This window comes from Hyla sarda, chromosome 8 (genome assembly GCF_029499605.1).
Source record: "Hyla sarda isolate aHylSar1 chromosome 8, aHylSar1.hap1, whole genome shotgun sequence".
In the NCBI taxonomy this organism is placed as follows: domain Eukaryota; kingdom Metazoa; phylum Chordata; class Amphibia; order Anura; family Hylidae; genus Hyla; species Hyla sarda.
Genome location: NC_079196.1, coordinates 182379548 through 182450640, shown reverse-complemented (window position 1 = coordinate 182450640; position 71093 = coordinate 182379548). Strand labels below are relative to the sequence as shown.

At 44.0% G+C, this 71093-nt stretch overlaps 1 protein-coding gene across 1 annotated transcript; it reads left to right on the top strand.

The window, feature by feature from the left end:
- Window positions 1-14573: 14573 nt before the first annotated feature.
- CLEC19A (C-type lectin domain containing 19A) lies at window positions 14574-36548 on the top strand. The gene is made up of 5 exons (XM_056534501.1): window positions 14574-14686; window positions 18737-18902; window positions 20570-20663; window positions 22077-22209; window positions 34245-36548. Exons 1-5 carry the CDS (start codon window positions 14578-14580, stop codon window positions 34322-34324), a joined length of 582 nt encoding a protein of 193 aa, XP_056390476.1. The 5' UTR covers window positions 14574-14577; the 3' UTR covers window positions 34325-36548.
- The last annotated feature ends 34545 nt before the right edge of the window (window positions 36549-71093 follow it).

Sequence of the window (71093 nt, the reverse complement as noted above, 5' to 3'; positions counted from 1 at the left end):
AAGACGGCAGGGGCGTTGCACAGGCCAAAGGGCATGACCAGATACTCAAAGTGTCCATCTCTAGTGTTAAATGCCGTTTTCCATTCATCCCCCTCTCTGATGCGGATGAGATTATAAGCACCTCTTAAGTCCAGTTTGGTAAAGATGTGGGCACCTTGGAGGCGATCAAAGAGTTCAGAGATGAGAGGTAGAGGGTAGCGGTTCTTTACCGTGATTTTATTAAGACCGCGGTAGTCAATGCAAGGACGTAGGGAGCCATCTTTTTTGGACACAAAGAAAAATCCGGCTCCGGCAGGAGAGGAGGATTTGCGGATAAAGCCCTTTTTTAAATTTTCCTGGATGTACTCAGACATAGCAAGAGTCTCTGGGGCAGAGAGAGGATAAATTCTGCCCCGGGGTGGAGTAGTGCCCAGGAGGAGGTCAATAGGACAGTCATAAGGCCTGTGAGGAGGTAGAGTCTCAGCTTGTTTTTTGCAAAAAACATCCGCAAAGTCCATATAGGCCTTAGGGAGACCGGTTACAGGGGGAACCACAGGGTCACGGCAAGGAGTACTGGTAACCGGTTTAAGGCAGTCCTTGAAACAAGAGGGACCCCAACTCTTGATCTCCCCTGTGGACCAATCCAGGGTTGGGGAATGGTGTTGAAGCCAGGGTAGTCCAAGGAGAATTTCGGAAGTGCAATTGGAGAGGACCAAAAACTCGATTTTTTCGTGATGAGGTCCGATGCACATTAGGAGGGGCTCCGTGCGGTAACGCACGGCACAGTCCAATCTTTCATTGTTAACGCAATTGATGTAGAGAGGTCTGGTGAGACTGGTCACTGGGATGTTGAACCTGTTGATGAGAGAGGCCAAAATAAAGTTTCCTGCAGATCCGGAGTCCAAGAAGGCCTTAGTGGAGAAGGAGAAGGTAGAGGCAGATATCCGCACAGGCACAGTAAGACGTGGAGAAGCAGAGTTGACATCAAGGACTGTTTCACCTTTGTGCGGAGTCAGCGTACGTCTTTCCAGGCGGGGAGGACGGATAGGACAATCCTTCAGGAAGTGTTCGGTACCGGCACAGTACAGGCAGAGATTCTCCATGCGGCGTCGTGTCCTCTCTTGAGGTGTCAGGCGAGACCGGTCAACTTGCATAGCCTCCACGGCGGGAGGCACAGGAACGGATTGCAGAGGACCAGAGGAGAGAGGAGCCGGGGAGAAAAAACGCCTCGTGCGAACAAAGTCCATATCCTGGCGGAGCTCCTGACGCCTTTCGGAAAAACGCATGTCAATGCGAGTGGCTAGATGAATGAGTTCATGTAGGTTAGCAGGAATTTCTCGTGCGGCCAGAACATCTTTAATGTTGCTGGATAGGCCTTTTTTAAAGGTCGCGCAGAGGGCCTCATTATTCCAGGAAAGTTCTGAAGCAAGAGTACGGAATTGCACGGCGTACTCGCCAACGGAAGAATTACCCTGGACCAGGTTCAGCAGGGCAGTCTCAGCAGAAGAGGCTCGGGCAGGTTCCTCAAAGACACTTCGAATTTCCGAGAAGAAGGAGTGTACAGAGGCAGTGACGGGGTCATTGCGGTCCCAGAGCGGTCTGGCCCATGACAGAGCTTTTCCAGACAGAAGGCTGACTACGAAAGCCACCTTAGACCTTTCAGTAGGAAACTGGTCCGACATCATCTCCAAGTGCAGGGAACATTGTGAAAGAAAGCCACGGCAAAACTTAGAGTCCCCATCAAATTTATCCGGCAAGGATAGTCGTAGGCCTGAGGCGGCCACTCGCTGCGGAGGAGGTGCAGGAGCTGGCGGAGGAGATGATTGCTGAAGCTGTGGTAGTAGCTGCTGTAGCATCACGGTCAGTTGAGACAGCTGGTGGCCTTGTTGCGCTATCTGTTGTGACTGCTGGGCGACCACCGTGGTGAGGTCGGCGACAACTGGCAGAGGAACTTCAGCGGGATCCATGGCCGGATCTACTGTCACGATGCCGGCTGGCAGGAGGTGGATCCTCTGTGCCAGGGAGGGATTGGCGTGGACCGTGCTAGTGGACCGGTTCTAAGTCACTACTGGTATTCACCAGAGCCCGCCGCAAAGCGGGATGGTCTTGCTGCGGCGGTAGTGACCAGGTCGTATCCACTAGCAACGGCTCAACCTCTCTGACTGCTGAAGATAGGCGCGGTACAAGGGAGTAGACAGAAGCAAGGTCGGACGTAGCAGAAGGTTGGGGCAGGCAGCAAGGATCGTAGTCAGGGGCAACGGCAGGAGGTCTGGAACACAGGCTAGGAACACACAAGGGAACGCTTTCACTGGCACGATGGCAACAAGATCCGGCGAGGGAGTGCAGGGGAAGTGAGGTATACATAGGGAGTGCACAGGTGAACACACTGATTAGAACCACTGCGCCAATCAGCGGCGCAGTGGCCCTTTAAATCGCAGAGACCCGGCGCGCGCGCGCCCTAGGGAGCGGGGCCGCGCGCGCCGGGACAGGACCGACGGAGAGCGAGTCAGGTACGGGAGCCGGGGTGCGCATCGCGAGTGGGCGCCACCCGCATCGCGAATCGCATCCCGGCTGGAGGCGGTATCGCAGCGCACCCGGTCAGAGAGTGTAGCGAGCGCTCCGGGGAGGAGCGGGGACCCGGAGCGCTCGGCGTAACAGTGAATGTCTGGCGCCCATGGAAACGCCACTAGTTTGAATGAAGAACATGCGGTCAAAAGAAAAAAAGTTATGTGTCATGAGATACCATGTGCTCATTTTAATAAATTCTTTTAAATCAGAGGTATAGTCACTGTGGTTGTCCAAATGGTACACCAGTGCCTCCATGGCGACATGCCAGGGAATACTGGTGTACAATGAGACAACATCACAAGTTAACCAACTATGCTCTGGCCTCCATGTTAGGTGTTCGAAAGCTCTAAGAACATCTCTAGAATCTTTAAGATACCCAGGGACCCTTTGGACCATGGGCTGAAGCATTTGATCAGTCCATATGGATAGTTTTTCTGAAAGGGAGCCGCAAGAAGATACAATCGGTCTCATGGGGGGGGGTGAAATTAGTTTATGGGTTTTGGGTAGGCCATACATGATGGGGATAATGGGTTCATCCACCAGCATGTATTCCCTATCCCTGTTTGAAATGACACCCAAACTAACCCCCTCACTCAGTAGTTTATCCAACTCATTTTTAAACTTGGCGGTAGGATCAAAATCCAATTTTTTGTACACATTTGTATCCAAAAGTAGATCATTAATTTGTTGCATATAAATCGCCTTATCCATCACAGTGACTGTGCCGCCCTTATCAGACATTTTAATGACTATATCATCTGCAATACTAAGTTCATTGAGAGCGGCATTTTCACTGTGTGAAAGGTTGCGATGTTTGTTGGGCAGTCCTGATCGACTGTTACCCAATGCAATTAAATCCAACTCCACTGCATTTTGGAATAAATCCATACCATTGGTTCTAGATTGAAGAGGATAAAAATAAGGGTTAGCATTTCTATGAGCAGGGTTGCTATTGGTAACTGCATCTGGTTGTACTCCAGCTAAATCTTGTAGTGTGCATAAGGCTACCTGCTCCGAGAAATGTAATCCACAAAATTCGTTAACATAATTATTACGAGAGATAGGTACATTATAATCCATGACAACATCTGCGAAAAAATGTTTTTTGATTGTCAAATTTCGTACAAACTTGTTAATTTCACATAACATTTTAAAAATTTGCAAATCGTTAGATGGGGAGAAATTCATTCCCCTACTAAGGACACTGATTTGGTCAGGAGTGAGTGTCCTAGTAGATAAATTTAACACTGTTAATTTCTCGTCACTTGGCTCCTCAATCTGGGAGTGGCCACGTCTGTTGTGTTTTCTTCCCCCCCTCCGGGAGGGTTTCCTTTGCGCTTGGAGTTTTTTGAAAGGTGACGCTGTGGAACAGCTGAAGACTGTGAAGTGTCCGATTCTGTGCTATCTCCATTGGCTTCCGTTTCACACTCAGATGAGCTGAATGTAACTTTCGGTTTGCGGTTGCGATTCCTTCTTCTATAATTTTTATTTTTATTTTTGAGAATGGATTTGGGTTCACTTGATTCCCATTTGCCCCACGCATAGACTTGATTGGTTTCATAGTCCCGCATGTCCCGCTGTAACTTGATTTTTTTGGTTTCCATGATGTGGGTTTCCATTTTATTAATGCGCTCATTTATTTTATCCAAGAAATCTTTATATTCAGGTAAATCCTTATACAATTCAGCTTCACTCTTAAATTTATCAATGTCCTCTGTGAGGGTCTCCAATCTGAGGGACTCGAATTTAGTAATAGTCCTCATGATACTTTTGGAACAAATGGTAAGAGCCTCATTCCACTCATTCAGCATTTCATCACAATAGACAACATTAGGAATTTTCCGGATCCGTAGACCTCTCGGAATAATTTCTTTAGTAATATAATTCGTAAGGGTGGTGTGATCCCACCATAACTTCTTTTCCTGGAATTGCAGGCGTTCAAGATTATGCATGCTTACTTTAAGGTTCACCAGATTAGGTTCCTGGGATCCTGTAGCAGCAAATAAATTGGCTGCTTTGGCAGAACGGTTCAAGTTAGCCATGACTACAAAACGCAATAGTGAACTGGGTTGCACACAGTACCTTGCTTATAATCCTGTGAAGTTCTCTGGAAGGTGGTGAGCACGGAATGGCTGTAGAACTTGGCAAGTATAGTTCAGAAAAATCCAGCTCGCTCCACCAATGCGCCGGCGACACGGATCCGCACCCAGCCCGGTGCACATGGATTCAAACAAGAAGAGGAGATGATCCAGCGTGGGTCAATAGAAATCCAGACTTTATTAGAACTCAGTAAAAGCAGTAAAAGCAACCAGCAGATCAGACGCGTTTCAGGCGCATGCGCCCTTCGTCAGTGATGTCATCCATCTGCACAGGTGTCAGTTAAATACCGACCAGGTAGTGGGTGGAGAGTTAACCACCAATTAAACTACACTTGGACCGCTGACAACGGTGCAGAGGAGGATACTAATACAAAACATGGACAAAATGTTAGTAAAAGTACAAGAAGCTAAAAACAATACACTAATATGCAATTATGCACAAATGGCTTGTACAACACAGGAGAATAACATGGTGATATGAAAAAAAAAAAAACATATAAAATGTACACCAGTTATAATCCGCTGTGAAAGTGGAACAAACGTGTGTGTGTGACTGCGGCGCTAATAATGGAACAGCAATTCTCTCTTTAAATTCAGACCTTTCGGTGCACTGGTGCCCAAAGTGAATTGCCAGAATGCTTCACGTTCCAACAATTTTCGCCGCACACAACCACCACGGGGTCCTATGTGAACACGTTCTATAGCATAAATTTGAAAATAGTTAATGTGGCCACCATGTACAGTTTTAAAATGTGAAGATGCTGCCGATCGGTTTCTTGCGGCATTGCTGGTTATGTCATTGAGATGTTCCAGCGCTCTGACCTTGAGTTTCCTGGAAGTGGAGCCTACGTATTTAAGTTGGCACTGCGAACACTCAATGACATAGACTACATTATGGTGGTTACAATTAATATAATCTTTTATCTGATAATTTTTGGTTTGCTCTGCATTGGAAAATTGTATGCATAATTTAGCATAATTACAAGTTCTACAAATCCTACCGCCACATTTAAAGAATCCTCTATTACTCAACCAGTTATTTCTATTAACTGTGTTGGACAATACCAAGCTAGGGGAAAGAATATCTCCCAGGGTTTTTGCCTTTTTTGGGACTATGTGACAACCTTTGGATAATATTTTTGCTACAGTTTCATCCTGTCTCAGGAAATGGAGGTGTCTATTGATAATGTTCTTGACCTGTGTAAATTGGGGAGAATAAGTGAGTGCTATGACCGGTTTGTTCTGAAAATTAGAGCGACTGTGTTGTGAACAGTTAATAGGTGGAGAAATTAAACGAGAACGGTCCTTTTTAGCAACAATAGTTTAAAGAGAGAATTGCTGAATTTAAAGAGAGAATTGCTGTTCCATTATTAGCGCCGCAGTCACACACACACGTTTGTTCCACTTTCACAGCGGATTATAACTGGTGTACATTTTATATGTTTTTTTTTTTTTCATATCACCATGTTATTCTCCTGTGTTGTACAAGCCATTTGTGCATAATTGCATATTAGTGTATTGTTTTTAGCTTCTTGTACTTTTACTAACATTTTGTCCATGTTTTGTATTAGTATCCTCCTCTGCACCGTTGTCAGCGGTCCAAGTGTAGTTTAATTGGTGGTTAACTCTCCACCCACTACCTGGTCGGTATTTAACTGACACCTGTGCAGATGGATGACATCACTGACGAAGGGCGCATGCGCCTGAAACGCGTCTGATCTGCTGGTTGCTTTTACTGCTTTTACTGTGAGTTCTAATAAAGTCTGGATTTCTATTGACCCACGCTGGATCATCTCCTCTTCTTGTTTGAATCCATGTGCACCGGGCTGGGTGCGGATCCGTGTCGGGGGCGCATTGGTGGAGCGAGCTGGATTTTTCTGAACTATACTTGCCAAGTTCTACAGCCATTCCGTGCTCACCACCTTCCAGAGAACTTCACAGGATTATAAGCAAGGTACTGTGTGCAACCCAGTTCACTATTGTGTTTTGTAGTCATGGCTAACTTGAACCGTTCTGCCAAAGCAGCCAATTTATTTGCTGCTACAGGATCCCAGGAACCTAATCTGGTGAACCTTAAAGTATGCATGCATAATCTTGAACGCCTGCAATTCCAGGAAATGAAGTTATGGTGGGATCACACCACCCTTACGAATTATATTACTAAAGAAATTATTCCGAGAGGTCTACGGATCCGTAAAATTCCTAATGTTGTCTATTGTGATGAAATGCTGAATGAGTGGAATGAGGCTCTTACCATTTGTTCCAAAAGTATCATGAGGACTATTACTAAATTCGAGTCCCTCAGATTGGAGACCCTCACAGAGAACATTGATAAATTTAAGAGTGAAGCTGAATTGTATAAGGATTTACCTGAATATAAAGATTTCTTGGATAAAATAAATGAGCGCATTAATAAAATGGAAACCCACATCATGGAAACCAAAAAAATCAAGTTACAGCGGGACATGCGGGACTATGAAACCAATCAAGTCTATGCGTGGGGCAAATGGGAATCAAGTGAACCCAAATCCATTCTCAAAAATAAAAATAAAAATTATAGAAGAAGGAATCGCAACCGCAAACCGAAAGTTACATTCAGCTCATCTGAGTATGAAACGGAAGCCAATGGAGATAGCACAGAATCGGACACTTCACAGTCTTCAGCTGTTCCACAGCGTCACCTTTCAAAAAACTCCAAGCGCAAAGGAAACCCTCCCAGAGGGGGGGAAGAAAACACAACAGACGTGGCCACTCCCAGATTGAGGAGCCAAGTGACGAGAAATTAACAGTGTTAAATTTATCTACTAGGACACTCACTCCTGACCAAATCAGTGTCCTTAGTAGGGGAATGAATTTCTCCCCATCTAACGATTTGCAAATTTTTAAAATGTTATGTGAAATTAACAAGTTTGTACGAAATTTGACAATCAAAAAACATTTTTTCGCAGATGTTGTCATGGATTATAATGTACCTATCTCTCGTAATAATTATGTTAACGAATTTTGTGGATTACATTTCTCGGAGCAGGTAGCCTTATGCACACTACAAGATTTAGCTGGAGTACAACCAGATGCAGTTACCAATAGCAACCCTGCTCATAGAAATGCTAACCCTTATTTTTATCCTCTTCAATCTAGAACCAATGGTATGGATTTATTCCAAAATGCAGTGGAGTTGGATTTAATTGCATTGGGTAACAGTCGATCAGGACTGCCCAACAAACATCGCAACCTTTCGCACAGTGAAAATGCCGCTCTCAATGAACTTAGTATTGCAGATGATATAGTCATTAAAATGTCTGATAAGGGCGGCACAGTCACTGTGATGGATAAGGCGATTTATATGCAACAAATTAATGATCTACTTTTGGATACAAATGTGTACAAAAAATTGGATTTTGATTCTACCGCCAAGTTTAAAAATGAGTTGGATAAACTACTGAGTGAGGGGGTTAGTTTGGGTGTCATTTCAAACAGGGATAGGGAATACATGCTGGTGGATGAACCCATTATCCCCATCATGTATGGCCTACCCAAAACCCATAAACTAATTTCACCCCCCCCCCCCTATGAGACCGATTGTATCTTCTTGCGGCTCCCTTTCAGAAAAACTATCCATATGGACTGATCAAATGCTTCAGCCCATGGTCCAAAGGGTCCCTGGGTATCTTAAAGATTCTAGAGATGTTCTTAGAGCTTTCAAACACCTAACATGGAGGCCAGAGCATAGTTGGTTAACTTGTGATGTTGTCTCATTGTACACCAGTATTCCCTGGTATGTCGCCATGGAGGCACTGGTGTACCATTTGGACAACCACAGTGACTATACCTCTGATTTAAAAGAATTTATTAAAATGAGCACATGGTATCTCATGACACATAACTTTTTTTCTTTTGACCGCATGTTCTTCATTCAAACTAGTGGCGTTTCCATGGGCGCCAGACATTCACCTTCTTTAGCCAATCTGACTATGTCATATTGGGAATCCAAGTACCTCTTTTCCACATCCAATCCATTTGTTTCCCACGTGCAGTGGTATGGCAGATTCATAGATGATCTCCTCCTGATTTGGAGGGGTGATATGTCTGCCATACCACTGTTCCTGGAATACATTAATGACAATTCCTACAATCTTAAATTCACTCACCATTCACACCCATCTAGCATTTCCTTCCTTGACCTTGAATTCAGCTCAGTACCAGATCATATCATTTCTGTGTCAACGTTCCGCAAACCCACTGCAGGTAACACCATTCTTAGAGCTGATAGTAATCATCCGCCACATACCATCAGGGCTATTCCAGTAGGAGAATTTACACGGATAAAAAGAAATTGTAGTGGTCCCTCTACTTGCGAGTCTCAAATCAGTGAGGCTTCACGCAGGCTCGCGAATAGAGGCTACACTAAACGTACTTTATCCAGAGCCAAAACTATTGTTGCTAAAAAGGACCGTTCTCGTTTAATTTCTCCACCTATTAACTGTTCACAACACAGTCGCTCTAATTTTCAGAACAAACCGGTCATAGCACTCACTTATTCTCCCCAATTTACACAGGTCAAGAACATTATCAATAGACACCTCCATTTCCTGAGACAGGATGAAACTGTAGCAAAAATATTATCCAAAGGTTGTCACATAGTCCCAAAAAAGGCAAAAACCCTGGGAGATATTCTTTCCCCTAGCTTGGTATTGTCCAACACAGTTAATAGAAATAACTGGTTGAGTAATAGAGGATTCTTTAAATGTGGCGGTAGGATTTGTAGAACTTGTAATTATGCTAAATTATGCATACAATTTTCCAATGCAGAGCAAACCAAGAATTATCAGATAAAAGATTATATTAATTGTAACCACCATAATGTAGTCTATGTCATTGAGTGTTCGCAGTGCCAACTTAAATACGTAGGCTCCACTTCCAGGAAACTCAAGGTCAGAGCGCTGGAACATCTCAATGACATAACCAGCAATGCCGTAAGAAACCGATCGGCAGCATCTTTATATTTTAAAACTGTACATGGTGGCCACATTAACTATTTTCAAATTTATGCTATAGAACGTGTTCACATAGGACCCCGTGGTGGTTGTGTGCGGCGAAAATTGTTGGAACGTGAAGCATTCTGGCAATTCACTTTGGGCACCAGTGCACCGAAAGGTCTGAATTTAAAGAGAGAATTGCTGTTCCATTATTAGCGCCGCAGTCACACACACACGTTTGTTCCACTTTCACAGCGGATTATAACTGGTGTACATTTTATATGTTTTTTTTTTTTCATATCACCATGTTATTCTCCTGTGTTGTACAAGCCATTTGTGCAAAATTGCATATTAGTGTATTGTTTTTAGCTTCTTGTACTTTTACTAACATTTTGTCCATGTTTTGTATTAGTATCCTCCTCTGCACCGTTGTCAGCGGTCCAAGTGTAGTTTAATTGGTGGTTAATTCTCCACCCACTACCTGGTCGGTATTTAACTGACACCTGTGCAGATGGATGACATCACTGACGAAGGGCGCATGCGCCTGAAACGCGTCTGATCTGCTGGTTGCTTTTACTGCTTTTACTGTGAGTTCTAATAAAGTCTGGATTTCTATTGACCCACGCTGGATCATCTCCTCTTCTTGTTTGAATCCATGTTAAGTATCTCTCTCATCCAAAGAAAAAGCACGCTCTCTGGCGCCACCTATTTGAACGTAACATCCCCTCAATTCAATGTTTGAGTTTTTGATGGGGAATCTGTCAGCTGTGTTTGCTAATAAAAAGCTGCAGATCCAGTTAGATAGCTTTTAAGGTATCAAAGCAAACTGTACCTTTCCTGGTGCTGATGGTGGTTCTCAAACTTGTAAAATCACCTTTTCATTTCTTAGCCAAGTGTCAAGGAAGTGTAGCCAAGTGCCACATCCTGGCACCTCCTCACTTGCGTGCCCTAAGAAGCCATAGAACATGACTGTTGATTTTCAATAGCTAAAAATCCACTGTTATGGTCTAAGCCCTCATAAAGGAGTCAAACATCGACTTAAAGCGTACCTGTCAGATCCAACAAATAATTTTTTTTAAATATATCGCTCAGTACCTAATCCTGACCATGTACATCTAATTTTTATGTGTCTAGCACCTTTATTTTTTTTAATTACACTTTTAATTTAGCTCACTAGTCTGAATTCCTCTCAAAGGGAGGAGGTGTGGCCTCACTGCAGGTCTCCACCCCTCCCTCAGTATGCTGTCTGCTCACATCTCCCCTAGCATTAGCAAAACTACAACTCCCAGCTTGTCCTCACTGACAGTAGAGGAACACAAGCTGACAGTGGGAGGATATTTCCTCCAGCTGTGAGCCCTGTGATCACAGCTGTCAATCAACCAAGTGTGTCTATGACATAGGTGATTATGCCTGGACACAGCAGGACTAGTATGTGTCCAAGCAGGCAGGGGGGCAGTTGTTTGACTGGCTTTTTCAGTATGAAATACCGAAACATTTTCTAATGTAAGCAATTGCAAAACCTATTGGTTTTGAATGCTTTAAAACATATCAAAAGTTTTTGACATCTGACAGTGCCCATTTAAAGGGATGCTACCTTCTAATAGGTGGTGCCACAGAGCAAACTCTTTGCCTTCCAGAGAGAGCTACTTTGCATATCCTTTATTCCCAAAATTCCTAGTGGAGCATTAAAGTTGTACTCTGGCGGAAAACAATTTTTTCCATCAACTGAAAGATTTGTAAATTATTTCTATAAAAAAATCTTAATCCTTCCAGTACTTATCAGCTGCTGTATAATAAAAAAGGAAGTTGAATTGTTTTTTTCAGTCTGACCACAGTGCTCTCTGCTGACACCTCTGTCCATGTTAGGAACTGTCCAGAGTAGGAACAAATCCCCATAGAAAACATCTCCTGCTCTGGATAGTTACTGACATGGACAGAGGTGGCAGGAGAGAGCACTGTGGTCAGACTGAAAAGAACTTCACAACTTCCTCTGTAGTATAAAGCAGACCTGAAAAGATTAATGTTTTTGAATAGAAGTAATTTACAAATCTGTTTAATTTTCTGGCACCAGTTGATTTGAAAAAAATAAAATAAAAAAACATTCCACTGGAGTACCTCTTTAAAGTCTCCAAATGCCTTTTGGCTCTCCTCTAGGAGAAGCATTACCTGTTTAGTCCCAAAACACATTAATTAAAGAACTGATATCATGTCTTCAATTCAAGCTTGGGCTTCACAGACTTCTAATATGCAAAATAACTCCCAGCACTGCTGCCGATCAGCTGTTTGGAAGGGTAACACTGCATTATCTTGCACTGCTGCCACCTATAGAACTGTAAACATTGAAGAGGCTGTGGTGCTCAGCCGTTTCACACAACTGCTCGGTGGGGATGCCAGAAATCGAACCAGTGCTAATATAATATTGATGGCCCATGCTAAGAATAGGCCATCAATCTTATTAGACTGGACAATGTTGTAGGAATCCAGACTTGTAATAATATTCAGCTTCAGTGGTGCCTGCCCGGGATAGCGAATTCGCAATAGTTGGAAAAACACAGACAGAGTCAGTGATCCTGCAACTGATTCCTCCTCCAGCATAGAAAGAATACCTGGTGGAGGACAGTGTCCAGTTTATCGACAACAAAACGAGGTTTTTCAATAGCCACTCCCACAGTACAGTATCAAATGTCACACCTACAGACACTGTATCTAAGGTCACTCCCACAGTGGACACAGACAAGTTACAATATGGTAATTCAGACTATTACACTGTGCATTGAGGTTTAAATGTCACTGACCACCATCAAATCTGCAGCTGTGCTAATAGTCAATAACAACAAACCACATTATATTGCACAATATGACGCTCATCATGAAGGCAATGTGACACACCAAAAATATTTCCACGACAACAACCACTTGATGTTGATGCCATATGTTAGATAGCCTTCACATACTAGTAGAGGATAGATATAGGGGATACTAATTAAGCAGAAGCCCCAGTATTATAAATGTCACATGGTAATTTGGGGCCCTGTTACACACTTTGTGACACTTTAGGACACTTCTGCTGATAAACTAGACTTTGGGGAGAGATTACTCTTACTTGCTGTCTCTCTCTTGTAGCATGTTTATTCACTTATGTATAGTGGACCAGGGGCGGGCAAAGAATGTGCCTGCCCCCCCATGCCACAGCTCATTCAGGCCCCATACATTAGGTATCATAGTTTCCCCACCTCAGGTAGCATAGATTCCCTACATTAGGTAGCAGTTTCCCCACATTAGGTAGCATATATCCCACATTAGGAAGCATAGTTTCCCCACATTAGGTAGCATAGATTCCCAACATTAGGTAGCATAGATTCCCCACATTAGGTAGCATAGTTTCCCCACATTAGGTAGCATAGATTCCCCACATTAGGTAGCAGTGTCCCCACATTAGGTAGCATAGTTTCCCCACATTAGGTAGCAGTTTCCCCACATTAGGTAGCATATATCCCACTTTAGGAAGCATAGTTTCCCCACATTAGGTAGCATAGATTCCCAACATTAGGTAGCATAGATTCCCCACATTAGGTAGCATAGTTTCCCCACATTAGGTAGCATAGATTCCCCACATTAGGTAGCAGTGTCCCCACATTAGGTAGCATAGTTTCCCCACATTAGGTAGCAGTTTCCCCACATTAGGTATCATAGATTCCCCACATTAGGCAGCAGTTTCCCCACATTAGGTAGCATAGCCCCCCCCCCAACACACAGACAGACACATAAACACACTTAGCTGGCCTGCTCAGCGCTTCTCCTCTCCGGTGGCGGCCTGACGAGTGATGTCACTGACAGCCTCCTTCGCGGGTCTGCGGAGGTACGTCACTTGCGCGACGTCCCCTGTCAGACCCGGGTCGGCTGGCAGGCTCACTGTCTAAAGTGGCTGCTGCGCAATTATGCACGGGGGCCGCTTTAGAACAGTGAGGAACGTGTGTGTCGTGTGAGGGGGCCTGCCGCCCTTTCAAAGGGCGGGGGACCCCTCACACGCTGGGCCCCTGTGCAGCTGAACTGGATGCACAGGCGATATGTCCACCCCTGTAGTGGACACATTAAGACCATGAATGCAATAATATTCAACTGAAGGCATTTTGTCCAATACTATAGCATTCATGGTTGGGTGTAATTACACAACATAAAAAATGAATGACTTTAGGGGGTTCTCATGAGTTTCCAAACCCAATACACTAAGATCATAAATACCATTATACCAGTAGACATAAAAAGTAGCACTTTCTAACAGAACATATAAAAAATCTAGCAGTCTGGTAATCCTTAAAACACTGGAGACCCTTTGTGATTGGGTTGGGTGTTATGTCATGATGACCAATTCTTCATACAATACCCATGTGAAACCTACGGTTTGTATCCTATCAATACTGTCAATGACACTCCATAAGATACCAGAAACACTGCTAATAAATGATTCTTCTATAACGTGACTTCTACTCTTTAGTATTATGGGCAGATGTTCCACAGCAGTCAAGAAAAAAAAAAAAAACTACCAACATGTGTCAGTTCCAGTGAAGGCTAAATAAATACAGCGGATTCTCCTAATTCCAACCTAAGGCTAGTACATTTGTCATGCCAGTCTCTGTGGGGTTTGGACCACATTTTAAACCTCAGTGATTGGATTACATTGACATTCCTCTTCACAAATGGTTTGGGTCAAAGGGTCGCTTCTTTTAAACTAAACCATGGACCCAGTGGAGATGTGATATTTTACTGTTCAGGAGCTGGTAAAACACTAGAAGAACTCGGTCTGGCCTATCCCACAAGTGGTTGACAGTCAGTAGGGGTGTGTTCTGCATGAGGAGTACATCTGCTGTAGGAAACTTAATGTGCACAGCAAAGGCTTCCAAGTCTGACTGCAAGACTTTTTGACATCTCACCGAAGAGGTCTTAAAAACCTGAAAATGAGACACTGTCTGGCTGCTTCCTGTAAATGGGACATGTTCACAGTCGTGGCAATAATGATATTAGCAGCACAAGCTTTTCCCCAGACAGAGATTAAACTTAGTCAAGGTAAGTGCACTCCCTTTTGTTGTTTTTATTACACTATATATTAAGTCAAAATTATATGTCACATAATATGGAAGTGGACCATTTTTTTTTAAGAGATGCTATTATACATTCCCTCCAGTGTTGCTCTATTAAATGCTTTAGGATTATTTAGTTAAAGTAACTTGGATAGTATAATAGTGAATTGGAATATAAAAAGTCCCACTCAAGCATAAGGATCACCCCCTCGCAAAGGTAACAAATCGGTGACCTGCATGACTTCTGGATGTGTTTCTTCTATAAGTATTATAGTAAGTAACTATTATGTTATTCTGTATCTTGTAACTTTTTGATGTGCCTGCTCTCCTGATATCTTCCACTATCTCTACTTTGCCACCACTACACCTCCATAGAATCACTATATCTCAGTGTTTGACTCTGTAGTCCTTATTGATATCATGCATGGTATTGCTGAACAGAAGACATTCCTAAATGTTACTTATGCAGTATCATTGGTAAACTAGAGACATCATGTATCTGAGTACTTGTTAGTAAAGGATCAGCTGAAATTCCACTTTTGCAGCCTCCAAAATGCATTCTCTACCTCTAGGAGTGTATTTTGGCATACAATTGGTGTGTAGCTGTCTTAATATATTGCATTAAATGCATTGGTATGCATAGTCAACTACTCTTTTGAATGCAGTAGGATCTTAGGATCTTTATGGTATGCTTTTTTTTTTGTTGTTTTTTTTTTTATAACAATGATAGCCAATAAGTTGTCTATGAAGTTGTTCGGGCATACAGTTGCCTCTGTCTGGGACATATACAAGTGAAACTCGAAAAATTTGAATATCGTGCAAAAGTCCATTGTATTTCATTAATGCAACTTAAAAGGAAAGGAAGCATATCTCCTGGTAGACGGTTTGCGTTGACCCTGGACTTAAAGGGGTACTCCGCTGCTCAGCATTTGGAGCAAACTGTTCCAAACACTGGAGTCGGTGGCGGGAGCTCGTGACGTCATAGCCTCGCCCCCTCATTCATGATATCAAGTCCCGCCCCCTGAATGCAAGTCTATGAGAGGGGGTGTGACAGCCGCCACGCCCCTCCCATAGACTTGCATTGAGGGGGCTGGGCATGATGTCATGAGGGGGGTGGGGCTATGACCTCACAAGCTCCCGATGCCGGCTCCAGCGTTCTGAACAATTTGTTCCAAATGCTGAGCAGTGGAGTACCCCTTTAATGAAGCACAGTGGACCAACACCAGCAGATGACATGGCTCCCCAAATCATAGTAACTGTGGGGGGGGGGGGGTATTTGGGGTTTTCATGAGCTGTAAGCCATAGTCATCACAAATGACAAATCACGGCTTGAACTATCTTGCTTTGCATGTAACGAGTCTCTCTCTATATTAAGTTCACCTTTTAAGTTGCATTACTGAAATAAATGAACTTTGCACAATATTCAAATTTTTCGAGTTTCACTTCTAGTATGTTTGGTGGCACTCGTCAAACATGTAATGTACATTGAACAGAAACCCTGAAGGCAGCATGAACATGGCCTAAGTTATGGGACTCTGGGTAGTCCTATGTTTTCTGCAGACCTGTATAGGACATGGTTGGACTCTGGGTCTGTTCTTGGGCCAAGGTTCAACCACTGGAGATGTATTACTTGTCACAGCTCTGGAAATTAGTATATAAATGCTCCTGTTTGTAAAAGAAGCAAAGCATTGATAGACTGATATCTAGTCATACAGTTTGTTGATATCATCTCTGAAGTAATGTAGAAGTGATGTTAGGATGCTGATGTCTAGTGTTTTCACAATTTTGCCTACACAGTCGACAGAGAGGAAATTCATATAACACAACTATCTTAAGATGGTCATGCACTAGAGATTTTACATAGCCTTATGTCATTCACAGTAGTCCACTGGCAATGCCATGAGTTAAAATAATAGCTCACTGTTTGATCTCTGTCTTGCTTCATGACCTGAGCTGGGCTTCTATTGTTGTGGCTGTTTATAGAGGAAATCCAGCCTGTATTGAGCATGCTCTGTGGTGCTCAATAGTTTGTCATCGTCATGAACATATTTCCATGTATATGATGAACATCTGCAACTAATACACACCAAAATAATTTAATATGGTAGACTTTTTTTTATAAACATCAGCTGGCACCTGTCTGGAGAATGTAATGGGTAAGGGGTGTGTACCCACTATGTTACCCAACTAGTCTGGCTTTTGATCACTTTTAAGTTGTCCCCAGTCTCCATCCTTTAGCCCTCTCTTATAAGGATCTGGTCTTTGCTGTAAAGGGCTACTAAGCAGAAGGGACAGTCCAGCTACTAGCTTAGGTTGTGGCAGGTAGCATACTGACACAGTCAGGGACAGTCTAAATGCTAAGGGAGGGCAGAACAGCTTTATAGTCGACAGGCCAGGTCATACACAAGAGAAGCAACATGTTACAGAGGGACAGGCAGAGACAAAATCAGGAACACTGAAACCATTTGTCATAAACATCTTTGCAGGAACCCTGAGAATGCATAGCTCATACAAAGGTCGAGTTGGTATGGCTGCATAAAATAGTTGGCATGAAGAAGGAATAAGTTAGGGACAGAATCCACTTTGATTCATCCTTTAGTGGCCTTCAATGTCAAAAAAATCTGTGGATGGATTTTTGTTTGCCTTCTAGCAGAAGGGAATAATGATTTGACAATGATTTATTCCTGAGTTATAGAATTTAAAAGGAGTATATACATTCAGTGGAATGAACAAAATTCTGAACTTTCATCATTTCCGTTAGGGATATTGGCAGCAATTCAAATGATGTCACGTTTCCTCATTCTTCAATCACGCTTAAAGAACAACTATCTCATATTGATAATTCCTATAAGGTACACATAGGAGAGTATACAGGCCCTCTAGATGCCGTTTTAAATTTCTATTTTATAAGAGATTTGCCTATTCTTCCATCTCAATACCAAAGATCGAACATCGGATACAAATATAAGAACAGTATAAGGAAAACAGGCCTCCTGGGTAAAGCCCATTGTCAATGGGACTTTGAATTGTGAGGGTTCATTCTGCACAATATTAACCTTGATTCTGGGTGGCGCGGATCCACTGATGGAAAACACTGAGGGGTTTATTTCCTGAATTTTAGTAGCATGTAACCTTATAGTTAATGAATACACTTATTTTGTTAACTCTGCGGTTTTGGATGTGTATTTATCACTGCAATATAGGTCAGGTATCATAAGAGCATTATTTTAACCGTATTAAACCCATCAAATGCTATCTGATGGTAAAATACTCAAACCTAATGCCCAATGACGTTGCAAAAGCTTAACATCTGAACATGGAATTGCTATACCGACCTGAAGCTGAATTTGTGCTCTTAGTGTTCAATAAAGCCCAACAAAAATGTTTCAAAAATAAAACATGCAAAATAAGAGAACATATTGGGTGTTCCCTAGTGTTAAACCACCTAACACAGATATAAAAGAAAAGAGGAGATATGCTCACAATACCTAAGACCGCATGTAGTTTTAATAGAAATCCACCGCCAATTTTCTCTGGAGGAGTTGGTGATATACAAGGAAGGAGTCTGCAGTAGAAATGAATGGGTATCCCTGGGTACACACCAGATATGTCAAGGGCCAAACTGGGACAATTTTATTAACTTTATTAACAACTTGCCTTGCACCACTTAGACACGCTTTGCCCCCCCCCCCCATTGCATAAAGCAGTATTCTCCAAACAGTGTGTCTCAAGTTGTCCAGGCATGTTGGGAGTTGTAGTTTTGTGACAACTAGAGGCATACAGTTTGGAAAACACTGTCATAAAGGCTTTAGATATAACACTGTAAGATGAAATCTGCACTAAAGTTCTGGTGTATTATATTGGTGTAAACTATGCCAACCAATTGCTAGACAACAGTGTGATAAATGTGATAGACTGTCTAGTCTAAGTTTATATTCGGTATTAGAAATTATTGGTAAATCTGCCCAGATGAATACACATCATGCTAGTACATCTGTTCCTGTTGCGATCATCACTTTGTCTTTTTGTTTCTCAGCTTTCACAGATATCACCCAGCCATATGCCTGCCCTCTGTTTTGGACCGAGTATAGCGGAAACTGCTACAGGTTCTTCCCAATAAATAAAACGTGGGCAGAAGCAGACTTCTACTGTGCTGAGTTCTCTCTTGGCAGGACTACTGCCAAATTAGTTTCTATCCACAGGTATAGTATAGAACTACTCCGCCGGAGCCACAATATGACAGATGTTTATTACCTCAAACTTCCATAACTGGAGAAACAAAGCCTTGAAATCCAAAGACGTAGCACAGCATGGTTTAATTTCTCTAGTTTTGTCTTTTTGCATTAATTGGGATGACTCTAGAATTGTAGGAAGTTGGAGTTTGTTGGAGGAATTTAAAGAAACACTCCAAACAAAGCTCATAAACTGTGTTATGTCTAGTACAATGTAGCGGGGTATATGGCACAGGGATTCCCTTTGGTGGACTTTGAAGTCCTGTATCATGCACCTCCTTAAGGCAATTCATTAGGTATAGCATAGTTTTGCTTGGAGAGTTCCTTTATATGTACATAAACCCATTCTACACACAATAAGTGGCATTGTAAATGCATGACTTATGTTTTCACTCAAGCAGATAAATCTTTCAGCTTACCTCCGTTCTTGGAGTGTGTGGATCCCCACCAGATTGTGGGAACACTTCAATTGACAAGGAAGAAGAAGACTTGTCATCCAGCTCTCCAGCTAAAATAAAAACCACACCTGATGGCTCAACCGTGGATCTGATGTAGCCTGCAGAAATTAGCATCACTTTCAATGATGGATACAGTTCAAGACATAAGACTGAAATACTGGAGTTTTTGGAGCAAACACAGCATTTTTTCCAGAGTTTTGGTCAACACAACCCTGGACTATAAGGCTAGGTTCACACTACAGAATCTCCGGGGAGAAAATTTCTGCCAGGAGATTCCCAGTGCGGCCAGCACCGACTGAATCAGTCGGCACTGGGACCGCGCAGACACTGCAGTCTCCGATAGACTTCAATGTGTTCCACGACTATTTCCACCTGAAGAATGAGCAACACCATTCTTCAGGCGGAAATTTCCAAGCGGATTTTCCGTTCACAAATTCCGCTTCACAAATTCCGAAGTGTGAATTTGTGAACGGAAACCCATTCACTATAAAGTACATTTTAGCAAGCGGAATTTATGCCAGCAATTTCAAAGCGGAATTGCAGGCGGAGATTCCGTAGTGTGAACCTAGCCTAAGGGTATGCTCCCACGGCAGAATATCCGTCCAGAAATTTTCCTGCCGGACATTCAGCAGACAGAAGGTGTCGGCATGTTCTACCGTTGCCTGCTGTCTGCTGAATGTCTGCCCCAAAATTTTCCTGTCAAATAATCGGCTGTGTGAGCATACCCTATCCGGCAGATTCAATTCAAAAATTCTGTTGTATGAACATGCCCGAGGCTGGTCATGCTAGGAAACTCTGCTCTTAACAGAGGGAGCAAACAAGATGTTAATAGACCACAAAGTATTTACATTTACTTAACTTTCTATAAAGATGTAATATATATGTATATTGGTATTTGTTGGACTTTTATATTTTAGTTTCATACATAATAGACATTCCTTAAAGTGTTCATGCATTATGTATTACCCAAACAATTCGATATAAATGACAGAAAGTAATTGTACAAAATCTGACAGCCAATTATTTTTAGTTATTGAGATGGATTACACAGAAAGCATTTCAGGTATTGAGTATAATGCTTGGGATAACCACATGGGGGAATGGCTTGAAGCCGTCAGCACTGGAGGCTTATAACAAGATACATTGCATCTAACAGTCTTGTATTTATTCTCTTCTCAGCTGGGAAGAAAATATTTTTGTGTTTGATCTCGTGAACAGTCAAGTCCCGGGAATACCTACCGATATCTGGATAGGATTAAGTGACAGAAGGCAGGTATGGATCATATCAGACGCATAGAAATCATTCTCTTTACAATATCCACAACTCATAAAAGGGATTTTCTAATGAAATACTTGTATCAGATATTCTATGAAAGTCGTAGTGCTGGTAACCCATGGATTCACTGGACAGCTTGTGCCACATTTATTGGTTCCTTCTATTAAAATGAATGGGGAGTAGATGGGGATTGTCTTCTTGGAACCTCCATGTGGAAAATTCAAATCACAGCAAATATTTTGGATAAAGATGAATCTTTCAGAGCTGAGTAGATACTTATCACAGAGAAAGCACTCCAGCATATTAAAAGTTTACATTTGTTAGATACTCCCTGACGTGTACCTGTCACATGACAGAAAAAAAGAATTCTTATATTTGTTACTCACTAGGTCATGCACATGCTTTACATGTCTTTTTCGTGTCTAGCTTATGTATTTGAAGTATAGGAGGAAAAAAATATAGGAAAAAAAGAGGGCAGAGATGGTGCTATATAGTGCCGTGATCTTTGATAGAAAGGAATATGACACAGTGGAGTACTGAAACTGTTCACCTTTTCATGTTGCACTAGCAGGCAAAACACTGTATAACACTTTTATGAAAGTCCGGTGTCTGGGAGCTGCTGGCCGTCGGGTTAGCAGATATAGATGAGGGTTTCCTGGCAGGGATCCCCTTTTCTTGGAATTCTGACTTATGGCCGTAGCGCTTGACCAAAGAATGACACGATATGTATGATTGTGACATGCTTTTATTTACACACACATATAAACAAGTACATGAAAGAACAACGCATTTCGCCAGGACCAAGTGAACCCTCATCTATATGTACTAACCCTGTAGCTTTTGTATTTGGCTCACAAATCCCTCTGTGCTGCTGCTCTCTCATTCTTACATCCATTGCTCAGGTAGGAGCATGTCCGAGGCAAGCACTGAGCCCACCCTCACTCACTTCCTCCCTGAGTCTGCTGTGCTGTGCTGGGCCCCTTCATCCAATCACTGCAGGTTACTCTGTAACCCCATCCTTTCTGTTTTCATGCTGCAGTCTGATAGGGCAGGAGTGAGCACATAGGAGTTCTAGTCCAACCCTCACTTACTGCTTGGGGCATACGGCAGCTGAATCCGTCAGGGAAATTTCTAAAATGCCTCCTGCCGTACCCCATTCATTTCAATGAGGTGACCAGAGGTAACCAGAGTGACCAGTCTTTGAACCGGACTGAAAAGTGCAGCAGACCACAGTTTTCAGTCCAGTTCAAATCATCAGCTACCCATGGATTTTACACTGTGATCTGCTTAATATGGGGGGGGGGGGGGGGGGGGGGGATGATTGTATACAGCAGATAACCACATTTATTACAACTAATGCTTTTTATTTATTTATGTTCTGCTTTTACATGATTGTATTTCTTTATAAAGGAAGGTGAGTTTGAGTGGACAGATGGCACACTAAATGACTACAGCTACTGGGATGGAAACCAACCTGATGACGCTACCAACAGTTCCCCAGAAGATGAGGACTGTGTACAGATATGGTACAGATACTATAGTGGTGAGTACAATCTGTTGGTACATATTTCACTTGATATTTCTTTTGAGTATTTTGTTAGAACAACAGATTTATCTGTTCTATATGTTTCATGGTAGCTCTGCTCCTTGTGTTGTAGTCGCACCGAAATGCTGCTATAGGCAACTGAATTAGTTAGTTATGCAGAATACGTGTAGATATCTAGGCATTTGCAGTTTTGCTGCCAATATAACTGAATTTTACTAATGAATACATAGCAAACACTTTTACAACCAACCCTGGCTGTAATTTGCGGTACTGTGTTCTATGAATTCCCAGACCCGGTGACATCAATGATACCTATAAAGTGTTCCAAAGTGTAGTTCTCACAGCTGTGTCCACTCTAAGACTACATTAAGTATCTACATAGTGGTGCCACCCTGTTGACATTTTGTACTATAGTGCTTATGTAACTCGGCTGGCTGGTCACAAGGGGGCAGAACTGGACTTAACCTATAGCAGTCACCTTTCCTTGATCCTCCCTGTAGATCCCAGTGCTTAGATACCCCCAGGACTTAGAGTGGGACAAACAAATGGTCTGCTCTGCCAACATCCTAACAGACATGAGCACTGTTTTACCTTTGCTCCACATGTTGCAGCCTGTGGTCCCTGCAACATTCTTTTACTCAGTCAGTCTCTGCCTAGCACCTGCTATTTCAAACAGCCTCTCACACCACAATATTGCCTAAGCAATAACATCTAGTGTACTTATTTCCTGCATAAGTTCATCTATTGTATGTGATCTGTAAGGCTCCTTTCACACTGCTGTAGCACCCCTCGAGAACGGCCATTAAGCTCTCTTTTTTTTTTTTGCCTTTAACTGCCGTTATCTGGATGGGGCACAAAGGGCAACAACGGGTACCGATGGGGTCCGTCGGGCTCCGCTGTTTTTTAGCTGGAGTAGCGGTAGATAAAGATGGCACTTGCAGTAATTTTTCTCCCGCTTTTCTCCCCTGATTTTCTGATATGCACTGCACTGCCGTGTGACAACGGCACTGTAAATGAGCCTGTATGACCCTGGCTTGTTACCTGACCGAACCATTTGCTTTTGTCTATTACTCTGCTCAATGTCTGACCTCAGCCTGTTCTTGATTTCTTAACCTGTGCTGTCCGACTGACCATCTGCTTAACTGTGCATATACTCTGCCAGCCAAGACCTCGGTCTGTTACCAGACTCCTGACCCCTCGGTTCTTCCCACTGGTGTCTCTTGGTATGCAACGCCAACAGCAGCCACTTACACTGGGAACATTCTTAGGGCCCTTGCACTCTATGGAATTTCAACTCAAGAAATTATGGGCAAAGTTCAGATCCCTATAGATGGTTTAAAGTATTCAAACCATGAGACCACTTAGGCAATTAGGTTAGGTGGCACAGTGGGTTTATATCCACTGCTTGGAACAGCGGACAGTCAGAAAAATATGATCCAAAGCAGATATCAATGCTGGCAGGTACACATAGCAAGAATGACGACTCACCAATAGAAGACAGAAGCTGAATGGTGCTAAAAATGATGATTGATAGACTGATTAATTGAACAAACTAAAGTACAAAACGGACCTTAGCAACAAAAAAATGACCCTAGTTAGCTATCTCTAATATTGCTGAACACTATACACAAAAATAAGGTCTCTATATTTGATCACAAAATAAAAATTGAGGCTCATGGCACACTTTTTTTTTTTTTTATCAAAAGGTGTCACCAATCTACCATTATTTCTGACCACTATATACAACACCAGACATCAATAATCCTCACAGTCCCTACAAATATCCCTATAATACACCTGGTTAAATCCTAGCAGAACAAAAAAAAAGGCACTAGGACCCAGAGACAAAAGAAAGGCTAAGCAGAAAATTATATTACAGGAACCAAACAACAGGATAAACTATATTATATAGTAACAACTTCAACACGCAAATACAATGACAAGACAAGAAAGAACCAAGGACCAACTGGAGATAGTAGATCAAAATTAGACTACACTAAAACAAGACATTAGAAAACACAAAGAATACTGGGAGCAAACACACAAACCGTACATTATAAATGGGCATCACACAGCAAAAGCCACTCCTCTTCAAAGATAATGAATGACAAAAAAACTGTGTCAACTCGTTATTAACTTTACATACTATTTTCTAACATCTGTATTATATTATGACTTCTTTTTGTAAGAAGTTAAAATAATCTTGTCATAAAAATGCCCATACTTTCATACACCTGGGATTTCATACAAATATATTTCTGGCAGATTCTGTATGTGTTACAGACGCACTCCGTCCAGACTCTCCGGCCGTGAGCGCTCCCTGTCCCCGATCCCGGCAGGGCTGAGATTCGCATCACAGGACGCGCCCGCATGCGAGTCTCAGCCCGTCACTCACATTATTGTGTCTTTGCTTCCTGGTGTCCCCGCAGCTCCGGTGAGCGTGCCTTCGCCCCCCCCCCCCCCCCCCCCCCCGGAGTTCTGTTTCTTAAAGGGCCAGTACCAATTAATTAAAGTGTCTGCAACTGTCCCTTGTCCATAATTATCTGCTCCTCCTTGTTCCCTGTGCCGGATCTTTGGTTGTCTTAGCCATAGTGAAGTCCTGTATCCCAGTTACTGTGTATCTGTTCTTAGCTTCCGTCCTATCCTGTACTTGTGTTCCTGCCCTGACCTTCTGCCATCCCGCCACTTGTCTGTCTTCTTCTGTGCCATGCCACCCTCCAGCTACCTGTTTGGACGAGTCGTGCCAGGGGTAGCGATCTGGGTGCCACCTGCCGCAGCAATACCATCCCACTTTGCAGCGGGCTCTGGTGAAAACCAGTGGCAACTGAAACCCCTCTCCCTGGCATGGCTCTAGTCTCCTTCCACACAGGCCCAGAGGATCCACCACCTAATGTCCACCTACCGTGATTCCTAACAGTATTGATGCAACAGAAGCAAATTTCTGGCATTTGCCATTGGACCCTGTAAGTATATAGGTACTGTACACTGGAAGTATTTCTTCTGAAAAAGAAATATGCAGTAACTCCTTACACATGGAGTCCAACTAAGCCTATGAGGCAGTGCTTAGAGGCTATGTAGCTCCCTAATAAAGAAGCTTCTAATGCACTGTGGCAACAATGTGTGCAAGCCGAATATTAGCCACATATTAGTGTCCACAGTAGTTACTGCTGCGGTGTCCCGGTACAGGACCTGGTCCTGTCCCTTGTCTAAGGTCTCCGCAGCTAGAGTACCTTCATGTCTATAGGGCTCTCCTGTAGGGCTTACTCCTAGTCGCCTCATATAAATGTGTTATTTAATGTACATATATAATTTAATGTATAGGAAATATATGTACAGGACCTTAGTGGTCACGTGATACACAGTTATGATGTATAAAATGCTTAAGGACCTTTGGAGGTCTTGTGATGTACTCAGAGTTCACTGGGTTCATAACTTACAGGTTTGCTGACCAATGAGCTTAGTCCAGCCCCTTATTATATAAAGGGCTGTAGTCAATCAATTCTCTCTCTTAGTTCCGGATTATCAAACCAAGCACATCTCATCATCTCATTAGCATCAATTCAATTCATCTAGGCCCAAAGCCTAAGAACCTGCAGCCACTAAAACGTGAGTTACTCAAAGCTCAAACTACTGAATCCTGTGTGACTACTATCAGCTTAAATATTCTAAAATAGTAGCACAGTGGCTAGCATCAAAAGCTAATTTCTTCCATGTCCCAGCAAACCTGTGAGGAACCTATATCCCGGTTCACTCTTAAGAGACTGTTATGTTCAATACCGTTGCATAAAAGCTGCAAGTAAAGTTTCTTCAGTTTACTTCATAAAATCTGCTGTGGACATTCCGTTATTTCTCCCAGCTGTTTGTGGGACGGTTGGCGGTAGGAATATTACTATTGAGGAAACCTCACCCTGGCGTCACAACATTCAAGGGTTAATACCACCAGACCCTACACTATTACCGCAACACCCTAGACACCATCACTCTCCCCCGGCACCACACTGCCACACGAGTGTACAATGTCCTACTTTGCCCCTATGATATAACATAGGTGCTTCTTTCATTCTGCGGCACTGTTTTCTACTCCACTGTCAGTGTCCTCCATTGCTGTCTTGGAGCCTCCCCTTACCCTCCAAGCTATGTCTGGCTTTATGGTTAGTAATGCTGCTAGTAGTGGGGTCAGTAATGCTGCTAGTAGTGGGGTCAGTAATGCTGCTAGTAGTGGGGGCAGTAATGCTGCTAGTAGTGGGGGCAGTAATGCTGCTAGTAGTGGGGGCAGTAATGCTGCTAGTAGTGGGGGCAGTAATGCTGCTAGTAGTGGGGTCAGTAATGCTGCTAGTAGTGGGGGCAGTAATGCTGCTAGTAGTGGGGGCAGTAATGCTGCTAGTAGTGGGGTCAGTAATGCTGCTAGTAGTGGGGTCAGTAATGCTGCTAGTAGTGGGGTCAGTAATGCTGCTAGTAGTGGGGTCAGTAATGCTGCTAGTAGTGGGGTCAGTAATGCTGCTAGTAGTGGGGTCAGTAATGCTGCTAGTAGTAGGGTCAGAAATGCTGCTAGTAGTGGGGTCAGTAATGCTGCTAGTAGTGGGGTCAGTAATGCTGCTAGTAGTGGGGGCAGTAATGCTGCTAGTAGTGGGGTCAGTAATGCTGCTAGTAGTGGGGGCAGTAATGCTGCTAGTAGTGGGGGCAGTAATGCTGCTAGTAGTGGGGGCAGTAATGCTGTTAGTAGTGGGGGCAGTAATGCTGCTAGTAGTGGGGTCAGTAATGCTGCTAGTAGTGGGGTCAGTAATGCTGCTAGTAGTGGGGTCAGAAATGCTGCTAGTAGTGGGGTCAGTAATGCTGCTAGTAGTGGGGTCAGTAATGCTGTTAGTAGTGGGGTCAGTAATGCTGCTAGTAGTGGGGGCAGTAATGCTGCTAGTAGTGGGGTCAGTAATGCTGCTAGTAGTGGGGTCAGTAATGCTGCTAGTAGTGGGGGCAGTAATGCTGCTAGTAGTGGGGTCAGTAATGCTGCTAGTAGTGGGGTCAGTAATGCTGCTAGTAGTGGGGGCAGTAATGCTGCTAGTAGTGGGGGCAGTAATGCTGCTAGTAGTGGGGGCAGTAATGCTGCTAGTAGTGGGGGCAGTAATGCTGCTAGTAGTGGGGTCAGTAATGCTGCTAGTAGTGGGGTCAGTAATGCTGCTAGTAGTGGGGGCAGTAATGCTGCTAGTAGTGGGGGCAGTAATGCTGCTAGTAGTATGGGCAGTAATGCTGTTAGTAGTATTGAGCAAGATTTATAGTTCAGCTCCATAATTGCACATGTTGACTACCTGCAGTCCTAGAGCCAAGGCAAGTGCTCTCTATTACCCAAAGTGCAAGAAAAAGTGCAAACGTGTCACACAAAAAAAACGTGCACAAAGGATGCGGTCTATCGCTAAACTCTTCTCCAACAGAGAGAGGCCCCCCCCAACAATCCTACCCTTCACCTCCGGGCCAAAAGGCACCTGCATACAGTCCTAGATGCTCCAAGTCCTGTTTACCTATAAAATTAAGTACTTTACATGCAGGTCACCACTCTTTTCCCACTCAAAGCAACATCTGTGTTAGCTTACCATCAATAAATCTAATATTAGGTAATGCAGTCTGCACATATGTTATCAATGATCACCTAAAATCCCCCCTAGTGAGCCTTTAGTAACCATTTCCACACAGTGCAGACAAGGCTCCATTCTCCATACCATGTCATTGGTAGATGACAGCAATAAATACATATCTACTGGGCTGTCTCCCCCTTCTGCATTGTGTGTTACACTGTGATATTCAATAGCATTCCAGTCTTATTGTAGAGGGTGATATTATGTGTCTGTGCCAATGCAATCTGCATCTGAGGGTGGATGTTTGACACTTCTACATTAGCATAAATCATCTAAAGGTTACTCATTTGCATAGCTCCCGTCAGATCCCTGGAATTCACAACTGTGTCACTTTTTTTTACTCATGTAAAATCTATTAAGAGAGTAATATTAATTTGTCACAATCAGGCTTGGTTTAGTATTCTTATTTATTATTAAAAGCAATGGAAATAACTATTTTCATACATTAAAGGGGTATTCCGGCTTTATAAATATTATCCCCTATCCAAAGGATAGGGGATACGATGTATATAACCGGAATACCCCTTTAGGTTGCATCACCACCTGGCGTATACGCAGCGTGCTTAACGTTGCACAAAATTTGCGGCAGCAGCGGGAAGTACGCTGCGTATTCCTCGCTCACTATACACACAGGGCTTTCCGGCGGCAGCCCTGTGTGTGCAGTGAGTTTTGGAGGCAGAGCGCACGTCACAGTCACGCCAGCACATGGCCCCGCCTCCAAAACTCACTACACACATAGGGCTGCCGCCGAAAAGCCCTGTGCGTATCGTGAGCGAGGAATACGCAGCGTATTTCCTGCTGCTGCCGCAAATTTTGCACAGCGTGTACACCAGATGGGAACGCACCCTTTAAGGGTTAGTCTGCTACCCAGCGTCTGGAACATTGAGTTCCAAACGCTGTGTGCTGGCTTCTGCATTCACGCCCGCCCCCTCCTGACGTCACACTTCGTCATGTGACATCACGTCCCGCCCCCTCAATGCAAGTCTATGGGAGGGGCCGTGATGGCCATCGCACCCCCTTCCCATAGACTTTCATTGAGGCGGCAGACCGAGATGTCACGAGGGGGCGGGTGTGAACACACCGAAGCCCGCACAAATCGTTCAGAACTCAATGTTCCGGATGCTGGGGAGCGGAGAAACCCTTTAAGTCATGGGGGACCAACCAATGTTACTTGTCAGTCTAAAGTTTGGGCTCAGAGTTTTTTGGGGGGATATTTTGTGTCAGGCTCTGTTCATATCATAAAATGTTGGCAAATTTTACAATGTATAAAGGAAGGCTCCACCATATGCCACTGTATAGAACAATAGTGACATACATCACACATAATGCTCCCAAGTTTAAAAAAAAATGTCCGGTGCACAGTATACTTTTTAAAGAATGCCTTGTATTAAAAAAGTATATGGATGTTGTGGATATAAACCAGCCCAATGGAGGACAAAAAGGGTACCATTTTGGCCTGTTTTGTGTGAATAGAGCCCTATGCATATGTGTACAGCTTTTCTGGGCAGGTATGCTAAACATAGGGCTTAAGGGCAGTGGCGTTGCTAAGGTTGGTGTCACCCGGTGCGATAGAAAATGGTGTCACCCCATACCTAACCCCCCCCCCCAGTACGTTTTTAGCCACTGATGTAGAGCAGTGTGAAAAATTCCAGTATAATAATCAAATATACCAATTGCCAAAGAATGAGAAAGCGCTAAAAAAGGTTTCACCAATTAAAACTACAGCTCCCAGTATGACCAAAGCAGTGGTGAGGTTATGCTGGGAGCAGGCCCGGTGCTGTCATAAGGCAAACCATGCGTCTGCTTGAGGGCGCATGGACTCGCAGCTGATTGGGGGCGGAAAAATTAAGACTTTTTTTTAATACTAAGACCCCCACATGTGCGCCCCGCCGCCGCACAGCAGAGGTCACTGCCACCACTCCACCCTCTCTGGTTTTATTGCTGCGGCCCACCGAGATTCCCCTGCGGCACCACTGTCACTTCAGGCTGCCCTGAGGAGGTGGGGGGGGGGGGGGGTGTTCCGGTGTGTCGGTCCCATACCTGTCACACACTTTGCAGCTGCTGTCAGGCCCTGCAGTTGCACAGTGAGTGACACTTGCAGCTAAATATAGGCACCTCCAGACATCTTGCTGTATCAGGTCAGAGGGGAAGGGGAGGGGCGGAAGCAGCACAGTGGCCTGAGAGGTCAAAGGCTATCAAGCATGGAGGCTGCCTGTGCCATTCCTCCCATGCCCTCCTCCTCTTCATCACCTCTGAATGCTCTGATGCTCTCCTCCGAGCTGCAGACCCCCTTCATAGCTGTCCTTGAATGAAGGGAGTGAAGGTTAGTGTATTACAGTGGGCTCCAAACTATGAACCTCCTGCTGTTACAGACTACACCACCCAGCATGCCCAGAAAGCAGGAGGTTCATAGTTTGGAGACCACAGGTGTATTGTATAAAAACGTGTTAGCCTCTTAACAGAGGTGGTGTTACATAGGACTGCAGGTCACATCTGCTACATTATCTGTACTCAGAGAGTTATCACTGTGTTATCTGTGGTGTTACATAGGACTGCAGGTCACATCTACTACATTATCTGTACTCAGAGAGTTATCACTGTGTTATCTGTGGTGTTACATAGGACTGCAGGTCACATCTATACATTATCTGTACTCAGGGAGTTATCACTGTTATCTGTGGTGTTACATAGGACTGCAGGTCACATCTACTCCATTATCTGTATTCAGAGAGTTATCACTGTTATCTGTGGTGTTACATAGGACTGCAGGTCACATCTACTCCATTATCTGTACTCAGAGAGTTATCACTGTGTTATCTGTGGTGTTACATAGGAAATAATTTAAAGAAACATGTATGCAAGGGAGGTGGGGGCGCAGGGTGGACTGCAGGTTTGGGGAGGGGGGGGGGGGCACCAAAATGGAGCTTCGCTTGTGAAGGCAGAAATCCTTGCACCGGCCCTGGCTGGGAGTTGTAGTTTTACTCATCACAACTGCAGAACTTACAAGTGACTACAGCTCTGATGGGACATAATGAGGAGAATACACAATAATATCAATGACTACAGGTGACTTCTCTATAGTCTTTCCTTATGCACCCTCATCATACATAAGGAGGATCATCCTCCTGCCAGTGGCACCCCCATCATCCAGGATGTTGGGGGTGCTACTGGCAGAAGGATGATCCTCCCAATGGATTATGAGGGTGCTACGGCCAGGATTATGGGGGTGCTACATCTGCAGGAGCATCCTCCTGCCAGTAGCACCCACATCATCCCGGAGGATGATCTGCTGATGGATGATGGGGGTGCAGCACCCCCATCATTCATCAGTAGCACCCTCATTATACATAAGGAGGATCATCCTCCTGCCAGTGGCACCCCCCATCATCCAGGAGGATGATCTGCTGATGGATGATGGGGGTGCTACTCGCAGGAGGATGATCCTGCTGATGGATGATGGGGGTGCAGCACCCCCATCATTCATCAGTAGCACCCTTATCATTCATAAGGAGGATCATCCTCCTGGCAATGGCACCCCCCAGAGCCTCTCAGCACCCCCTTTCTCCCTGTTAGTACCTTACAAGGGTCAGATGCACCCCAGCGGGGATTGTGCCGCCTGACGGGGGGTGCTGTGGTCACTTTTTATCTATTATTACTTCAATTATAATCTAGGAGTGTGCTAACAAGTTCCAGCTTCTGCATGTGGCCAAATCCATGCCCATGTGGTGTCCGAAGTGTGTGAATATGTTGCTGGAATTATCAGCAATATCATGGGGGAGATTCATCAAAACTTGTGTAGAAAGAGAGTGGTGCAGTTGCCCATAGCAACCAATCAGATCGCTTCTTTAATTTTTCAAAGGCCTTTTCAAAAATGAAAGACGCGATCTGATTGGTTGCTATGGGCAACTCAGCAACTTTTCCTCTGGACAGGTTTTGATAACTATATACCCCTATGTGACCAGAGGCCACCATATGTGGGCCATTGTCTAGTTACAATGTCAGAGCAAATTGCCTAAACATCTCAGCTAAAAGCAGAATAAGACAGTAAGGGCCCATTCACACTTCGAAATTTCCATCCTGGAGATAATCCGGGAAGAAATCCCATTTGCAGCAGGTGCTGCACACAATCAATCGGCACTATGAGGACATGGATTTGCGCCGTCCCCATTAAGGGCAATCCAGTCTGTGCGGGATTAACATGTTGATTCTTTTGGCTGATTCAGGAGCCCAGAATTTACACCGACAATTCTGCAGCGGAAATTCTACAGTCTGCATGGTGCTGCAGAATCCCATTAAAAACAACTGCGGAAAGTCTGAGTTCCGCTAAGACATTTTGTAGTGTGAATGGGCCCTTAATGTTAGAAAGAAGGTTCTCATTCACTGACAGAAAAAAAAAAATCTTGAAAATGATAAAGAAGCAAAAGAAAAAGGGGGTAATTTATGAAAGTAGGACCCTACTTTTTTGGCATAAAAAAGTTGCAAAAAAAACTCTTGTACTTTTCGGGGGGGGGGGGGGGGGGGTTACTGTGCTTCCTACTTTTTTTTTTTAAGGCTTTTTATAAAGGTTTCCAGGAACCTGAGACGTTTACTATAATTCACACCAGAAAACTGTCATAAATTGTAACTGATATCCCAGAAAATGGCACAAATTTTACTCTGCACAGCATGTACAGCCGCAGGTGCATGACATTTATTAGGAGTTGTGCGCCTCTTTGTAGCAACTTACACCAGCCCAGCATGGTAAAAAAGTCTATTAGTAACTTGTAGAACTTATATTTATTTAGTGACAACGGGGGAGATTTAGCAAAACCTGTGTAGAGGGAGAGAGGTGCAGTTGCCCATAACAACCAATCATAGCAACCGGATTGGTTACTATGGGCAACTGCTCCACTCTTCCTCTACACAGGATTTGATGAATCTTCCCCAATGTTTTATTTACATAAAGCTCCTTCAATCAAATACTTAATTCTAAATATCTATCATTTCTTTAAGGCTAGGTTCACACTGCGGAATCTCCGCCAGCAATTCTGCTTTGAAATTGCCGGCAGAAATTCTGCTTACTAAAATGTATAGTGTAGTGAATGGTTTTCCGTTCACAAATTCACACTTCGGAATTTGTAAAGTGGAATTTGTGAACGGAAAATCCGCTCTAAAATTTTCGCCTGAAGAATGGCGTTGCTCATTCTTCAGGCGGAAATACTTGCAGAACACATTGCAGTCTATTGGAGACTGCAGTGTCCGCGCACTCGGAATCTCTGAACGTAAATTTTCTGCCCGGAGATTCCGTAGTGTGAACCTAGCCTTGGGCTTCCTCACCATGTGACATTTTGTTCATTAGAATTCTAACCCGTTTCTTGATTCTATATTTCCTTTGTTCTCCAGTCCACCAGTGATGTCTCTTCTGACCTATTGCTTATTATGGTGCTTTTGGCAGCTCTTAACCTTGTTGACCCTTTATCATTTTTCACTTGTCATATTCCATACGATCCTGAATTTCAATTAGGAGCAATGTCATCCCAGTTTATGTTTTATAACTAAAGTGTACCTCCAATGCCTTTTATTTTATTGGAGCACTGTGCACGATTCATTTTAGTTATATACAGCAGGTAGCTGGAAAATGGAGTTAGCATTTTTCCTGATCACTGCTGTATATAACTATGCAATAGGAGACCAAGTTTCTTGTTGTGTCTCCACACCGTCCGTCCCCAGTGTCATGGCATAGGGGATGCATCGGGATACTGACCGCATTGAGTGATACCCCAAGCAGAAAATAATCATCCTGTGGAGGTGTCAGCATCCTCGGTGCAGATGCAATACAGTGAATGGCAGAGGGGGAGCTGTCAGTTCCTTGCTCCAACAATCACTTCCGGTCTGTAGCTTCTGAGCCGCTGCAATGCGATCCACCAGATGGCCACCCCAAAATGGCTTCTAACATTCACCTATACTGTCTTTCAAGTCCTGGTAAGGGTTAATAGATGCAAAAAGTTGTGAGCATGAAAGAGCAGGGGCCAATGGATAACATTGCCACTTAGAAATAACAGTATGCTAAAAATGAGTAATTCAGAAGCGCAGCTGTGAGAAAGACGTATTGTGTCTGCTGAGTGCCAGGGGAATGCCAACAGGCCACTCTGGGCAGAATATTTAGATACAGAGCTAGGGCAGCAAACAATATTTGCCACAAATAAAATAAAGGCATGCTTTACAACTTAAGGTGAGTTCACTATATAGACCACGGTTTTGGAAAAGTGCCTTCAGCCATTGCAAACGTACAACTTGTAGGGTCTGGAGTGCTGGCACAGAATATTGTATGTGGAGTAGTGCGGCAAAGATTGTTTGTATGATAGATAGATAGAACCTACTGTAACATAAAACAAGCTTTACATCATTTTATATGTTTTCTTTCACCAGCTTTACGTTCCTGGAATGACAACAGCTGCAACCGTGAATTTCCTTTTGTCTGCAAGATCCCTTCTTTGACCCATATGTGATAACACGGCTCACAGTCTGAAGATTCTAAAGACATTTGTACAAATGTTTACTATGGGAAATTGTACAAGATATAACATTCACTCTCTGAAAAGGAAGAAGGCCATACAAAATATTAATATATTGGCTCAAACAAATTGAGATCACATAGTAGCATTCCCACAAACATTACATCCAAAGCCAGTTCAAGAAAGATATCAATAGATAGATAGAAAATAGAGATAAAAAGAAGTGCCTGGGGTTTTGTGATGTGACAAGCTTATTGTTACAAATGGTTTGCTACAGTTTTTGGACATGTAGAATTATTGGAAGAATTATTAGTACTCACCGTATTTCACCTTAGATTTATTTGACATTAGTTTTCCTAAAATTTGACATTAGACCCCCTTTCATTTTAAATTAGATTCCCAGAAATGTGATATTAGCTCCCCTGATATTTGGAATCAGTTCCCCTGATGTTTGTTCTTAGAGAAACTGATATCTGATATAAAATCAGTTAAAGAAGTACCCCTTTAAGTTCTCCTAATATTTGGCACTAGTTACCCTGATATTTCACATGAGTTCGGCTGGGTTCACACTACGTTTTTCAACTACGGTTCCCGCATACGATTTCATTAGTGAAAACGCATGGAACTGTATTGAAAACCGTATACATAGGCAAAGCATTGCAAACCGTATGCACCCTGATGCATACGGTTGCGTACGGTTTGCTTGCAATACGGTTTTTAACAGTGCTCCAAACCGTGTTCAACCACGGTTTTGACTCCAGTTTTAAAACCGTACTGCAACCGCATACCTCTTTTTTTTTAACATGGACGTCAATGGGAAACACACATGTATACGGTTCCATGCGGCAAAACCATATGCATTTTTTCTTTGCACATGCGCATTTGCATCCTAAAGTCCCCACCAAAGACCCCTCCCATTAAAAATGGACAGAATTTTCAAAAACGTATGTTTTAAAAAAAATAATAAAAACGGACGGAACAGTATGCACTTTTAAAAACACTATACTGTTTAAAAACGCATACGGTTTACTTTTTCACATACTGTTCCATCCGTTTTTTTCCCATACGGATTTTGATAGAAAACGTATGCGGGAACCGTAGTTGAAAAATGAAGTGTGAACCCAGCCTTCCTCTGATATCTAATATAGAATCAGTTTAGTTACCATGATATTTGGCATTAGTTAACCTGAGATATAACATTAGCTCACCTGATATTTTCATTGGTTCCTTGGATGTTTGACATTAGTTTCTCTGATAATTTGCATTGGTTCCTCTGATATCTAATATAGAATCAGTTTAGTTCCCCTAATATTTGGCATTAGTTACCCTGATATTTGACATTGGTTCCTCTGATGTTTGATGACATTAGATCATCTAATATCTGATATTGGATCCCTTTTGTTTCCCTGATATTTGCCATTAGTTTTTCTAATATCTGCCATTAGTTATTCTAATGTCTGACATTACATCCTGTAATATTTCTAATGATATTTAGATCCCCTAATAAGAAAAATGAAGGCAGAAGGGAGTCTATCAAAAACTAATGTGGATAAGTTTCCTAAAGTCTAATTTTCTTGACCTGGAAATTTTTTCTTAACAATAGCTTCTTCTAAGTCCCTCATGTATACTGCAAGTATCTCATTACCGCAAATGAGAGCGTTACTGCTTATTTTATAGCCCACCTAGGTAGAAGAGAATGTGGCCTACTAATATGTCCTCATTTTTATCTGTGATATGATAGTCCGATAGTCCGATGATAGTCCGATAGTGATAAAAAGAATGAATATTTTATTTAGGTGTTCCAATCTGACTTCATAAACACTACCAATTTGGTGGTAGGAAAGTTGTGAAGGTTTGAGTGACTATAAGAATTAGGATGCAAGCTGGAAACAGACCTTATCAGATATAAAGGAAAATAAATTCACAATGGGAATGTTTGCTGAAACCACTTGCTGTCAATTGTTTCTTTTAGAAAATATAACCTACTGGAGATTGTACCAAAATATCACTAACTAGAACTGAACCTTAGCCACCCGACTAATGCAGCATGTATCATATGTATCGTCTTAAATTTCATATGTATCATCTTAGATTTCATATGTATCATCTTTGATTTCATATGTATCATCTTAGATTTCATAGATTTCATATGTATCATCTTGGATTTCATATGTATCATCTTAGATTTCATATGTATCATCTTAGATTTCATATGTATCATCTTAGATTTCATATCTATCATCTTGGATTTCATAGGTATCATCTTAGATTTCATTCGTATTATCTTTGATTTCATACGTATTATCTTTGATTTCATATGTATCATCTTAGATTTCATACGTATCGTCTTAGATTTCATATGTATCGTCTTAGATTTCATAGGTATCATCTTTGATTTCATACGTGTCATCTTTGATTTCATATGTATCATCTTAGATTTCATACGCATTATCATTGATTTCATATGTATCATCTTAGATTTCATACGTATTATCATTGATTTCATATGTATCATCTTAGATTTCATACATATCGTCTTAGATTTCATACGTATCATCTTAGATTTCATATGTATTATCTTAAATTTCATATGTATCATCTTAAATTTCATATGTATCATCTTAGATTTAATTTGTATCATCTTAAATTTCACTGACAGATTTGGTTGAATCAGTTCCTAACCTTAAAGCAGATTCCTCCACAGCACAGGCATGTAGTAACACTGACACACTATGGGGGAGATTTATCAAAACCTGTCCAAAGGAAAAGTTGCCCAGTTATCCATAAATACCAATCAGATAGCTTCTTTCATTTTAAAGAGGCCTTGTTAAAAATGAAAGAAGCGATCTGATTGGCTGCTATGGGCAACTGGGCAACTTTTCCCCTGGACAGGTTTTAATATATCTCCCCCTATATGAATAGGAACATTGTTCGAAAGCTTTAGACTGATGATTTCCTTAAAATGTTTGAGGATTTGTTGACCTTCACAACTACATTTTCTTCCAATGCATCTATACTAACAAAAGAAGCCATATTGTAAATAATTTTGATTAAAACTGTAACAGACTATAAACACACCCTGTGTAGTCAGATCTTGCAGCCATATTATCCTCTATATTTCCCCCTACTTCTTGTCAACCTACGTAGAGAACTTTAGTAAGAAGTAAGGGACAGATAAAAGGTATATCTAACTCAGATATAGTAGAAGCAAATAGAAATTACAACTGTACCCACCTATGAGTTGTGTGCAATGTTTCATGATACTTTGATAACATTTTTCTGGGGTAAGCTTTATGGATCTTATTTGTGGATCTTTATTTTAACATGACATACTCCAAGTCCCAGTTATTCTAAAGTATTTGACTCTTTGATACATGTCTTCTATTATGTCTGCAGAAACTATCAAACCTCAAAAGACCTAGTGTATGATGGATAGGACAGAACTCCAATGGACCAAATAAAGCATATATTTTCATACATATTCAGTAGCTGTTGGCTGGCCATCTGTTGGGCCAACAGTTATCTTTCCAAATGTTCATATGTTCTCTATTGTTGTGGGGGTGGGAGGGGAAAGGCACCTTAAGAGTTGGGCCACTGGACCCCAATACAAGCACATAGGATATGATTAGTGTATTAGCATAATCTTATCACTTTAGTAAAGGCAGTGTGCTACCTATCTGTACTGTATGTATTGTAATGTACTTTAATTCTATGTATAAATCAGATATGGCCAACTTCACGCCAAGATGGCTGAACGCTGATGAATGTCATTCTAAATACTACACATAATATGCCAATGATTCATCAGAATAGCTAAACCAGCCTCGGGGCTCAGAGTTGTTCATCCTAAAATAAATTATCTGAATAAAAATTAAACATAATTTCCTGTTTCTGTGCAAATTATATTTCAAGTATATATATATATATATATATATATATATATATATATATATATATAGTGAGTGGATACGAGCGTTAGGCTAAGAATTTGTGTTAGGGTCCCATCCTAAATGAGGCCACCTCCCCGTGGTGGATGGGGGGACACGTTTTGATCAAAAAGTGCGCTAAGAGCCTCAATTTTTTGACCAATGTGTGCTGCTGCAACCCTATTTTTTTGTATACTCTCTCTCTCTCTCTCTCTCTCTCTCTCTCTCTCTCTCTCTCTCTCTCTCTCTCTCTATATATATATATATATATATATATATATATCTATATCTATATATATATATATATATATATATATATATATATATACCGTATTTATCGGGGTATACCACGCACCGGCCTATAACAGGCACCCTCATTTTACCAAGGATATTTGGGTAAAAAAAAGTTTTTTACCCAAATATCCATGATAAAATGAGGGTGCGTGTGTGCGCGTGTATACCCCGATATACCCCCAGGAAAGGCAGGGAGAGAGAGGCCGTCGCTGCCCGCTTCTCTCCCCCTGCCTTTCCTGGGGTCTAGAGCGCTGCTGTCGGCCCTTTTCACCCCCTGGTTATCGGCGCCGCTGCCCGTTCTGTCCCCCTGACTATCGGTGCCGGCGCCGATAGCCAGGGGGAGAGAAGGGGCAGCGGCACCCATTGCCGGCGCCGCTGCCCCGTTGCCTCCCCCCATCCCCGGTGGCATAATTACCTGAGTCCGGTCCGCGCTGCTCCAGGCCTCCGTCGTGCGTCCCCAGCGTCGTTGCTATGCACGGCGCTCTGACGTCATGCGCCGCGCCGTTCAGCGCATAGCAATGACGCCGGGGACGCACGACGGAGGCCTGGAGCAGCGCGGACCGGACTCAGGTAATTATGCCACCGGGGATGGGGGGAGGCAACGGGGCAGCGGCGCCGGCAATGGGTGCCGCTGCCCCTTCTCTCCCCCTGGCTGTCGGCGCAGCTTCTCTCTCCCTGGCTATCGGCGCCGGCACCGATAGTCAGGGGGACAGAACGGGCAGCGGCGCCGATAACCAGGGGGTGAGAAGGGCCGACAGCAGCGCTCTAGACCCCAGGAAAGGCAGGGGGAGAGAAGCGGGCAGCGACGGCCTCTCTCCCCCTGCCTTTCCTGGGGGTGTATCGGCGTATAACACGCACACAGACTTTAGGCTAAAAATTTTAGCCTAAAAAGTGCGTGTTATACGCCGATAAATACGGTATGTATATATATATATATATATATATATATATATATATATATATATATACATATATATATATATATATTGGCACCCCTGAAATTTTTGAAGAAAATGAAGTATTTCTCACAGAAAAAGATTGCAGTAACATGTTTTGCTATACACATATTTATTCCCTTTATGTGTATTGGAACTTAACCAAAAAAGGGAGAAAAATTGGACATAATGTCACACCAAACCCTTAACTTAATATTTGGTTGCACACCCTTTGAAAAAAAATAACTGAAATCAGTCGATACCTAAAACCATCAATAGGCTTCTTACACCTCTCAGCCGGAATGTTGTACCACTATTTCCTTGCACACTGCTCCAGGTCTCTCTTATTGGAAGATATTCAATCGGTCTGGCTTCATTGAAAATGCAGGCTCCACGTGGCGCAGGATACAAAAGGAACGGAGATCAGATAAAATTAAGGTAATTTATTTCCCAAGATGCAACGCGTTTCGCTGCGGGAAAGCAGCTTCATCAGGCATGACAGGGAATGGGTATTTTATAGGAGTGGTAGTTTGTTATGTCGGTACAAGGAAGGGAGAGGGAACATTTGGAATAAGTAATGTGATATAACAAATACAAGAAATTCATATCAAAAACATAAATCAAAAATATATATGAACAAATATAAAAAAATTAAATAAAAATACAAAAAGTAAGGAATTGGATTTGCTCAGAGTGAAATGCATACATGCATGCACACGGGAGAAAATAGGCGTGCATGCATATATGTAAATACATGCAAATCTATAACGATATAGTCACTATAACATACACGTGAAGTGCATCTATAGCGTGTAAAAAATAATGTACAATGGGATGAATAAAATACGTAAAGATTATAAACACAAACAGAAAAGAAACAAATTGTACACGAGCCCCTTGCTGATTAAGCAGATGTAAAAATAGAAAAATATGTAGACCAGACAGGTAATAGTGGAAATAATGAAAAAAAGAATAAAAGAAAGGAGAATAAAAGAAAATGAATTAAATAATAAAGGGTGTAAATATAGGATGTAAATGTTGAAGTGATATGTACATATATTTGATCCAGTGTATCTGAGTGTAGGGAGTAGAGTTTGGCAAAAGTGAAAAGTAAAGATAATGTCAGCAATAATCGAGAAAATGTATGTACGGAACAGAGGGTTATGATTATGGCATATGCAGAATAAACATGTGTATAGAAAACGTGTTACTGCAATCCTAATGAAATATTTTGGTAGGTACAGGTGGGATCTCCAGCACTAGTTGTTAATTTTCAGTATGGAATTAAAACCACTTATATTTCATTCCATATTGTAATGTTTTTATAAACTTAGATAAAAGTGAAGTTTTCTTCTTTACTGAAGATTAGAAGCTGGTACTGGAGTTCCTCAACTATTGGATACTTTCAAATAGTTGAATCAGCTTGTCCGTGCACCATTACCCACTACCTGACTTTACATTAACAGGTGAGCCGTGATCAGCTACATACTTGGTATGTATATGGTTTTTTTTGTACAGATCTCTGTGTGCAGGCATTGAATGGAAATGTTTTGGATGAACATCTGTCTGGATGGTACATAGGTGCACTGCTAGCTACAAAATAGAGGTCCAATAAACTGTATTGTGACTATAAAAAGCCATGCACCTGTGTGATCATCATATGACCAAGACCTGCAAGTAAATTAAAAAATTCAAGCATTGGTTTTATTATTATTATTATTAATAATAATAATAATAAGGAATTGTTACTGGATGTACTACTGTGCTTATTATGATAACTTAAAGGGGTACTCCGGTGGAAAACTTTTTTTTTTTTTTTTAAATCAACTGGTGTCAGAAAGTTAAACAGATTTGTAAATTAGTAAAGTAGTAGTTAGCTACACATGGGCCTTTTCTTTCCTGGTAGCCTCCCAGTTTGACTGGGAGAGCATGGTAAGTGTGCTATAACATCTTGTTCACACTGGTGTGGTGCAGTGCGGCGTCCGTTGCTGCCGTGGCGCCGTGTCTGCGGGGAGGTCCAACCCATGGACTGGTTTGAGTGGCGTTGGGGCCGCTCTGCCAGTGGGTCGTTCCCCCTGTGGGCACTGGTGTCGCGGCAGTGGTAGTCGCCGCCCAGTGCTACGCCATTTTATGCTAGGGACGTTAGGGACCCACTCTGAATAGGTGGCCTTGACGTGGCGAGTGGGCTTTGTACTTTTTGATCAAAACGTATATACTAACAACCTGTTAGTTTTTGAAATTATGCTGAGTAGCAATTGGATCATTGTACAAGATTGTAGATGTGCACCATGTCTGTTTTCTACTTGAGTACAGATTTGTAAATTACATCTATTAAAAAGTCTTAATCCTTCCAGTACTTATTAGCTGCTGAATACTACAGAGGAAATTATTTTCTTTTTGGAACACAGAGCTCTCTGCTGAATCACAAGCACAGTGCTCTCTGCTGACATCTCTGTCCATTTTAAGAACTGTCCAGAGTAGGAGAAAATCCCCATAGCAAACATATGCTGCTCTGGACAGTTCCTAAAATGAACAGAGATGTCAGCAGAGAGCACTGTGTACCAAAAAGAAAAGAATTTCCTCTGTAGTATTCAGCAGCTAATAAGTACAGAGTTTACAAATCTGTTTAACTTACTGGCACCAGTTGATTTAAAAAAAATAAAAGTTTTCCACCGGAGTATCACTTTAAATAAAAAAATGCTAGCTACCTATGAATTGATTCTTAATTATATGACATGACACAACACTATTCAATCATTTCTAATGCCAGTGAGTAGCTAAGGCCTATCGTGAAGCCAACAGCTAAGTTACTCAAAAGCAATGACAAGTAACCCGGTCATGTTTGACTTATGTACAATAACTATATTGATGGAGATTTATCATTCTTTTCAAACGTTTGGCTTTTAAATGACAATTGTTTTTTTACTTACTTTTGCTTACATGCGACCTATTTATCAAATAGTCGCGCAACCTTGATAAACAAATCATACGTAAGCAAAACCCAGGAAACCCGCTTACAAAAGCATTTTTTAAGGCAGAAACGTTTTCCCTTATGTTAATAGAAGTTATCTACCCTTTATTACCAGTAGCATTGCTAGAGAGTGAAGGGGGGGGGGGCGTACCGCATTGGATTACACCCTGACTGGCCGGCCTGGCATTAAATAGCTGCACTCCAACCATCCCACAACAAGCCAACAACCCATCCACCCTTCTCAGAAATTTATAAAAAAGTATTAAAGGCATACTATGCCGCACTATGAATATCTGTACTCTGGAGGCTTTTTTTGTTTAATTTTGAGCCTGCATTTTGTGACATTGGTGGGTTGAGTTTTGTGTCGCTGCGCTGAGGCTGGAGTTTATGTCAGGAAGGAACACAGCTCAGCAACAACAGGCGTAGTCCATAAAAATTCTTACAAAATTATTTTGTGCCTTATTCTATTTTAACAAAACATTCATTTTAAAATTTTGCGGGTACGCCATCATGCACGTGTCCTAAAATTACCAAGGTGTGCAGTGTGTATTTTCAACCTTAAAATTAATAGTTATTAGTTATATAATTAATTTTTTCTATAATTGACATTAAGATTAATGTAGTAGCGTTGTTTCATGATGCAGAACAAGAACAGTTGTTAAAGTGGGTGTTAATGTCCTTTTCTGCAGACGTATGCACTTTCTGTAAGCCAGGTTGGACCTGGAATACATATGCGACTTTTAAATGGAGATGTGACTTTTTTTCTTCATAAATAGGGACTATTGCATTTGATAAATACATGACCACTGCAAAGTAAAAGAAAAAAAAAAAAAAAAGAAATTACTACGTGAGCAGATTTCAGAAATGTGCTTTAGAATGAGCAAAAATCAAAAAGTCGCAGCATGTATAGAAAAGTCGCACATGTGCAAGTACCTGCAACTTTTTTACACAAAGAAAATCTAGTACAGAGCTTGCTAAATCTCCATCATTATCTTTCTGGGGGTAGGACAAGTTGGTGCTCAAAGTGTTCTTTTTAGAGGTTGCACCTCTGCCTTGATCCCTGAAGTTCATGATTCCCTTGCACCTTTTTCCCACCAATTTCTTGAGTTCATATATATATATATATATATATATATGTTGATTGGTGAAAAAATTGATTAAGTATTCCCTTCTTACAGATCCATAAGTGGAAATGTCCAATGGGCCCAATTAGCAATTTTCCCTCCCCGGTGTCATGTGACCCGATAATGTTACAAGGGATCAGGTGTGAATAGGGATTAGATGACTAAAATTGTACCTGTCGTTAACGAAAACTTTTTCTATAATGTAGATAATACCATTATACGTAGGACTCTGTATACTGAGGACAAGAAGGGCTCTGTACACTGAGGAGAGCATGGCTTTGTACACTGAGGACAAGCAGGGCTCTGTACACTGAGGACAAGCAGGGCTCTGTACACTGAGGACAAGCAGGGCTCTGTACACTGAGGACAAGCAGGGCTCTGTACACTGAGGACAAGCAGGGCTCTGTACATTGAGGACAAGCAGGGCTCTGTACACTGAGGACAAGCAGGGCTCTGTACACTGAGGACAAGCAGGGCTCTGTACACTGAGGACAAGCAGGGCTCTGTACACTGAGGACAAGCAGGGCTCTGTACACTGAGGACAAGCAGGGCTCTATGCACCGAGGACAAGCAGGGCTCTGTGCACTGAGGACAAGCAGGGCTATGTGCACTGAGGACAGGCAGGGCTCTGTGCAGTGAGGACAAGCAGGGCTCTGTATACTGAGGATAAGCAGGGCTCTGTATACTGAGCACAAGCAGGGCTCTGTATACTGAGCACAAGCAGGGCTCTGTACACTGAGGACAAGCAGGGCTCTGTACACTGAGGACAAGCAGGGCTCTGTGCACTGAGGACAAGCAGGGCTCTGTGCACTGAGGACAAGCAGGGCTCTGTGCACTGAGGACAAGCAGGGCTCTGTGCAGTGAGGCTCTGTGACATGCTCTCTGCTCACACTTCAGGATGATTGACAAGCCAGGAACTTGCACAGAGCCCTGCTTGTCCTGTCCTCACTTCCTGTATTCAGACTACTCAGGGACAAATGTACACATTTTTTAATCAATGGAAATCTCTAATATACATATAATGGTATTATCTACATTATATCAAATACAGAAACTAATATCTACATTATATAAACAACAGATACACTTTAAATGTGGTGTTATCACTCACACACACTCTAATGGTGGTCACTGGAAGTTCAATATAATACCTGATGGCAAAGAACTCTATTCTTATAACTGTGCATTTTCAAATTCCCTTATAGTAAACTATCCTAAAATAAAATATAAAAACCTAACAATTGCTATCAATCAAAGTAATTGATACACTAAATTACTCAAATATTCATTGTTTTATTAATACAAGACAAGGACATAAAGATGGCTTAGGCTATAAGAAGATTGCCACGACCTTAAAACTGAGCTGCATGGCAGTGGGCAAAACCAACAAGAAATTTTACAGAACAGGTTCCACTCTGAACAGGCATCACCATGGTTGACCAAAGAAGTTGAGGTTACGTGCGCAACATCAGAGGTTATTTTTGGTAAATAGACATATGGACCCTGCCAGCATTGCTGCAGAGGTTGAAGGGGTGGCAGGCCAGCATTTCAGTGCTCAGACCATACACCGCACACTGCATCAAACTTGTCTTCCCAGAACGAAGCCTCTTCTAAAGATGATGCACAAGAAAGCCTGCAAACAGTTTGATGAAGACATGCAAACTAAAGACATTGATTACTAAAACCATGTACTGTATTCTGAACCAGGAGAGAAATACAAAGAACCAGGAGAGAAGTACAAAGACAAGTATATCTTGCCTACAATCAAGCATGGTGGTGGGAGGGTCATGGTCTGGGCCTGGTGCTGATGGCACTGGGGAAATACAGTTCATTGAGGGAAACATGAATGCCAACATGTACTGTGACATCTTGAAGCACAGAATGAACTCCTTCCTTCTGAGACTGGGCCGAAGAGCAGTATTCCAATATAAAAAATTACCCCAATCACACCTTCAAGACGTCCACTGCCTTGCCAAATAAGCTGAGGGTATAGGTGATGGACTGGCCAAGCATGTCTTCAGACCTTATTGAGCTTGTGATAGATCTCTTGTAAGCCTCATTTTCATAACCATTATGAAAACCAGTTTTTCTTTTTTCATTTTAAATCAATATAGTTCAATTTAATAAACTAATAGATTCTAATAAATGGACACATACTAACACAGCTGCAGTCAAAGCAAGAGGCCTGCAGCTTATGCTAAGCCTTGACTGAGTCACGAAGAAGAAGAAGTAGCGCCATCAATGCCTGTCATTGCCTTGGTATATGACTGAATTCTATTATGTGATGAAACATAAAAAATGGGAACATTCCTGACTAATAGTGCTGAATATCAAACTAGTCATGACTAGAGCACCTTCACAATAGATTTTCCTTGAACTTTGAACTCTAAAATGAGGATAATAAGAAATGTGTTCAACCCAATTGATCTTCATACACAATAGTCATCATTTCTTGGAAAGCTTTCGCTTAAGAGCTGCGATTCAGTGGGAGATAGGGCATTCTGCCAGTAGAAATGTATACAGTTATCTGAACTATGTCCCCTGGAAAATGTTTCCACTGTTATATAGCAATTTATTACTGTCTCTGCGTTGCATGGGGATAGAATTTAAGTTAGACAGGCTTTTATTTTAAGAGAATCAAACCCTACACCACAAGAATCAATATTAACCAATAATGCTAAAATTGCTATCAATGAAAGTACTAGATACACTAAAGTAGTCATAGTTTTATGTAATATAAAATAAAACAAGACACAGACAAAAAATCATCTAAACCCAGTATGAAGTATTAAATTGAAAAATGATATCCAGTGGTTCCCAATCCCTTCATTATTTAGTGCGGTCCAGACTCCTCCAGGGCATCTAAAATGGCGGATCCACATGTGAGGACATGTAACTCTGGGAAGGCGGGAAGGCAAGGTGGGAAGGCGGGTAGGCGGGATGACCCTGAATCACATGCAGGATGCAGCCTATCAGCAGCCAGTCACCCCTGTGATGTCACAGCCCTCTATAATTGGCAGCCATATTCCGGCTAGTCACTTCATTCATTACATGGCAGAGAGATAGGACGGACAGCCTGTGCATGCGTGTTACACAGAAAAGCTTTTTCCAGCAGTGTTTCACCTCCTAGTTACATCAGCGTTCTGGTGGACAGAGAACATTGCTTTTTTTACTGAAAAGGATTTTTACTGCAGCCATTAACCTCCCAGTCACTTTCTTCAGCATTATATTACAGAGAGGTGCAGAGAGCTGTGTGTTGCCTCATACATTTCAACAAGCTGCCTCAACTTCATAAACCTTAGCAGAGGAGACAGGAATAATTTTTCAGCGCAACTCTGTGCCTTTGCTCCACAACAAATCATCTGCTGGTTATACTAGTCTGTAGACGGTATAATAACAAGCAGTCCATTGCTAATAGTCTTTGACAGAGTGCAATTTTGGGTTTAGTATACAGCTTTTGTGTACTGCTGGTGTTGTGCAATAATATGTTTTTTTTCTGCCCTCATAAGTGCATACCACACACCTACATCTAAGTAGTGTACTATTTTGTACCTGTTAATCTGTCAAGGGCCTAGATACTGTGAAAGTCCAGGCAAAAGTAATCACCGGCTGGTGTTTTACTCCAATACATTTTTCTATCGTACTGTAGGGCATTTTTTCTGCCCTCATAAGTGCATACCACATACGTACATCTAAGTAGTGTACTATTTTGTACCTGTTAATCTCTCAAGGGCCTAGATACTGTGAAAGTCCAGGAAAAAGTACTCACTGGCTGGTGTTGTACTCAGATACTTTATTAAGTGTACTGTAGCACATTTTTCTGCCCTCATAAGTGCATACCACAAACTTACATCTAAGTAGTGTAATATTTTGTACCTGTTAAACTCTCAAGAGCCTAGATACTGTAAAAGGCCAAGGAAAAGTAATGACCGTCTGTGGTTTTACTAAAACACATTTTTTTAAGCTTACTGTAGCGAATTTTTTTGCCCCCATTAGTGCATACCACATACCTACATCTAAGTAGTATACTATTTTGTACCTGTTAATCTGTCAAGGGTCTAGATACTGTGAAAGTCCAGGCAAAAGTAATCAATGGAGGGTATTTTATTCCAATATTTATTAAGCATACTGTAGGGCATTATTCTTCCCTCTTTGTTCCACACCAAATGGTCTGCTGGTCTACTAGTCTGTAGACGGTATAATACATACCCGGCAGTCCATTCCAAATAGTCTGTGAGAGAGTGCAATTTGGGGTTTAGTACACAGCCTTTGTGTGCTGCAGCACTGTTGTGTACTGCTGATGTGCAAAAATACTTATTTTTAAGCATACTGTAGCGCATTTTTCTGCCCTCATAAGTGCATACCACACACCTACAGCTAAGTAGTGTACTATTTTGTATCTGTTAAATTCTCAAGGGCCTAGATACTGTGAAAGAACAAAAGTACATACCTGCTGCTGTTCTAGACAAATACTGTTTTAAGCGTAGTGAAGTATATTGTACTCCCCTCATATACGCTCTAAGTATGTCACGCAGAAGTGCCAGGATGTGCACAGAGGAGTGGAAGAGGCCTAAATTCATCAGGCGCAGGCAGAGGTCACAGCAGACTAGGGGCGAGTGGCAGCAGGAGTCGCAGCAAGAGGCCTGAGCTCCCGGTATAAGCTAGCGGTCGTGTCTCGACCAGCAACCCATCTGCCATCATCGATTGGTTAACACGGCCATCCACTTCACCACAAGTGACATATGATACCCCCAGTCAACAGTCGGTGGGTTCCTCAGACACAACCCTCAGTTGACATGGCCCGGGAGCAGTCCCTGTCCTCCCATTGCCTCTGTCCTATGATGTTCCCTGCCCTAAAAAAGTATCTTATGCTGTGGGTTAAGCTCCACTATTCAGTGAGGACGATCTATTAGAGGACAGTCAGCAGCTACTACCCAGCCAAGAAGTGGAGGAGACATCTGCAGCTTCCTCCACTAGGTGCGCAAGTAGTGACATGGGAGGCGGTGTTGCCAGCATTCAGGGTCCTTATGCAGACACTGTTGAGGAACCTGAGGAGGACATCAGTGACATGCAGACACTTGTTGTGGATGATGAAGCCAATCGCAATTGGGAGCCGGGTGCAGAAGGGGCTTCATCATCATCAGGAGAAGAGAGTTGCAGGTAACCTGTGAGGCAGCAGCTGAGCCAGCAAGGTGGTAGCATGGATGGCAGTCAGCATGGTGACAGAAATGGAAATTCTGGAACCAAACATGCCCGGGGTAGACCACCTGTTTCATGGCAGTCTACCTTCCCAGGAGGTAGTGGAACAGGGGTTCCTGGAGATGGCAGCAGTAGCAGTCAATTAGTGCTAACTTTTGTTGGAAAAATCTGCTACTCGGCGTTGTGGCAGTTTTTCATCAAGCATCCGGAGGAGATTAATGTGACGGACTGACTCCGCCAAAAGTGACTTCTCCTTCCTGATGACAAGCCCCAGCAGATCACAGGCAATATCCCCAGGCAGAACTAGAGATTATTGCATCCTTGTACCCAAAGAACCAGGCAACACCAGTCTTCAGGTATAAAATCAGATCTCTTTATTGTGGAACAAGTGTCTTCTTTTATAGGAAGGACATCACAGGGGGAAGGGTCAGTAAAGACAATACAGGTGACAGCCAGTCTGGAAGATAATCCAATAAAGTTGATTAGCTCTACCTATACAGTGCTTTGAGTGCAAAAGGTGGAGGCGTGCAGAAGTTGGACTGTGTGCAAAAAGGAGAAGCATGTGTAGAATAAGTGTATTGTACAAAAGGTGAACCGTGTGCAAAAGTGAACCGTGTGCAAAATGTGAACCATGTGCAAAAGGTGTATTGTGTAAAGGAGGTGGACAGTGTGCAAAAGGTAGACCATGTGCAAAAAGGTGTAATGTGCACAGAAAGTGGACCGTGTGCAGAAAGTGTATGAAAACAGTAAATAAAAGTATTTTAACTTTGAACTTTATGTCACTGGACAACATCAACTGAGGGGTACAAATAGTGATGTCCTAAAGTCCATCCAGGTAGATAGGGTGACTCTAGGATCCGTCACAGTTAACATAGCGACATGCAAGATATGTCGGCAGAAGGTGAAGCGTGGCCAGGGTCCCAATGTTGGCATAACGGCCCTGCATCAACATATTCTGCACCACCATAAAGCGGCCTGGGAGAACCATGGCTCCGATGTAGCGGTCCAGCCTGTTGCATCACCCAGTGGAACGCCACTCCCTCTTTCAACCAGCCAAGGCTCCACCAACTCATCTGAGGGGAGGTGTGTGTCATACCCTCCCCTCAGATGCTCCTGCTCCTCCTACTTTTAGTCATTCCGCGAAGCAATCCGTCGACCAAGCCATGTCCAAGAGACAACAGTATGCGCCGACTCATCCAATGGCGCAGAAGCTGAATGTACTCCTGATTAAGTTGCTGGTGCTGCAGTCCCTCCCTTTTCAAGTGGTGGACTCTGCACCTTTCAGAGAACTGATGGCTTGTGCCGAGCCGACATGGAGAGGGCCAAGCCGTCATTTATTTGCAAAGAAGGCAGTACCAGCCCTGCACAATTTTGTGGAATAGAAGGTGGGTCAATCCTTGAGTCTGTCGATGTGTACCAAAGTTCACGACAGCGCCGACGTCTGGAGCTGTATTTATGGTCAGGGGCAATACATGTCCTTTATGGCTCATTGAGTGCATGTGGTTCCTGCACAGCCACAACACCAACTTGGACAGGTTACGCCGTTTCCTCCTCCATGCTCTCAGGCCGTTGGTCCTATGACAGTGTCCGACTCCGACTCCTCATCCTCCACCGTGTCCTCAGCCTCCACTGCCCAGACAAGTCTCAGTACCCCTTCAGCATACCATGTGTGCAGGGCACGGCGGTGTCACGCTGTTCCTCACATGGTTTGCCTTGGTGAACGGAGTCAGACAGGGGATAAACTGTCATTCGTAAAGAAATCAAAGCATGGCTTACTCCACGAAAACTGGAAATGGGAACCATGGTTACTGACAAAGGGAAGAACATTGGAGCAGAGTTTAGGTTCTCCAAATGGGCAGTTTTTTTGTTATCTGGAGCAGGAGCAGCCAGAGGAGCTAGAGTGTTATGAGGTGAGACAGAGGACCCAGACACACTGTGGCAGTATGCAGTGGAGATGGAGGCAGGGAGTCCCACCAAGTCCCTTGCACAAATGGCACGATGCATGCTCACTTGCTTGCATAGTGACAGCTAAATTGTCACCATTCGGCAATGGATGACTTCTGGCTCTCCACCTTATTGGACCCTCGCTACCACCACACAATAGGGGCCTTTCTTACACCCACTGAGAGGGAGGACAAACTGACCTACTACAGAGGCATCCTATGTAGCTAATTGGCATATGCCTATCGGCGCCATTGTCCATCCTCTCACAGGTCTGAATCGGAGGGCCCTCTGCGCTCACCTTACACTGCCATGGCTGCTGGGGAGGGGTGGGGTGGCAGGAGCAGTACCAGCTCCATCAGCAGCAGCCTGAGTCTACTTGCTGATGAGTAGCTTTCTTTACCCGCATAGTGAAGCAACTCATCAGCAGCAGGTAGACCTGGAGCAGGACCTGAACCAGCAGGTGGTGGCATACCTTGACATACCCATGCCAACATCCCTTGAAGATCCGCCGAACTTCTGGACAGCCAAACTTGATTTGTGGCCACAACTAGCAAAGTTTGCCCTGGAAATCTGCCCTGCCCGGCCAGTAGTGTGCTATCAGAGCGGGTGTTTAGTGCGGCGGGGGCCATAGTCACTGACCTTTGTGAAGATAAATCAGGCGTGGATCAGCCAGGATTTCCACCGACCAATGCCTGATGCATCAGAGTACATTGACTATGGTGCCACACCAACACTTCACAAATATGGATAGTGCCAAACAGAATTAAGGCGCTGCTCCCCAGTTACAAACATTCCTATGCATCAGACCTTTTTTCACCCACCTTCATCACCGGGCACCACACCACTTTGTCACTGGCTCACTTTCAGGACTCCTGATGTTGCTACCACCTCCAGGCTGTCTCATTCAGCCACTATATTGTCTCCTCATGCTTCAGCCAACTCCAGGCTGTGCCATTCAGCCACTATATGGTCTCTTCATGCTTCACCACCTCCTGGCTGTGCCATTCAGCCCCTATATGGTCTCCTCCTGCTTCAGCCACCACCAGGCTGTGCCATTCAGCCACTATATGGTCTCGTCATGCTTCACCACCTTCCGGGCTGTGCAAGTCAGACCCTATATGGTCTCCTCATGCTGCCACAAACTCCAGGCTATGCCATTCAGCCACTATAAGTTCTACTCCTGCTGCCACCAACTCCAGGCTGTGTCATTCAGCCACTATATGGTCTCCTCATACCTCCAGGCTGTGCCATTCAGCCACGATAAGGTCTCCTAATGCTTCAGCCAACTTCAGACTGTGCCATTCAGCCACTATATGGTCTCCTCATGCTTCAGCCACCTCCAGGCTGTGCCATTCAGCCACCATATGGTCTCCTTATGCTTCAGCCAACTCAAGGCTGTGCCATTCAGCCACTATGTGGTCTCCTCATGCTTCAGCCACCTCCAGGCTGTGCTATCCAGACACTGTATGGTCTCCTCATGCTGCCACAAACTCCAGGCTGTGCCATTCAGCCACTATGATGTTCTTGTTTGGGGCCATTTTAGTGCCTCCTATGATGGGACTTTTTCACTCTGATAGAAACATAGAATGTGTCAGCAGATAAGAACCATTTGGCCCATCTAGTCTGCCCAATAATCTGAATCCAATCAATAGTCCCTGTCCCTATGTTATATGAAGGATAGCCTTATGCCTATCCAATGGATGCTTAAACTTTTTGACTGTATTTGCAGCTACCACTTCTGCAGGAAGGCTATTCCATGCATCCACTACACTCTCAGTAAAGTAATACTTCCTGATGTTACTTTTAAACCTTTGCCCCTCTAATTTAAAACTATGTCCTCTTGTGGTAGTATTTCTTCTTTTAACTGCTTGCCGACACAGGACGAGCCGGCTCATCCTAATCAGCGAGTACTCGCCGCATTAGGACGAGCCGGCTCGTCCTGAAGCTAAACTGTCACAGCATGTAAATGTGCCGTGACAGAGAAGTGACCTCAGCTGTTATAGACAGCTGATCGTCACAGACATTGGCCTTGTGACCTCTGTTACACCGCTCCCTGATCGATGTGATTGGTCAATCAATCCAGATTGACCAATCACAGCCATTGGCTGTCAGGGAATGCTGGGAGTTGTAGTTTTGCAACATCTGGAGGGCTGCAGTTTGGAGATCACTTATTTAGACCCCCACAGCAGTACAAGGTGCTGCAAAAGAAAAAAAAGAGTCACTTAGACCAGTGGTCTCAGAGGTTACAAAACTAGAACTCCCAGCATGCCCTGACAGCCATCTAAGACCACTGGTCTAAGTATCTTTTTTATTTTTCAGCACCTTGTACTTCTGTGGGCTTCTAAATAAGCGGTGATCTCCAAACTGCAGTCCTCCAGATGTTGCAAAACTACAACACCCAGCATGCCTGGACAGTCAACGGAGGTCCACAGTTTGGAGACTACTGGTCTGACCCATCAGTCTGCTGCCCCTATCTTTTTTTGTGGTTTTTTTTTTTTGCACTTTTTTTTGAGGGGGCCTTTGCAGTCCATGCCCCCAGCTTCTGTTCTGCGCTGTGTGGCCGGACCTTTCCCCATGTGCAGACTGCCATGATTGCAGTTATTTATCACCACTTTTTTTCATTCTTATTTTAAGGTTGTTTGCCACAAAAAAAGTGAAGAAAAAAAAAACCTGCAACCAAAAAAGTGCTGATCAGTAATATATCACTGATCAGCAATCAGGGCAGTCTGCACACAAGGTAAGGTCCGGCCACACAACACAGAACAGTCACTGGTGGCACGGACCACATTCATCCCCAAAAAGTGGCCAAAAAAGAAACACTTACCCCCCCCCCCCCTATAAAATAAAAATGGTCGGAAGCCTCTTTTTTTGTTGGAGGAGGAATACGCCATTCTTGCCTCCAAGACCGCCAATGAAGGACCACCAGTAGAGCCCCCCGGCCAAAAAAAATAAAAAGAATAAAATAACTATTGTCCCTGTCCCCTATAAAGTTTTCACTGTCCACTGTACAATTTTCCCTGTCCCCCATATAGGTGACCCCATCTTGACCCCAGTTCCAGATAGTTATGAGCCACAGATTCCTGGGTTTATTGGACACCCAGGGATCCAAATTGACCCCACAGTCCTCACTGAAACTGACTTCACCTTTTTCTTTCAGTAAGGACTTTGTCAATTTGATGGTGGCTCATGAGAACTTGTCCGCCCAGCAGTTTGTGGCTCAGCACCCCAATGCTTTTTTGGCTAGGCCTCCAATCAATGCAGTAAATCAAGTGGCTTTGTTGCCGCTATTGCACCGGGGCAGAAATATACATGTCGCAAGTCGGCCCTAAGGTCATGTGAGGAGGACGCACCACCGACACACCCCTCCATGCGAGGACCTCTCAATCTCTGCAGTGATCAGCCACCCATGTGCAAATCTCAAATTTAGGCCTCAAATTAGCATGGAGTGCTCTCACTCTTGAGCTCTCTCCAATTTAAAGGCAACAGTTCATGTCCATATATGGGGTATTTCTGTAGCCAGGAGAAATTGCATTACTTATTTTGGGGGGCTTTTCTCCTTTTAACACTTGTGAAAATGAAAAATTGAGGGCTACACCAGCATGTTAGTGTAAAAAAATATTTTTTTTTACACTTACATGCTGGTGTTGTCCCATATTTTTAATTTCCACAAGTGATAAAAGGAGAAAAGACCCCAAAAATAAGTAATGCAATTTCTCTCAAGTACAGAAATACCCCATATGTGGATGTAGAGTGCTCTGCAGGCGCACAACATGGCTCAGGAGTGAAAAAAAAATTTCCACTACCATGCTGGTGTTATCAAGGGGTAATAAGAAAAAAGACCCCCAAAATTTGTAACACCATTCCTTCCGAGTAAGGAAATACCCTATATGTGGATGTAAAGTGCTCTGCGGGCAAACTACAGGGCTCAGAGGAGAAGGAGTGCCATTGGGCTTTTGGAGAGAGAATTTGGCTGGATTTGAAAGCCATGTGCATTTACAAAGCCCCATGGTGCCAGAACAATGGACCCCCCCCCCCCACATGTGACCTAATTTTGGAAACTACACCCCTCATGGAATGTAACAAAGGGTGCAGTGAGCATTTACACTCCAAAGGTGTCTGACAGATGTTTTGAACAGTTGTCCGTGAAAATGGAACAATTAATTTTTCATTTGCACAGCCCACTGTATATTTTGAAGAACTCCAATCGATATACGGTTTACCAGATGCAGAGAGAAAATCATATAACACTATTGTCAAACATTTGAAACAATTTCCCCAACCCACAGTATCCATTCCTCAATCACTTGTAGACCTCTGACTCCATCTCGAAAATTACCCTTAAGCCATTATATCAGTTCTACAATAACGACCTATATATAAATAATGGGACTCAGCATTCTAAGTGGGAAAAATTATTAAACCTGACAATCTCTAACTATGAATGGGCTCAGGCTCTTAAATCTTTAAATAAACACACATCGTGTTTAGGCCATAGAGAACAATTTTTCAAGATGGTATCTATGTGGTACTATACCCCGGCCAAATTGCATTACATGATCCCCTCATGTTCCCAACTATGTTGGAGGGGATGCGGGTTGTCAGGCACCATAAGTCACATTTTCTGGTCATGTCCTGCACTTCACACATTGAAAAAAGGCGTGGAGGAATTAGTACAACTGGTTTCACACAAGTCATTATCCATATCCAGCAAACTTGTACTTTTAAACATAGGCCTTCACACAGCAGACGCCGCTTATAGAACACCTTTATGTCATATCCTAATAGCCTACAGATCCCAACTTGCAGCTAGGTGGAAATCCTCTTCTATCCCGTCTACAGCTGACATTATAGAAGCAGTCAAGTCCAATTGTTTTTACGAAACGACGTACGCTTGGAAGCTAAACAACAGACGGACCTGCGAGTCGAGATGGAAGACCTGGACGAAACACTATCCACTGGCCTAGGTGTTGCTAATTAAACATGCGCATCACTTCTATCACGGTTTTATTAGATTTCATGCTGTTCTGGGATCCATTCCATTAAACTATGTTCATCCTATATTATTAAATGGTACTACTCTAACTACCCATTACTACTTATGATTACTGGGTGTCACTCTTTGCACATATTTCCGGTAAGTCTTCCTGTGACGAGAGAGGGGAGGTCTACGGGATCTAGTCATGAAAAATCCTATTCTTCCCTGCAGAGTTATAGGTATGACTATAAAATACTTTAAAACTGCTTATGTGACGTTTTTATTTTTTAAGATGACCTATAATGATCTACCGGATATGTCTATAATATCAGCAACATCCAAAGACTTGATTCTGCAAATTAATATTTCTACATACAGCTGAGTGATTGCTTTAGTAATATTTATATAACTGTGTTATATTTGTTATGTATTGTTCCTTGGCCACATTGTTTTCTTTGACCAATCTTTCCTTTGTTGTAAATTTCTCAAAAAAAAATCCAATAAAAATTATTTAAACCAAAGATCTGTCAAACGCCAGAGGGGTGTAAATGCTCAATGCACCCTTTATTACATACAGTGAGGGGTGTAGTTTCCAAATTGGGGTCACATGTGGGGGGTCCGCTGTTCTGGCACCATGGGGGCTTTGTAAACGGACATGGCCTCCGACTTCCATTCCAAGCAAATTCTCTCTCCAAAAGCCCCATGGCGCTCCTTCTCTTCTGAACCCTGTAGTCCCTCAGAGCACTTTACATCCACATATGGGGTATTTTCTTACTCAGAAGAAATGGTGTTACAAATGTTGGGGGGCTTTTTTCCTATTACTTGTGAAAATAAAAAAATTGGGTTAACACCAGCATTTTAGGGAAAAATATCAAATTTTTCATTTTCACATAACACTTTATCGAAAGTTCACCAATCACCTGTGGCATGTTAAGGCTCACTATACCCCTTGCTACATTCCTTGAGGGGTGTAGTTTCCCAAATAGTGTGCCCCCCAAAAACAATTTTAGCAAAATTCGCTCTCCAAAAGCCTATTGTCATTCCTTCCCTTCTGAGCCCTCTAGTGCACCCACAGAGTACTTAACATCCACATATGAGGTATTTCCTTACTCAAGAGAAATTAGGTTACAAAGTTTGGGGGGCTTTTTTTCCTTTTACCCCTTGTAAAAAAAATGGGTCTACAAGAACTTTTCTCCTCCACTTTTCTGCTATTCCTGTAAAACACTTAAAGGGTTAACAAACTTTCTGAATGTCATTTTGAATACTTTGAGGGGTGCAGTTTTCATAATGGGGTCCATTATGGGGTATTTATAACATAAAGACCCTCAAATTCACTTCAAAACTGGTCCCTGAAAAATACCGATTTTGAAATTTCCATGAAAAATTTGAAAATTGATGCTAAAAAATGAAGCCCTCTATTGTCTTCTAAAAGTAAAAACATGTCAACTTTATGATGCCAGCATAAGGTAGACATAATGACAGGCATTTATCAAGCGATTTAGTTAATTTTTCTTTACTAAAAATGTCTAAAAATGTCGCACCTGCGACTATGCGATTTTTCGTGCAACATTTTGACTGGAAAGCGAGAAAAGCAAGTTTTCAAAAACTTAACTATGAAGTAATAATTTTAAAATGGACTACGGGTAGTCAGGTATTTATTAACTGTGACAGTCGCAACTGCGCAAAAAAAGGTTAAAAATTGACTACATTTACTCCAGCTCAAACATGGAGCAGAAAAAGCTACTACCAAAGTAAAAAAGAAGAAATTGCTTATGTGAAAGAAAATTATCAACAGGCTGAAACCAGTTGATAAATAAGTCACACATAAGCAAAAAAAAAGTAAAGAAAAAAGTACTAAAAAAAGGAATACATAAGCAAACATTGATAAATGTCCCTAATTGTATATGTGAATCAATCTATCATTTATTTGGCATGTCTATTTTCCTTACAAGCAGAGGGTATCAAAGTTAGAAAATACAAAAATGTTGATTATTTATGTATTTAAAAAGTCTCTATCACATCCCCTCGGTCTCTTCTTTCTTCCAAGCTATACATGTTAAGGTCCTTTAACCTTTCCTGGTATGTTTTATCCTGCAATCCATGTACTAGTTTAGTAGCTTTTCTCTAAACTCTCACTATCTGTGAGAGTGAGTGAGTATCTGTGGTATCCCGGTACTGTATTTCATACCGTACCTTGTGGTGAGGTCCCCAAAGTCAGAGTCCCTAGGAACAGTGGGGGTCTTCTTCCTTAGTTAACCCCTCGTCACCCCTCAGTTAGCTAAAATTTGTGTAAATAAAAGTCTAAATATGTATATTTAAAATGCCTACCTTGTTAGCGTCGCAGGACCTGCGGGTCATGTGACTTGGTTCACAGAACTCTATGGTTTGCTAAAGGACCTTTGGTGGTTTTAGTCAGGTGATCACCCACAATGCAATGTAACGGTGAGTGACAGCTGTATGGACCAATCCAAAACGGCTCAGCCCCTGCCCATATAAGGGAGCTGCGGCCATTAATCTCTCTCTTGTTCCTGTGCTGCCAAGCAAGCAGCATCAGCTCTTGGGTTGCTGACTCTGGATGAGGTAGGACCTCCGCAACTACCAAAGACAATTACTAGGCCTAAGCCTTGCGGCCTCAGCCTACGCTAAAGACTGTGAGTTCTTATTATCTCCCCGCTATCTCCGCAAGATCACTGGACCTAAACCTACCCCTAAAATCAGCGAATCTATGCTACAAAAATCCTCCTAAACTAAAGAGAACTTACAAGGTCCCAACCACCTGCCAATCGCTGCTTCACCTGTATATAGACTCTGTTATCTGGACTGTTGTTACTGTTGCATGTTACAGAAAATCTTCAGTAAAGTTTCTACAAGTTTTCAGCTAAGCACTGGTGGGGGACAATCCGTTATTCTGTACTCACCTATCACTCTTGGGAAGGGTGGCGATAGGCCCAGCATTACCTCAGAGTTTTAACCCTCACCGTGGTGTCAAGGGTTAAATTAACCTCTCATATACTACAGCAACACCACAACTATTCTACACCCCCTCCCCCCCCCCCCCCCCCCCCCGAGGCTTACCGCATATCAATATCCTTTAGAGATGAGTGAACTTTTGAAAAATTTGATTCGGCCGATTCCCCGAATTTTCCCCCAAAAATTGTTTCAGGTCGAATTTATTTGCGGCGAATCTATATTAAAAACAGCTATTTCTGGCATACAGAGAGCCTCAATAGGGGTGTAGAGCACTTTGCTTTGTTCTAACATGCATATGGAGTGTGCTGGGATAGTGAAATAATAGTGTTATTCAGAATGACATGCAGATTACAGGCATTACATTAGAATCACTGCTGCAGAGCGGCACAATGACACAGCCTGGAGGTGGAATCAGTATGAGGAGACCATATAGTGGCTGAATGACACATCCTGGAGGTGTTGACAGCATGAGGAGACCATATAGTGGCTACATTTCACAGCGTAGAGGTGTTGGCAGCATGAGGAGACCATATAGTGGCTGAATGACACAGCTTGGATGTGGCTGAAGCATGAGGAGACCATACAGTGGGTGAATGACACAGCGTCGAGGTGTTGGCGGCATGAGGAGACCACATACTGGCTAAATGACACAGCTTGGATGTGGCTGAAGCATGAGGAGACCACATAGAGGCTGAATGACACAGCATGGAGGTGTTGGTAGCATGAGGTGACCATATAGTGGCTGAATGACACAGCATGGAGGTGTTGACAGCATGAGGAGACCATATAGTGGCGGAATGGCACAGTCTAGAGTTGGCAGCAGCATGAGTAGACACTAGGGCTTCACAATCCCTAAGATTAAAAGATGAATTTTGAAATTTTAATTGAAGATTTATGGTAGCTAGTGCAACCATAAAATTTTTTATGCCCAGACCCAGGCCCAGCAGCATCAGTAAACCATATATTGGCTGACTGACACAGCATGGAGGTGGCTTAATAACGAGGAGACCCTATAGTGGCTGAATTGCACAGCATGGAGGTGGCTGAAGCATGAGGAGAAACCATATAGTTGCTGAATGGCACAGCCTGGAGTTTGTGGAAGCATGAGGAGACCACATAGTGGCTGAATGACATAGTCTGGAGTTGGTAGAAGGAGGAGACAATAGGGCCTCACAATCTCTAAGAATAAAAGATGAATTTTGAAATTTCCATTGAAGATGTATGGTACGTAGTGCTACCATAAATATATGTAGGTAATGTCCTAGGCCCAGCAGCATCACTAAACCATGTAATTGCTGAATGACACAGACTAGAGCTGGCTGTAGCATCAGTAAACCATATATTGTATGAATGGCACAACCTGGAGGTGGCTGAAGAATCTGTAAACCATATATTTGATGAATGGCACAGCCTGGAGGTCGCTGAAGCATCAGAAAACCACATATTGGATGAATGACACAGCCTGGAGGTGTTGACAGCATGAGGAGACCATATAGTGGCTGAATGGCACAGTCTAGAGTTGGCAGCAGCATGAGTAGACACTAGGGCTTCACAATCCCTAAGATTAAAAGATGAATTTTGAAATTTTAATTGAAGATTTATGGTAGCTAGTGCAACCATAAAAATTTTTATGCCCAGACCCAGGCCCAGCAGCATCAGTAAACCATATATTGGCTGACTGACACAGTATGGAGGTGGCTTAATAACGAGAAGACCCTGTAGTGGCTGAATTGCACAGCATGGAGGTGGCTGAAGCATGAGGAGAAACCATATAGTTGCTGAATGGCACAGCCTGGAGTTTGTGGAAGCATGAGGAGACCACATAGTGGCTGATTGACATAGTCTGGAGTTGGTAGAAGGAGGAGACAATAGGGCCTCACAATCTCTAAGAATAAAAGATGAATTTTGAAATTTCCATTGAAGATGTATGGTACGTAGTGCTACCATAAATATATGTAGGTAATGTCCTAGGCCCAGCAGCATCACTAAACCATGTAATTGCTGAATGACACAGACTAGAGCTGGCTGTAGCATCAGTAAACCATATATTGGATGAATGGCACAGCCTGGAGGTGGCTGAAGCATCAGTAAAACATACATTGGATGAATGGCACAACCTGGAGGTGGCTGAAGAATCTGTAAACCATATATTTGATGAATGGCACAGCCTGGAAGTGGCTGAAGCATCAGCAAACCACATATTGGATGAATGACACAGCCTGGAGGTGTTGGCAGCATGAGGAGACCATATAGTGGAGTGGCTGGATGACACAGCATGGAGGTGTTGGCAGCATGAGGAGACCATATAGTGGCTGAATTACACAGCGTGGAGGTGTTGGCGGCAGGAGGAGACCATATAGTGGCTAAATGACACAGCATTAAGGTATTAGCAACATGAGGAGACCATATAGTTGCTGAATGACACAGCCCGGAGCTTGCAGCAGCATGAGTTGACACCAGGGCTTCACAATCCCTAAGATTAAAAGATGAATTTTGAAATTGAAATTGAAGATTTATGATAGCTAGTGCTACCAGGCCCATCAGCATCAGTAAACCATATATTGGCTGAATGGCACAGCCTGGAGGTGGCTGAATCATGAAGAGACCATATAATGTCTGAATGGAACAGCCTGAAGTTGGCAGAAGCATGAGGAGACCATTGATATTTAAGATTTTTAAATTTAAATTTAAGATTTTTAAAAATTTAAATTGAGGATTTTTAAATTTAAATTTTAACTCCCATGGAGTCACATGTCACATGGCAGCACAAGACAAAGCCTGGAGGTGGCATCAGTATGAGGAGACCATATAGTGGCTGAATGGCACAGCTTGAAGTTGGCTGAAGCATGAGGAGACCATACAGTGGCTGAGGCACAGTCTGGAGGTGGCAGCAGTGTCAGGAGTCCTGAAAGGGACCCTAATGCAGAGGAATTTCTGAAACTGGGAACCAGCACCTTAATTATGTTTTTCAGTATCCATGGCAGCACAATGAGAGAGCCTGAAGGTGGTGGCATCAGCATGAGGACACCATAGAGCAGCACAATTAGAGAGCCTGGTAGTGGCAACATCAGTATGAAGAGAACATAGAGCAGCACAATTAGAGAGCCTGGACATGGCAGCATCAACATGAGGAGACCATATTGGGGCACAATGACAGAGCCTGGAGGTGGAAGCATCAGCATGAGTAGACCATAGAGCAGCACAATTAGAGAGCTTGGAGGTGGCAGCATCAGCATGAGTAGACCATATGGCAGCACAATGACAGAGCCTGAAGGTGGTAGCATCAGCATGAGGAGACCATATGGTGGCACAATGACAGAACATGGAATCGGTAACATCAGCATGAGGAGACCATAGAGCAGTACAATGACAGAGCCTGGATGTGGCAGCATCAGCATGAGTAGACCATAGAGCAGCACAATTAGAGAGCTTGGAGGTGGCAGCATCAGCTTGAGTAGGCCATATGGCGGCACAATGACAGAGCCTGGAGGTGGTAGCATCAGCATGAGGAGACCATATGGTGGCACAATGAAAGAGAGTGGAGGAGGTAGCATTAGCATGAGGAGACCATAGAACAGCACAATGACAGAGCCTGGAGGTGGCAGCATCAGCATGAGTAGACCATAGAGCAGCACAAATAGAGAGCTTGGAGGTGGCAGCATCAGCATGAGGAAACCATATGGTGGCACAATGACAGAGCCTAAAGGTAGTAGCATTAGCACGAGGAGACCATAGAGCAGCACAATGACAGAGCCTTGAGGTGGCAGCAGCATGAGGGCCATGCCAAGTGAGGGTTGAGTCTGAGGGACCAACCAACTGTTGACTGGGGGTGTCGGATGTCACTTGGGATGAAGTGGATGACCAAGTGAACCGATCAATCACGGCTGCTGGTTTGTTGGTCGAGACACGACTGCTAGCTGACAAGGGGAGCTCAGACCTCTCGCTGCGGTGTGTACTATTAGCTGTCCTTTAACAGTATATAGGCCCTTGACAGATTAACAGGTACAAAATAGTACACTACTTAGATGTAGGTATGTGGTATGCAATTAAAATGGCAGAAAAATGTGCTAAAGTACGCTTAAAAAAACGTATTTTAGTAAAACACCAGCCAGTGATTACTTTTGCCTGGACTTTCACAGTATGTAGGCCCTTGACAGATTAACAGATACAAAATAGTACACTACTTAGATGTAGGTATGTGGTATCAGGTATGCACTTATGAGGGCAGAAAAATGCAGGCCAGTACACTTAAAAAAACGTATTTTTGCACAACACCAGCAGTACAGAGCAGTGCTGCAGCACAAAAAAGCTGTGTACTAAACACAAAATTGCACTCTGTCAAAGACTATTAGGAATGGCATTGTCACGATTCGGCTAGCTGGTTGTGGATCCTCTGTGTCAGCGAGGGATTGGCGTGGACCGTGCCGGTGGACCGGTTCTAAGATGCTACTGGTGTTCACCAGAGCTCGCCGCAAAGCGGGATGGTCTTGCTGCAGCGGTAGCAACCAGGTCGTATCCACTAGCAACGGCTCAACCTCGCTGACTGCTGAGAAGGCGTGGGACAGAAGGACTAGGCAGAGGCAAGGTCAGACGTTGCAGAATGTCGGGGCAGGCGTCAAGGTTCGTAGTCAATATGGATAGCAGGAGATCTGGAAACACAGGCTTTGGACAACACTAAACGCTTTCACTGGTACAAGGCAACAAGATCCGGCAAGGAAGTGCAGGTGATATAGCCAGGGAGCAGGTGGAAGCTAATTAGGCTAATTGGGCCAGGCACCAATCATTGATGCACTGGCCCTGTAAGTCTCAGAGAGCTGGCGCGCGCGTGCCCTAGAGAGCGGAGCCGCGCGCGCCAGCACATGACAGCCGGGGACCGGGACGGGTAAGTGACTTGGGATGCGATTCGCGAGCGGGCGCGTCCCGCTATGCGAATCGCATCCCCGCCGGCAATGTCAGTGCAGCGCTCCCGGTCAGCGGGTCTGACCGGGGCGCTGCAGAGAGAGAGAGACGCCGTGAGCGCTCCGGGGAGGAGCAGGGACCCGGAGCGCTCGGCGTAACAGGCATGCTGTGTATTATACCGTCTACAGACTAATATAACCAGCCGATGATTTGTTGTTGAACAAAGACACAGAATTACGCAGAAATTTTTTTTCCTGCCTCCTCTGCTAAGGTTTATGAAGTTGAGGCAGCTTGTTGAAATGTATGAGGCAACACACAGCTATCTGCCCCTCTCTGTAATACAATGCTGAAGAAGGTGACTGGGAGGTTAATGCCTGCAGTAAAAATCCTTTTCAGTGAAAAAAACATTGCTCTCAGTCCACCAGAACGCTGATGTGACTAGGATGTGAAACGCTGCTGGAATGAGCTTTTCTGTGTAACACACACAAAACGATGCCCGTCCTATCTCTCTGCAGTGTAATGAATGATATGATGAGCCGCAAAATGGCTGCCGAATATATAGTGCTGTTACATCACAGGGGTGACTGGCTGCTGATAGGCTGTATCCTGCATGTGATTCAGGGTCGTCCCGCCTACTTCCCTTCCTGCCTTCCCAGCATTCCTTGCTTCATGTACTGACATGTGGATCCGCCATTTCAGATGCCCTGGAGCCTGGACCGCAGTAAATGTAGTTTAATGAAGCGATTCGCTCAATAGAATCGCGGCGATATTCGCATTTGTTGTGAATCGAATATTTCATAAAATTCGTAACGAATTTGGGTTCGTCAGCTTCAATTAGGTCATCTCTAATATCCTTCTGGAGATATGGTCTCCAGTACTGCGCACAATTCTCCAAGTGAGGTCTCACCAGTGTTCTGTACAGCGGCATGAGCACTTCTCTCTTTCTACTGCTTATACCTCTCCCTATACATCCAAGCATTCTGCTAGCGTTTCCTGCTTCTCTATTACATTGTCTTCCTACTGTCACAATTCGGCTGGCTGGAGGTGGATCCTCTGTGCCAGAGAGGGATTGGCGTGGACCGTGTTGGTGGACCGGTTCTAAGTTGCTACTGGTATTCACCAGAGCCCGCCGCAAAGCGGGATGGTCTTGCAGCGGCGGTAGCAACCAGGTCGTATCCACCAGCAACGGCTCAACCTCTCTGACTGCTGAAGATAGGCGCGGTACAATGGAGTAGAAAAGAGCAAGGTCGGACGTAGCAGAAGGTCAGGGCAGGCAGCAAGGATCGTAGTCAGGGGCAACGGCAGGAGGTCTGGAACACAGGCTAGGAACACACAAGGAAATGCTTTCACTGGCACAATGGCAACACTATCCGGCGAGGGAGTGCAGGGGAAGTGAGGTATAAGTAGGGAGTGCACAGGTGAGAATACTGATTAGGCCTGCTGCGCCAATCAGTGGCGCAGCGGCCCTTTAAATGGCAGAGACCTGCGCGCGCGCGCCCTAAGGAAAGGAACGCCAACACAGACGGGGAACGGGTCAGGTACGGGAGCCGAGATGCGCATCGCGAGCGGGCGCGTCCCGCATCGCGAATCGCATCCCGGCTGGGAGTAATATCGCAGCGCACCCGGTCAGCAGGTCTGACCGGGGCGCTGCGAATGAGAGAAAGCTGCGAGCGCTCCGGGGAGGAGCGGGGACCCGGAGCGCTCGGCGTAACAGTATCCCCCCCCCCCCTTGGGTCTCCTCCTCTTTTTGGAGCCTGAGAACCTGAGGATAAGACTTTTGTCCAGGATGTTGTCCTCAGGTTCCCAGGATCTCTCCTCAGGGCCGCAATTCTCCCAGTCGACCAAGAAGAATCTTTTACCTCTGACCGTCTTGGATGCTAGAATCTCCTTCACAGAAAAGACGTCAGAAGATCCGGAAACTGGAGTGGGAGAAACAACTTTGGGAGAGAAGCGGTTAAGGATGAGTGGTTTAAGGAGAGAGACATGGAAGGCATTGGGAATACGGAGAGAAGGAGGAAGAAGGAGTTTGTAAGAGACAGGGTTGATCTGGCACTTGATTTTGAAAGGACCAAGATAGCGTGGTCCCAGTTTATAACTGGGGACACGAAAGCGGACATATTTAGCGGAGAGCCATACCTTGTCTCCGGGAGCAAAAATGGGGGGAGTTCTTCTTTTTTTATCAGCAAATCTTTTCATCCGGGATGAAGCCTGTAAAAGAGAATTTTGGGTCTCTTTCCATATGGTGGAAAGATCACGAGTCACTTCATCCACAGCGGGCAAACCAGAGGGCAAGGGAGTAGGGAGGGGAGGAAGAGGGTGACGGCCGTACACCACGAAAAATGGGGATTTAGCAGAAGATTCGGAGACTCTGAAGTTGTATGAGAATTCGGCCCATGGTAGAAGATCTGCCCAGTCATCCTGGCGGGAGGAAACAAAATGCCGTAAATAGTCACCCAGGACCTGATTAACTCTTTCTACTTGCCCATTGGATTGGGGATGATAAGAAGAAGAGAAGTTTAATTTGATCTTGAGCTGTTTACAGAGGGCCCTCCAGAATTTAGACACGAATTGGACGCCTCTATCTGAGACGATATGCGTGGGCAAACCGTGAAGGCGAAAAATGTGTACAAAAAATTGCTTTGCCAACTGAGGCGCTGAAGGAAGACCAGGAAGAGGAATAAAATGTGCCATCTTGGAAAATCGATCAACGACCACCCAAACAACTGTGTTGCCACGGGATGAGGGCAAGTCCGTAATAAAGTCCATACCAATCTGTGACCAAGGCTGTTCAGGAACAGGCAGAGGATGAAGGAGACCAGCAGGCTTCTGGCGAGGAGTCTTATCCCGGGCACAGACAGTACAGGCCCGCACGAAATCAATAACATCAGTCTCCAGAGTCGGCCACCAATAAAATCGAGAGATGAGTTGCAAGGATTTTTTGATGCCCACATGGCCTGCGAGGTGGGAGGAGTGTCCCCATTTGAGAATCCCGAGACGCTGGCGTGGAGAAACGAAGGTCTTCCCTGGAGGAGTTTGCCTGATGGAAGCTGGAGAAGTGGAGATCAGACAGTCCGGAGGAATGATGTGTTGCGGAGAGACCTCTACTTCAGAGGCATCAGAAGAATGAGAGAGGGCATCGGCCCTAATGTTCTTGTCAGCAGGGCGAAAATGGATTTCAAAGTTAAAACGGGCAAAGAACAACGACCACCTAGCCTGGCGAGGGTTCAGTCGTTGGGCAGACTGGAGATAGGAGAGATTCTTGTGATCAGTGTATATGATAACTGGAAATTTTGATCCCTCCAGTAGGTGCCTCCATTCCTCAAGCGCCAATTTAATGGCCAGTAGTTCTCGATCCCCGATGGAATAGTTTCTCTCCGCTGGGGAGAAGGTCCTAGAAAGAAAAACACAAGTCACAGCATGCCCGGAAGAATTTTTTTGTAGAAGGACAGCTCCAGCTCCCACTGAGGAGGCATCTACCTCCAATAGGAAGGGTTTAGATGGGTCAGGTCTGGAGAGCACGGGAGCGGAAGAAAAGGCAGACTTGAGATGTTTAAATGCGTCTTCCGCTTGGGGGGACCAGGACTTGGGATTGGCATTTTTCTTGGTTAAAGCCACGATAGGAGCCACAATAGTGGAAAAGCGTGGAATAAACTGTCTGTAATAATTGGCGAACCCCAAAAAACGTTGGATAGCACGGAGTCCGGAGGGGCGTGGCCAATCTAAGACGGCAGAGAGTTTATCTGGGTCCATTTGTAGTCCCTGGCCAGAGACCAAGTATCCTAGGAAAGGAAGAGATTGACATTCAAAGAGACATTTCTCCATTTTGGCATAAAGTTGATTGTCACGAAGTCTCTGAAGAACCATGCGGACATGCTGGCGGTGTTCTTCTAAGTTGGCAGAAAAAATCAGAATATCGTCCAGATAAACCACAACACAGGAATATAGGAGATAACGAAAAATTTCATTAACAAAGTCTTGGAAGACGGCAGGGGCGTTGCATAGGCCAAAGGGCATGACCAGATACTCAAAGTGTCCATCTCTGGTGTTAAATGCGGTCTTCCATTCGTCCCCCGCCCTGATGCGGATGAGATTATAAGCACCTCTTAAGTCCAGTTTGGTAAAGATGTGGGCACCTTGTAAGCGATCAAAGAGTTCCGAGATAAGAGGTAAGGGGTAGCGTTTTTTTACCGTGATTTTATTAAGTCCGCGGTAATCAATACAAGGACGTAGGGAGCCATCTTTTTTGGACACAAAAAAAAATCCAGCTCCGGCAGGAGAGGAGGACTTGCGGATAAACCCCTTTTTTAAATTCTCCTGGATGTACTCCGACATGGCAAGAGTCTCTGGAACAGACAGAGGATAGATTCTGCCCCGGGGTGGGGTAGTACCCGGGAGGAGGTCAATAGGACAGTCATAAGGCCTGTGAGGAGGCAAAGTCTCAGCTTGCTTTTTGCAAAAAACGTCAGAATAGTCCATATAAGCCTTAGGAAGACCGGATACAGGGGGAACCACAGGGTCACGGCAAGGAGTACTGGGAACCGATTTAAGACAGTCCTTGTGACAAGAAGTACCCCAGTTCTTGATTTCTCCTGTGGACCAATCAAGGGTTGGGGAATGACGTTGAAGCCACGGTAATCCAAGAAGAATTTCAGAAGTGCAGTTGGAGAGGACCAAAAATTCAATTTTTTCGTGATGAGGTCCGATGCACATTAGGAGAGGTTCCGTGCGGTAACGCACGGTACAGTCCAATCTTTCATTGTTAACAGAATTGATGTAGAGGGGTCTGGCGAGACTGGTCACCGGGATGTTGAACCTGTTGATGAGAGAGGCCAAAATAAAATTTCCTGCAGATCTGGAATCCAAGAAGGCCGTAGCAGAGAAGGAGAAGGTAGAGGAAGATATCCGCACAGGCACAGTAAGGCGTGGAGAAGCAGAGTAGACATCAAGAACTGTCTCATCTTTGTGCGGAGTCAGCATACGTCTTTCCAGGCGGGTAGGACGGATAGGACAATCTTTCAAGAAGTGTTCGGTACCGGCACAGTACAGGCATAGGTTCTCCATGCGGCGTCGTGTCCTCTCTTGAGGTGTCAAGCGAGACCGGTCAACTTGCATAGCCTCCACGGCGGGAGGCACAGGAACGGATTGCAGAGGACCAGAGGAGAGAGGAGCCGGGGAGAGAAACCGCCTCGTGCGAACAAAGTCCATATCCTGGCGGAGCTCCTGACGCCTTTCAGAAAAACGCATGTCAATGCCGGTGGCAAGATGAATAAGTTCATGCAGGTTAGCAGGAATTTCTCGTGCGGCCAGCACATCTTTAATGTTGCTGGATAGGCTTTTTTTTAAAGGTCGCGCAGAGGGCCTCATTATTCCAGGATAATTTGGAGGCAAGAGTACGGAATTGGATGGCGTACTCGCCAACAGAAGAATTACCCTGGACCAGGTTCAGCAGGGCAGTCTCAGCAGAAGAGGCTCGGGCAGGTTCCTCAAAGACACTTCAGATCTCCGTGAAGAAGGAGTGTACAGAGGCAGTGACAGGGTCATTGCGGTCCCAGAGCGGTGTGGCCCATGACAGAGCTTTCCCAGACAGAAGGCTGACTACGAAGGCCACCTTAGACCTTTCAGTTGGAAACTGGTCCGACATCATCTCCAAGTGCAGGGAACATTGCGAAAGAAAGCCCCGGCAAAACTTAGAGTCCCCATCAAATTTATCCGGCAAGGATAATCGTAAGCCGGAAGCGGCCACTCGCTGCAGAGGAGGTGCAGGAGCTGGCGGAGGAGATTGTTGCTGGAGCTGTGGTAATAGCTGCTGTAGCATCACGGTCAGTTGAGACAGCTGGTGACCTTGTTGCGCTATCTGTTGCGACTGCTGGGCGACCACCGTGGTGAGGTCGGCGACAACTGGCAGTGGGACTTCAGTGGGATCCATGGCCGGATCTACTGTCACAATTCGGCTGGCTGGAGGTGGATCCTCTGTGCCAGGGAGGGATTGGCGTGGACCGTGTTGGTGGACCGGTTCTAAGTTGCTACTGGTATTCACCAGAGCCCGCCGCAAAGCGGGATGGTCTTGCAGCGGCGGTAGCAACCAGGTCGTATCCACCAGCAACGGCTCAACCTCTCTGACTGCTGAAGATAGGCGCGGTACAAGGGAGTAGACAAGAGCAAGGTCGGACGTAGCAGAAGGTCAGGGCAGGCAGCAAGGATCGTAGTCAGGGGCAACGGCAGGAGGTCTGGAACACAGGCTAGGAACACACAAGGAAATGCTTTCACTGGCACAATGGCAACACTATCCGGCGAGGGAGTGCAGGGGAAGTGAGGTATAAGTAGGTAGTGCACAGGTGAGAATACTGATTAGGCCTGCTGCGCCAATCAGTGGCGCAGCGGCCCTTTAAATGGCAGAGACCCGGCGCGCGCGCGCCCTAAGGAGCGGGGCCGCGCGCGCCGGGACAACACAGACGGGGAACGGGTCAGGTACGGGAGCCGAGATGCGCATCCCGGCTGGGAGTAATATCGCAGCGCACCCGGTCAGCAGGTCTGACCGGGGCGCTGCGAATGAGAGAACGCTGCGAGCGCTCCGGGGAGGAGCGGGGACCCGGAGCACTCGGCGTAACACCTACCTTTAAGTCTTCTGAAATAATCACTCCTAAATCCCTTTCCTCAGATACTGAGGTCAGGACTGTGTCCCATATTCTATATTCTGCCCTTGGGTTTTTATGCCCCAGCTGCATTATCTTGCACTTATCCACATAACATTTCAGTTGCCAGAGTTCTGACCATTCTTCTAGTTTGCCTAAATCCTTTTCCATTTGGTGTGTCCCTCCAGGAACATCAACCCTGTTACATATCTTTGTGTCATCAGCAAAAAGACATACCTTACCATCGAAACCTTTTGCAATATTACTAATGAACATATTAACCCCTTCCCGCAGGATTACTTATATAAATGTCAGGTTATGAAGCTAGTTAGCGCATCCTGACATTGCATGGGTTAACAGGCAGAAGTCAAGCTGTCACCGGCAGGAGACAACTTCTGCAACACACCCCTGGACCATCTGTGAATGGTCCCGCTCAGCTGACTGGGGGGGGGGGGGTGAAAGTTCAAATCCCCCACTCTGCCTGCCCCTAGAAGTCCAGGAAGAGCGAGGGAAGATGACCCCGAGTGCTGTGGGGGCCAATGTGGCAGGGGGGGGGGTACCGGTGGCACATACCTGGGACTGGCGCAGACAGAAGGGACCAGGGACCAACGGCAGCCAAGTGGAGGAGGCAGCGGCAGCGGCATCAGAGGAATCAGTGAAAATCGCTGCAAAGTGCTGCTTCTAGAAGTTTCAAAACTACAACTCTCAGAATGCCTATTCAGTCCAGGCATGCTGGGAGTTGCAGTTCTGTAACATTTGGCCCTTCAGATGTTGCCAAACTACAACTCTCAGCATGCTTGGACAATCTGGGCATGCTTGGAGTTGAAGTTTTGCAACATCTGGAGGGCTTCAGTTTGGACACCAGTACACAGTGGTCTCCAAACTGTTCTCCAG

Bases quoted from the DNA above. Each gene is read 5' to 3' on its own strand.
- CLEC19A (XM_056534501.1), top strand. From the start codon at position 14,578: ATGAGACACTGTCTGGCTGCTTCCTGTAAATGGGACATGTTCACAGTC. The intron at 14,687-18,736 runs GTAAGTGCACTC...TTTGTTTCTCAG, and splicing joins AGAGATTAAACTTAGTCAAG to CTTTCACAGATATCACCCAG. The intron at 22,210-34,244 runs GTGAGTACAATC...TTCTTTCACCAG, and splicing joins ATGGTACAGATACTATAGTG to CTTTACGTTCCTGGAATGAC.